A 70,394-nucleotide genomic window follows, 5' to 3' on the forward strand; every position below is an offset into this window, starting at 1 on the left:
GATATAAGATACAGTCCTGATTAAAGGTTTAAGACCACTTGAAAAATGGCAAAAATCATATTTTGCATGGTTGGATCTTAACAAATGTTGTTACTAAGAAAATGTTTTATTCACAAATGCAGACATTTCAAAGCTAAACGACATGATTTTGAAAATGAGAAGTGATATTAAGTGTATTCATTGTTAATCACAGAATCATAATTCATATATGATTTTATTGATAATTATGTTTAACTGCTCAGCACTGATGAGAATAAGTTTAGACGGGCTTCACACAGAGTGTGTGTGCGTGTGTGTGTGTGTGTCTGTGTGTGTGTGTGTGTGTGTGTGTGTGTGTTTGTGTGTGTGTGTGCGTGTTTGTGTGTGCGTCTGTGTGTGTGTGTGTGTCTGTGTGTGTGTGTGTGTGTGTGTGTGCGTGTGTGTGTGTGTGTGTGTGTGTGCGTCTGTGTGTGTGTGTGTGTGTCTGTGTGTGTGTGTGTGTCTGTGTGTGTGTGTGTGTGCCAGCTCCAATTACAGAGCCAGCATTCCTCACTAGTTTGTCTCCTCTCCTTGCATCCTTGTTCCTGATGATGCCCCCCAACAGACTGCAGCAGCACGCTTGCTGCAGCAGACTGAGTGCTGCAGATGTCAAGTGACATTTCTTAAAGAGAGGCTGTGGCCCTTTTGAATTCTACTCTCTACCTGACAGTCCTGAATGTCTGACCATCAGTTTGTGCCCTGAAGTTCAAAAGCACTCCAGTTATGCAGCAGCACCATGATCAGCAGCAAGTCCACTTCTCAATGAGTCCAAAAACAGATGAAGTGTTTGGAGTGGCCGAGTCAAAGTCTGGACTGAAATCAGACTGAGGTGCGTCAGCGTGACCTTAAATATGTGTCTGAATTCCAACAATCCTCCAAATAAGAGTGGACCAAGATTCCTCCACAGTGATGTGAAAGACTCACTGAAGGATCACAAACACGTGACTGCAGTTCCTGCTGCAGAGGGTGCAACAACCAGTGATTAGGTTTAGGGGGCAGTTACTTTTGCACACAGGGCAGGTTTGGGGAGAGTTTTTCCCTTTATCAATGAAACCATCATTTAAACAATACTTTTTGTATTATCTTTATTATCTTTGTCTAGAATGGAAACAAGTTTTATCATGTAAAACATGTATGAAACAGACCTTCTCAGCACTACACACCCACTCTCCTGTTGGCATATGTCTGCTGTTTCCTGTTCACCAGTGGATCAATGGATTCATGTAAATGTTGAAATGTGAATGACGGCCATGAGAATAATCTAAATGTACATCCACCACATGGTCAAATATTACTGAACTGGTGATCCAAACCTCCACAGGATGCCTTTAAGCAGCCGGGATCTGTCTGTGGAACAGTTTCAAGGTTCATTTGTTTGGATCACCTGGAGAGTTTCCCTCCTGCAGGGTTTTCCTCTCTATCAGCAGTGCTTCCATCTGTGCAGCCCGTCCAGTTTTCCCACCAGAGGAGGAGACATTTCAGGGGTGGTTAATCATTTTTGATCTATTCGCACTGCAGCACAGACTCTACTCTCACCTTTCCATGTTTTAGACATGCTGTGCTGGATTCCCTGCTTCTTTCTGGGCTTTTTATTTTGGGGCTCAGCTCATGGGGTTCCCCAGACAAACGCCCGCCCCGACGTCACAGACCAGGAGCTGTTCTGGGGTTCTGACCAGTATGACTTTTCTATAGTGCTTCCTGCTGCTGGGTTGGAGTGTTTCTGGCACTTTGCTCACCGTGGAGAGAGATTTTACTTGAACTTCATGGTAAGAAGAAAATTCTGTGTCAAGCTAAGTGAAGCCACCTGACATGTAGTCTGTTTTCCCACAAATGTCAGATTAGCATGGACACCAGCATCGGTACCATCTGTTGAAAAGAGCTCACAGTGGTAACATCAAACAGGATATTTTACACTGACAGAGCTGCTCGTGATTCCTGCAGTGTGTGGACGCTCTGTCTGGTTTTTAACTCTGTATTGGTTTTGTAGGTCCAGTGGGTGATGGGAGTCGGCCATGACAGACACCTGTCTGTCACCGTCAACACTCCGAGTGATCTCTTGCTGTCTACTGTTGATGATGCAAAAGGCCAGATCAACTTTGAGGCTGCAGAATCAGGTAGCTGTCTGTCTGATGGATAGCTCTTCCACGCTGTTGTTTCACTTCAGCTGAATGCAATGAACAGATTGTAGGAAATTATGACTAGTAATTCACTTTAACATTAAATGTTGACACTATACAAAATCTCGCAGAGGATATAAAGTCAGAGAGATACATGTTTTAAAGGTGAGCAGCCAAATAATTATTAAAACATTATAAAAAACAATACAAAAAGAGCTTGTTAGAGTTAGCTGGTAGATTAGCATTTGAGATTTCCATTGAGATTTCATCTTTTATTCTCATGATACATGTCGTCCCACTGCATCTCACCCTGCAGGAGTTTTACAGAAATGTTCAATAAAATCTTCTGATTGTCATCATGTTTCTCTGTAATGGTGCCTGGGTGGTTGACCCAGTGTTTTAAATTTGGACATTTTGTTAGTGTTTAGTTTTCCTGTGTCTGTTTCCTGTTTTATTATGATAGTCTTTTGTCCTGTGCTCGTTATGTTGAGTGTACTTCCTGTTTCTTTAGTTACTTCCAGCATTGTTTTCACCTGTTTCTCATCCTCTCATTATTTGTTTGTCTCTGCTCATGGTCACGTCATCGTCAATGCCTCGTGCGTGCGCTCTGTAGATGTTATTAATCTCATCATTGTGGAGGTATTTCCTCCATCTCAACTCTTCAGTCGGTTTCAGCACCGTTCTCTGAAGGTCCCACCACAGCTTCTCAGTCAGGCTGAGGTCTGGACTGACTGGAGCATTGCACCACATTTCTTTTTCAGCCATTCTTTTGGAGATTGGGCACTCTTCTTGGTATCACTGTCCTGTGCGTGACCCAGTTTGGTCTGAGCTTTAGCTGTGGGGCTGATGGCCTCACATCTGACTCTAGAATACATTTGTATACAGAGGAGTTCATGGTTTACTGAGTCACTGCACGGAGCCCAGATCATCATCCCTCCACCACAGTGCTGACAGCTGGTCTGATGTGTTTCGTTTTCTCCTTTATGGACAAACATGTCCACTTTGGTTTTGTCTGTCCAAAGGAACCTGAGCGCTGCTGCAACGTTCATTTAAAGAGAAGAGGCTTCCTCCTGGTAACCCTTCCAAACAAGACACACTTTTTCAGTCTGTTTCTATTTGTACTCTCATGAACTTTAACATTTAACATGAGGCCTGTAGAGTCTGAGGATGAGAATTCTTGGGGTTTTTGCAGTTTTTCTGAGCGTTTGGATGGTCTTAGGTTGAATTTGCTGCAACATCCACTCCTGAGATGATTGTAGTATTGTGTTAACACACAACTGAATGCTGCAGACCAGCAAACTCCAAAAGCGTCTGCATTTGCAAAGGTTCTCACATCTGCCGTTGGTACACCAATCAAATACAACTGATTTTAATTCCTATGGAAACATTAAGGATAAACTCAATTTTCGCAGGATTCTGTGATACGTAATACGTTTGCTTTAACTGGAAAACATTTTGTGTTTGCTGTGTTACTGCTAACTGTGCTATATGGAAAAAAGGAAAAACATCTTGACTTGTCTACTTCCAGGTTTCTATCAGATGTGCTTCAGCAACTTCCACAACCGTTTTGGCTCGATGCAGATTTCCCTCAGCTTTGGTGTTTACTATGACACCTACCAAGATCTGTCAAAGAGCGAGGAGGAGGAGAAGAAGAAGGAGGAGATCAGCAAAGAGCTGAACAACACACTGAGCGTCATCGAGGTACACACAGCTACCTGCTGTTATAGTTGTTATAGTGTTGTGGTATCGGTGGCAGTACTGACAGCAGTTGGTGAGCCAAAACAAGTCAAATGTATTTAAACTCCACACTTAAGTTCAAAGTGGTTCACAAAATGAATTAAAAACAGTAACTGGTAGCAGAGGTGGGATTGTTGGAGTTTGACACATGAAAAGTGAATAAACAGATTTTTATACCTGCGTCTGTTCTGCTGTGTCAGACTACGACCCACAAAGTGGAGACCTACGTCTTTCACATGTTCCGGCACTACGGCTTCAGTCGGATGAGAAAGAGCGTCGACTACTTCCTGCTGCAGTCCAACTCAAAGTACATCACCTGGTGGTCGATGGTCCTCAGCCTCCTCATCGTCACCTCTGGGTACCTGCAGCTACTCTTCCTCAAAAGCCTCTTTGTCAGCAATACCGGCACAGAGGGCGAGAAGCCTCGATGCTGATAGACTCAAACGAAAGCCAAAAGAAAAAAGAATTAAAAAAATAAAAATGTCTGGATTTGTGTGGAGGAAAGGCAGACACGAACGAATTCAAAGCAGTGATGGTTCTTTCTCCTTGAATGAATAAATATTAGAAATAATCATGTTAAGACTTTGTGATGCTTTTCCAAACAGACTCGATCAGTTATCTTAACACGTTTTTTTTTCACAGTATACTCCATTGATACAGTTTGATAACAAATAAAAACAATAACATATATGTGATGGTGATTTTAAAAATATGGAAACATATTATACTGATAGCTACCAGTACTCTCCAGAAACCATTCATCAGCTGTTTGCAGAATCTACACGTTGGCATAGCAGTGGGCGGTTGCCAAGGGGTTAATGACCGGTCTCTAGGCCAGCATGACTGGGCAATAGCAGCTAATCACCAAGCACTCACAACAGGTTGGGAATGGTTGGTGGTTCAATGGTTTCCTACAGCATTTAAATATTTCAGTTATTTGTTATTTTTTTTATATTTCTGTTATTTATTTTGTGATATACATACATATACATATGTATATGGTACACATACATATGTGTATGTATGTATATGTATATGTATGTTTGTCAATGTTAACGTCACACCTAAAAACATAGCTTTTACTTTACGGTGCAACAGGTATCATTTACCGTAATACCTGTTATATGCACGCGTGATACACAACGTAAAGTACGTCACTGCCAATTTGAGCGCATTTAGAGAACCTTTTTTTCTGTGTTCCAGTAAAGGAAGCGCCACCCATGCGGCCCGCGCAGTGATATGAACAGAGCCAGATCAGGTGACGTGACTCATTTTGCTTTCCTGCTCTCTGCTGCTCTGTCAAAATAAAGCCCCCCCCCCCCCAAAAAAAGAACCGATTACAGCAGAAAACAGAAAGCATATGTTAGTTAAGCGCTGATGTGTCCCTCGGGTCTTGTGAAATATAAATATATGTCTAGTTTACATAATACTTATTAAACAATGAAAATAGCAATGCTAACAGAATATGGTATAAAATGGTATATGCGAACAATTAATAACCAATCAGACAGATTCATCAGGTAACATGAGAACATTCACTGCCTGGAATAGCGTATGGATGCTAGAGCTCCGGTGCGCAGTCAGCCTCAGAATCTCCAGCTACTGGCTGCTGTGCTGCTGTAGATGGAGGGCAACCAGCTATGTGATGGTGATTAACTTATTCACCACAAGGTGTCACTGCTGTGCTTCCCAACAACACTCGCGCTACAAGGTAAGAGTCCCCTTTGTTGTGTCAGTTAGTGATGGAGACATATACAGGTATTTGCAGCAAACTCTAATTGATTGTCCTTTTCTCCTAACTTTAGTGCAGCTTGTAGAATAAAAATATAAATGAAACCGTCAACATTAAAGTTAACAGCTGGCTGCTTTCACCTTTACTTTGTGCTACATTCCTGTTCATCAAAACATCATTGCAGACAAATAAGGTCTCCATTTACCTGACCTGAGTGCATCTCTTAGAAACAAAATATCACCTCTCATTCTATTGGCTGTACCTTCATGATGTAAACAATGATGTGCATGCAGCGCAGGTATCACCTCCAGCTGTGCAGCCTTACTGGGTTTGCTGTGAAATATTTAAAGAGATCAAATATTTGCCCCTCACATCAAACTGGACTGTATGAACTAGAATTAGTTTAAACAATTGGTTAACATTTCTGTTTTTACATTTACGATTACCGACACACACCACAGGAACGTCTTTTCACTGAGGGCCACTTCCCGTGTGGATGAAGCAAACCGACAGCAGGCAGATGTGATTCGCTGGCTGTGACTCACCTGAAGCGTTACAGGCCTCTCTGCTTGGACTGTTGGGCTGAGGCTCACCTGGGTCAGGATTGGACCGTCTGTGCTCAGAACATCGGCTCACTCTGATTCAGTTCATGTCAGAACAAAACCAAGAACAGCTGGGAGGTAACTAAGTACAAAATACTTAAGCAGAAATCCAGGTATCCGTGCTTTACTTTGAAATATTTTGCTGATAACTTTGTACTTTTACTCTACATTTTAACACCATCTCGCTGTATTTTACACGCTTGTTACTTTAAGACATTTGAGGGCAGTTAGTATTTCACTGCATGCCTCCAAACATCAAACAGATCTGAACCAACATGGAGGAAACAATAACACATACATTAATAATAATAATACAGTGCAAACGATGACGGAGCCAAAAACAAATAACAGGACAATGATGTAGCTGAGCTTGCGTGCTGCTTTGGCAGTGAGTATTTACTGGGTTTGCTGTCGTCACTGCGGATGCTGAACACCAGTTTACACCTCGTTGGTTTTAGATAAACGGGGCTAACGCAGATCGTTGTGTCTGTTGCTGTAATGCCGGCACAGAGATGTTTCAGATAAATCACCTAAAAAACTCAAAAGAATGAAAATGACATTCATTTTCCTCAACACCTGAGCAGCAACACTTGTGACCTCCACTCACTGGTAAATACCCAAACTCTTTACTCTTCTGCTCCTGTACGACAGGAGATTTTACCCTGGAGTCATCTTTGTTAAAACCAGCAGCAGTTTAATATTTTTAACTATGCTTTGAAAGTGTTTTCTTCAAATGGGAATTTAGAGTTGAAACACGTGTGGTATTCAGCAGCCAGAGGCTAAATCCTGCCCTTCACTAACTTTAATACATTTTGACCTGCCAGGTTGTAGCTGTGGTCCGGTGCACAGAAGAGTGCACCTCTGCTGCATTTGCAATAAAAAGCTGACCAACGCAGAATGAAACTTAAAGGGAAGTTGATGCCGGAGACAAAGAGAAACCTGTGTATGGATCTTCTCTCTTGATTTGTTGCTTGAAGGCAGAAACACAGAGTTACAACCAGAGAACAGAGGCTGCAGGGAGTCACTGAGCTCAAAGGAGTGTGTAGCTACGGCACAACAAGCAGTTTCTTTGAGCCGAATCTAAAAGTGACGGAGGTTTTTGTGCAGGTAAGGTTGTTAATTTTTGTTTGTAAGACTACGCCCGTTCATTCACACCCGATGTCTCCAGCGTGCTGTCGCCTAAATAACAAAGAAAACAATGACCCTGTCATGTCTGCGTCAGTCTTGAAAGGACAAACAGCATAATTATGTAGTTGCCACTGTAAAAGAATCCTTCTTGTCATTGGAAATTCTTCGTCATTTCCCAACGCGAACACAGGTGGAGTTTCTACGCCCAAAGATAAAGATCATTCCTCAAATGCATTCTTTTGTAAAAACAAACTCACTGTGAAGAATGTGAAGGTGGACACGTATCAGTGCTGCTGTGTTATCCTGCTTAACCTGCAGTAACCGAACATTCAAAAGATTCCCCACCCCACCCCCCAATGCACAGACCGAGTGGATAGCTCACAAAATGTGTCTTTTTTCACAACAAATTCTCTCTTAAAGTCCGTGAAAGAACTAGAAAAGCTGATCACATCCTTGATTGCAACGTAAGTTTGTTCATTGTTCACATGAGCTGAGCTTTAAATAAGCAGAAATAAATAGCTAAGTGTTTCTTTAATACAGCAGTTAAACGTCAAAACCAGCTGCTGCTGCTGGGTCCAGTTTGGACACGTTTGTATGAAAGTATATTTAAAGCTCCAGAAAAGTTTCATTTACTCCTAAAATGCAAAATGCTCTTCGTGCTTAGTTAGAAACTGCATTACTTATAAATGTGGAAATTATTTATTTATTATTATTTATTTTTAAAAAAAGGAGAACACTAAGGTCGATTAGCTCAGAACTTTGTTTTATATCTTCTCTTTGAACAAGATAGAAATTTAGGAGTAACATGGCCTTACAAACCTATTACAAACAGCCTATTTAGTTCATAGGCTGTGTCTATGAACTAAAATTAGTTTAAACAATTGGTTAACATTTCTGTTTTTACGTTTGACTACGCATGTTTAGCTTCATTTCTGCAGTTCCACAATAGTAAGTGTGTTTTATCCCTGGTATGAAAAATGTTCAGCTGCTGACGGGACAGAGTTCTTTGGAGTCATGATGCAAAAACAACCTTTATCTTCCTCCTATCCCAGCATCCTCCTCTGTCACACCAACCCTCTGCATGTCCTCCGTCACTGCGTCCTTTCAGGTCTTCCTCTTTCCTCCTGCCTGGCAGCTCCATCTTCATCACTCTGTCCGGTATATCCACTGTCCTTCATTCCCTGCTTGGTCATCTCTTTTCACTTCCTGTTTCATTGTCTTTTATTTTCTTATCTCTAGTCTATGTCAGAGCGCCTGTTTCCAGGCCCCGTCTGTGTTCTCCAGTTCCTCGTGCCTTTGGATTTTCTTCCCTTTTGGACTTTTCACTTTTGCCCATTGGGACTTTGTTTTGTTTTCTCATTGTTTGTTAAATCTCACCTGTTTTCCATGTCTGCATTTTCACATCTCAAAGTGATATTTGAGTCAATTTCAGGGCCTGTAAAGAAGTTTAATCAGTAATTCAGCTTCTACCAGGTTCTGACTGTGAGCCTCAATTACACATACAGTCGGGGAGGATGGCTCCGCCCCTCCCTGAGCCTGGTTCTGCCGGAGGTTTCGTCCTACTAAAAGGGAGTTTTTCCTTCCCACTGTCGCCAAAGTACTTGCTCATAGGGGGTCATATGATTGTTGGGTTTTTCTCTGTATGTAGTATTGGAGGGTCTACCTTAGAAGAGGAAAGCAGGTGTTTGTTAGACCTTTCTCAACTTCAACACATTCTGTATACATGTTCTTCTACATTAAGTGTATATATGTACAGTGGCAAGTATTCATATTTTCTGCTTGTGAAGTTGTGTCTCATTGTTGTTTTTTAAATTCTTCAAATGCAGTCATCACTTCAAACTATTCACAGTAAATGATTTTTTATTTCTATGGGCGGAGTCTCCAACTTTGTGATTGCAGCCTTTTCTTAGAACATAAATCTGTGTGTAATCCACCAGCTTAACGTATCCTTCCAGTTACTTTGCATGGAAGCTCTCACACTCAGACCTCTGAGCCGAATCTGAAACTTCCTTTTTGAGAGATTTCAGGTTCTGCTCATCAGAACTTCCAGATGAAGTTCATCCCAGTTTAATTCAGTCTAGTTAAGTTTACTTCTCCATGGCACCGTTACAGTTCTGTTACCTTTCTTTCCTTACAGTTCACCATGGATAAGCTGGTCTCCAAACTTTTTGGCCTCTGCCCAACCATCATCGAAATGTATGACAATATGAAGGACAATGACGAACGCTGCAGGCGGATTGCTGACAGGGTCAGAGCTTTGGAGGGACTGGTTTTAAGCATCAAAGAAAGGGGATCAGGCAGAAACTCTGGCGCTGTGGAGAAAGCGCTGAAGGAACTCCACACCATCTTGAAACATGCTGAGAAACTGGTGTCAAAATCCTCAAAAAATAATCGGCTTAAGCAGTTCATGATGTCAGGCAGCAAAGTTCAGCGAAGTGAACCAAAGACTCACTGAGAACTTCCAGGTGCTTTCTGGAGCTCTGCAGAGCGACATACTGCACAAGGTGTATGAAACTGTTTCAGGGCGCCCCTACACACCGCTGCGTAACCCCCCTTGTCCTACGTTTTCCCCAGCAGCACCGCCTATCCCCACTCCTCCCGTGCCTGCCACCTACATCATGGCACCCATGTGGGCTTCAACGCCTGTTCTGGCCCAGCCTTTCTGCAAAACTACAACAGCCCACATTCTTGTCTCCAATAACATACCCCCGAAGCCCGTCATTAGGACCATGAGCCCTGTTTCTGTCGTCAGAACTTTTTCACCAATGGGTTTTCGGCTCTACTAGTTTGGCCAGTCGCTTTGCATGATTTGTGATCAATAATAATCCCTATTTAATCCTCCTGGGCCTTCATTCCTCCTGGAAGGTCTTCTTGACTGGGAAGCTGTGAAGGTAACTTTCATTCTTCTGAAATTCTTTTGTAAAAGAAATACTACTCTTTATTACAATTTCTTTTTACGATTAAATAGATTTTAATGGGATTCAAAAACAAACAATTTTAATAAAGTTTTGTGAAATAATGAAATGATTCCTTGCTGAAATGAGTGCACACATATTTATTCTCTTTCTTATTGTTATGTAATTTGTGTCCTCTTGTCCTAGTGCTAAATGAATCTCTAATAAATCAAGGAATCTATGTGTGTCTGTGTGGTTTTCATCTAATTTAACAATCGTTCATCTGATCTGCTTCAAACTGTCTGTGCAGTCTGAGGATGCAGCGTGGTGATCACCAATCATTGGCTAATAACGTAGCACTACACCCTCTCATCCAATTACATAAGCCCATGAAATGTCACCTGGCTTCACGGACAGGGTTTACGTTGGAATAAGTTGGACAAATCAAGAAATATCTCCCACTAATGTTTCTGTTGCATCGGTGAGCTGAAATGCCAAACTAGTGGGATCACGTGTTCAGCTATTGCAGAGAAAGACTGAGCTGCATGAAAAACCTTTCCTGCATTTCTGTTTTCTTCTTCTTTTCTCAAATTTAAATTCACAGTGAAAACACCACAAAGATCAAGAATAATACATTATTAGGACTTTTATACTTTTACACATTACACATCACATATAAATCAAGTTGAAACAGAAAATAAAAAAAGAGAAGAATGGTTTCAATTCATGACAACCCACATAAAGCACATCATGAGCTAGTTAATTATAATAATCTCAAATATTTTAAACTTTGTGATTTTAGAAGTTTAACAAAGTTTCCTATAAATAATGTGTGGTCTGATCTTCATTGCAGGACACAGTAGAACGTGTTACTTTCATGGGCTGAATTTGATTCCACTCTTTTCAGTATCTCCTCCAGTGTCTCCTCCTGCTCTGCTAATTTTGCCTCCAGCTTGGACATTTTTTTCTCTTGTTCATCCAGCTTCATCTCCTGATCGACGTGCAGAGCCCCAGACAGCGATGTGTAGTCATCAGTGAGGCTCTTGTTCAGATTTTCAAACTCTAATTTGAAGTCGTTGGACTTCCACATCTGATTCATCTTGTGAGCCTCTGTGAATTTGATGTTCAGTAGTCTAAGGAGCTTGGAAAGAAAAGCGTCTGGACTTCTTTAAGTTGCTTGAAGACGTTTCACCTCTCATCCGAGAAGCTTCTTCAGTTCTAAGGTCAAATGGCCGAGAGTCCCAGATTTAAACCCAGTGGGAGTATCCCCCCAAAGAGGGACAAAGGACCCCCTGGTGATCCTCTAATCACATGCGCCAAGGTGTGAAAGCGGGTGTGGGACCTAATCAGCCAGGGTTTCGGGTGAGCTCATTGTGAAACCTGGCCCCACCCTATCATGTGAATTCCTGAGGTCAGATGGCCCAGAATGTGAGTGGGCGTTAAGGCGTCTGGGAAGGGAACTCAAAACTGGATTATAGATGGCAGACAATTGGTGTCGTAAACCACCGCCTCTGTTCAAAGATGGTCGCTCACAGTGGACATAGATGGCCTCTTTCACTCCTCTTTCATCTGGGACTCTCGGCCATTTGACCTTAGAACTGAAGAAGCTTCTCGGATGAGAGGTGAAACGTCTTCAAGCAACTTAAAGAAGTCCAGACGCTTTTCTTTCCAAGCTCCTTAGACTACGATGACCTGGATGACTGAGAACCTTCACAGACATATTGATGTTCAGTATTTCAGCTTTCTGCAAAGTCTCCAGGAAATTCTCCAGAGCTTTTCTCACATCAGACAGCTGAACTTCCTTCCTTTGGTCGAGGAAAAACACCAGTTTCCACAGAGCTTCAAGTCTTTTCATGATGAGGGGAGCGTGCTGAACATTATCCTTCATCTTCTCAATCGTTCTGTAAACAGTCTTCAATGTCGTCATTATGTCCATGTTCAGCTGAAGAGACATGTGCCAGGGAACAAAATGTTTTTAATTAGCCTTTATTCAGACCTCAATGAGTTACATTCAAATTCTAATAATTAGGATTGCTCGAGGTCATAAATCAAACAGGTTTATGCAACAACAATACATGCAGTGATCCTGGGCTCAAGCCTGGGGAGGGGTCTTTCATGTGATTTTTTGGGGGGGTATTCCAAGCTCTGTTTTTACCTGCCATCAAAAAGGAGGTGCCTTATCTAACAGAATGGTACAATGATGTGCACTAAAACATTACATAACACAAGGCGATTACAGATTTCAGGAACTCAAATCAAACTGAGGTCTCTGAAAACACAGCGAGGAGAGAGAGCTCTCAGAGCTCTCGGCTGGCCTGGACTCCTCACCTCCCTCAACACCTGCTGACAGACTTCCAGCAGTCACAAATGGAAAGCCTCCTGAGCTGGTGCTTTATGGTTTAGGCTACCAGCTGCACAGATGACAACAATAAGGGCCTGTAACAGCTGGGGGGGTGAAAACAAACACATTTTTAAAAACAACCTTTCCTCACAGGCAGTCCACGGGCACACTCCCTCCCGCCCTCTCTCTGACTGACATGTAATAAATCCCTATGTGAAGAACTGAAAGTGCATTAACCCAAATCATTCTCATGTTCGTACAGCTGTCCTTCTTGCCCAGGACACTCTTGTAAAACAGATAAAGAGTTTATTTTTTCCTGGTTAAATAAAGTTAGAATTTTTACATTTACTCTACTTGTTAGTATCCTGTTGCAACATCAGGTCCGTGGGTTTTTGTGTTACAGTGTTGTATGTTTTGTCATTTTGGCAAATTAATTGCACTCAACGTTTGAATGATTTGAGGTAAGCGAATCAGCAACTGTACAAAAGCTGCACACAAAGAACTCACACAATTAAGCTACACACCTAATGAAAATATTTGTCCATCATGTTCACCTCACAGGAACTTTATCCAGGCTACAAATGCAAACATTTGGGACTAACCAACCTATCGCAATGCTGAATTTTTCAAGATATGCCAAAGATATCTCAGAAACTCACCAGGAATAGACCAATCAGAGCGCACGCTGTACAAATGTACAAGGCCCGGCACATAATACAGTTATTATGTACTTTTTACTCAGAGAATGGGATAGGTGTCAACCAAAACTTTACTGTGAATGAGTAGAAAGTAATGAATGAAATTTAAAGGTACCAAACTAGTAAATGATTCACAGTGAGCAAACATTTGTTTGAGGGTCAAACCTGTCCCTTTCCTGTGAGGAGAAAATCACACAAAACCATTAAAACATAAGCATAGCAGCTCCCTTTGTTCTGGCCTCGTCTGAAGATGCATTTTCCATCTCCTGTTGTGGAGTGTAAGTCTTTGCCACCTTCTCTGTTTGCAGAATGTGGAGGAGAAACAGCTGCTGTGCAAATCTGCTTGAACCCCTTTACACCAGGGCTTTGTAGTTCTTTAAAACGGGGGGAAAGTGCAGTGCATGTCAGAAACGGCAGAAAGCCCATCTGCTGGCTTTTGTGTCCAAGGTTCCACCTTTGGGCACTGATGAACTTATATTTTGGATTTTGTGACGATGATTCATCGGCCTTTGCTCTGACTGAACTTTTGAAGGCTCGGATGGAGTGTGTCAAACGTCTCAGACAGTGTTAAAACTGTCCCGGGTTCTCTTCCTGTCCAGTTAGTTACATTCGCGCTGTCCCAAACTACAGACTGGGTTTGAGCAAATAGCTCATGAACTCAGGGTTTCTTGTTGTCCTCCCACTGCAAAAATCAGTGGGAGGTTATGACAACCTTGAGGCAGTCAGTGTCTCTGTCCTGTTTTTTTGTGCTGTGCTTTGCTCTACACACACTAACTGTCTGCATGAGGTACCCAGTGAGGTTGGGTATAAAAGCTCCCACACATACTTAAATCTGCACTGTAATAAAAATAGAAGAGAAAGTGATGGATTTCCTTGAAGATTTTGTTCAACAAACAAACGCTTCAATACAAGAGCAGTGAAGGTGTGTATGATTAAGAGCAAGGTACTGTCCCTACACACTGCTCCCTGGGCGCCTGATTAGTGGCTGCCACTGCTTCACTGAGTGAATGGGTTAAATGCAGAGACAGTAATGTCCCCATGGGCATCAATAAAGTATACATTATCATTATTATCACGTTGACAGCTGAGTGTGAAGCAGCAGGAACGAAAGTCTGCACCTCCAAGCTTGGAAAAGCGTGGAGGGCCCGCTCTGGGTCAGTGACGAGTTCCTGCCCCAAGTGGAGGAGTTTAAGTATGTCGGGATCTTATTCACGATTGAGGGGGAGCGGGTGATCAACAGATAGATTGGTGGTGTATCTGCAGTGATGCCGATGCTGTACCGGTCCGTCTTGATGAAGAGAAAGCTGAGAGGTCTCAATTTAGCAGTCGATCTTCATCTCTACCCTCAGCTATGGTCACAAGCTCTGGGTAGTGACCGAAAAAATGAGATGGCAGATACAATGAGCCTCCTCTGAAGGGTGGCTAGGGTGGCTCTCCTTTAAGGAGAGGTGAGGAGACTGGCCATTCGGGAGGGGAGCTGGGAAGCCGCAACTGGTCCATATCGAAAGGAGCCAGCTGATGGTTTCAGGCATCTGATAAGGGTGCCTCCTGGGATGAAGATCCCTCGGCTGGTCTGGGAACACTTTGGTGTTTCCCTGGACTAGTTGGAGGAGGTGGCTGGGGAGAGGGAGGTCTGGGCTTTTCTGCTTAGGCTGCTGCCCCAGCAACCTGGCCCTGGATAATCGGAAGAAAATGGATAAATGGATGCATGAGTATTTTCATAAATATGTAACTGCAGATACTTGTTAGTAATTTCAAACTAAATTTCTGTTACTACTGCAGCTCACCTGCGAACCTCCACAGCCCACCAGGTGGCCACGGTCTACATGTCCGGAATCACTGGTGTAAACAAATCATCTTAAAGTGGACATGAAACAATACATACAAGTCTAATTTACACAGTGGAGCCCTGCTCTCAAAAACAGACATGACTTGTCACAGATTCCCGATCCAGTGAACCACCCGTCAGCTGACTCAAACAGACCCTTCCCCACACTGATTACATTTGTGCTTTGCAAACTCAAACAGGTGGATTTTCAGTGCAGCTAGCCAGACAGCACAGAGCCACTTACTGTATAAGAGTCAGTCATTGAAAGTAGACAGTATATTCTAAGTTTTCTACAGACAAGAACATGGATGTGCCATGGGCTCACAGTGTCATGCATTGTAGTCAACCTGTACATGAGGGAAGTGGAAAGTAAAGCTCTTGGCTCAGCACCTAGCTACCGGTACAGATAAATGGAGGACACGTGGGTCAATCACCAGTACCTATTCTTTGACTCCCACCACCCTCTGGAGCACAGTCTTGGAGTAATCAGAACCCTGTAAAGATGGACAGAAAACATTCCCCATGAGGCAGAAAGGAAAGAAAAGGAACCCAAACATGGAAATAACACTCTTAAAATCTAAAAATTATCCCAACTGGTCTGTTCAAACAGCCACACCATAAATGCATGTCACAACATAGAAGAGCCATGATGTCAGTGACAGTGTTCACATGTTGCACAGAGAAAACAGGTGGTTTGAAAGAGGAGTGAAAGAAGTCATCTCTGTCCACTGTGAATGCCCATCTTTGAACAAAAGGGGTGTCTTACGACACCAACTGTGAATCCAGTTTTGAGATCCTTCCCAGGCACCTTCACGTCCACTTACATCCTTCATCAGTTTATCTCAATGCTGCTGATTTCACAACTTTTTTTCCACACCTTGACTCGTGTGAGGTGGCACATGATCAACTACCCTCTTCAGGGACAACACCCACCTGGGTTTAAATACCTAGAACCGATGAGACGTCTTCGAGAAACTTAAAGAAGTCCCCCCCCCCCAAAGCTCCCTAGATTTTAAAATATATTTTCATGAGTATCCCAAAAATGATTTTCAGTCAGTGATACCAAAATAGTACGATTACCATTTAATGTCCCAAACGTCAAACATGCAAGATTAAAGCATCATATTTCACCATAATTCTGCTAGCTGTGGAAGCCATTTGCGTGTATATGTTTGCGTTCCTGTGTGCATTCATATTGTCTTCATAATGAACTCGTCTTTGTGTAAAAGTGGGGCAGAGGCCTTCAAAACAAACACAACTCCAGCCCAAATGCATGAGGAGAAACTGTGGCAGGTTTCCAGGACCAAAGGAGATTTTCTGGCTACGTGACTGAGCAACAAAACAATGTGGCAGATGTTCACGGTGCGTTCACTGACTCTTCAGAATGTTGGAAATCCAAACCGATGCCGGGGTGCGAGGGGTTCTCAAATATTTTAAGAGGGAGGGAATGCACTGTAAGACTTTATATGCAATTTGGTATCAATTTGTTAACCCAACAACTTTGCAGAAAAGAGAGTGCAGATTTGTTACACAGTGTGATACAAGTCAAACAGCTTTATTCATCCTTCACAGTGTTTCAGGTGTGTTTTAATGTCTGTTGTTTCACGCATTCATGTACTCAGTGGTCAGAGTTGTTGGGGTGGGGGGAGTGGGGATTGCAAAGTGGTGCACAGCAAGTGTGGGCAGGTTAAAGCAGCTGTAATAGTACACTTACATGGGATAGCTACTGGGATGTGTAGGAGGCTGCCAGCCTGAGGCCGAGCACTAAGATCCACTGATGGCCTACCTGGACCACGGTTATTATAGTTAAATAAACCTAAACTAAAGATAAATGTGAAAAAAAAAACCCCAAACATTTCAGCTAACTAATACATCAACAATTAAAACCAAGAGAAACCATTATTTCTAAAATAATAAACTGTAATAACTCTGACCTCTGTCTTTGTCTCCTTCTGGGCACTGTGAATATCTTTGTGGGGGTTCACGTTTGTGTCTCTTTGTAGTGAAATTGCATTTCTTGGTGGTAGTTTTGTGAATCTTCTGGTTGGTTTGAGTCCCTTTATCTCTTTGAGGTAGTTTCCAACCTCTTTGTGGTTATTTTTGGCTCTTTTTGTGGGGTGGCTGTAGCTACCCCTAGGTAGCTAGGTAGGGCACATCATCTACTAAAAAAAAGTCATACTATTAGAACAAAAGAGTAATAACAAATATGTTTTATGCTGTCATAAATAACAGCTAATAATACTAATGATAGCAGCTTTTACAGTGGCAAAGGAATACAGTATATGGATATAAGAGAGGTATTTTAATTATTGCACTTTCCACCTAAAGTACATGTTACACAGGGATCGGCAGAGTTTATGCTGGGCCTGATGGCCCATGGGAGAAGCTGTTTTTTTAATCTGCTGGTCCTCCTTTTTATGCTCTTGTACCTTCTTCCAGAAAACAGCAAGCTAAAGAGGCTTCACAGGGGGCCTGTACTCTTTAAACTTCAGTATAATACAGGGATGTCAAACACAACTACAGCCAGACCAATTCAGTTTCATTTACTGTAACCAGTGAAACTCTCCTTTTGTGTCAGTGTAAAGAAGTTTAACTACACATTTAAAACTTGAGATGTCTTAGTAAAAGAACAAGAAGTTCAAAGTTTCAAAACAACTACAAAAAAAAGTTGCCAAAACGGTTCTGGTAGCTTATCACCAGTTTTTAACAATATTTTTGTTAAATGTTGTTATCCTTTGTCTTTTTGAGCACCATGCCCACCCCAAAGTTTCTCATTCACTTGTTTTTCCTAATGGAGTAATAATGTAGTATGAATGTAGCAAATGCTTTAAAACATTTTAAACCAGTAAATACAGTTAAAAGTCCAAAATTTATTTTGGACTTTCTGGCCCCCGGGCCTTATGTTTGACCCTGCGGGTCTAAACAGAGAAAAACTGTTTCGTTTTCCCGGACTTCAGGATTGCTCTCTCTGTCCGACACTCCCTGAACGCACCGTCAGGGTTTGTTTTGGTCCTGCGGGGCTGTGTCACAGCCATCCAATCAGAGACGAGAAGGGGCGCAGGCGTGTCATGTGACCCCTCCCTCCCCTCCTTGTACACCACTCCGAGATGCTGCGCGCGCGTCTCTCAGTATAATTCATTCCCTGCGCGCGGACAGACGCATCTAGCTTGTCTCCGTTATTTGCGAAGCTCGTACGATTATTTTCATCGTTACTATTATTATTATTGTTAAAAAAAGACTTAAAGAGCAGAAACCTGCCGCACTGTGGGCTCCACACCGAGAGAAATAACTGAAATATATCCTCCTGCGACACACGCACCGGAGGGGGCCCGCGTTCGCCTTCTTCCTGTCTTCCTGTCGAAAAAATGAAAACCAAATTCATCAACGGGGTTTCTTCTTCCCCCTCCATGTCGCTGGGCCTGCTGGTGACCGAGAACGCCCTGCAGGTCCAGCCAGACACCCAGGAGGACTGTGATGAGCTGGTCCGCTCCGACCAGCCCGACCCAGACACCCGGAGGAGGGCTTATCTGTGGTGCAGGGAGTTCCTGCACGGAGCCTGGAAGAGCCTGGCCGAGGACCTGTTCCAGATCACCATCATCAGGTGCGGATGATCATCGGAACCGTTATTTCTGTTTATTTTCACCATCCGATGTGTGTTTTTCTGTAAACCGTATGATGAGATCATCTCACAAGAGCCATGTGACCCAGAGTGGTCGAAACAGCAGAGCTCATTTCATGTTCCTGTGTCAGAATCTGCTGATATATATATATATATATATATATATATATATATATATATATATATATATATATGTATGTATATATATATATATATATATATATATATATATATATATATATATATATATATATGTGTGTATATATATATATATATATATATATATATATATATGTGTGTATATATATATATATATATATATATATATATATGTGTGTATATATATATATGTGTATATATATATATATATATATATGTATATATATATATATATATATATATATATACACACATATGTATATATATATATATATATATATACACACATACATATATATATATATATATATAGTGCAGTCTGTATTCTTAGCCCGACGGGTGATGTAGTTGATAGCAAGTGGGAGCCTACCTCCCACTCAGAAGAAAAAAAAACCCCAAATTGGTCTACACTCAAAAAAGAAAAGAAAATCTGTCCCAAAAGCCGACTTTAACTCATTTCAGTCATTACTGTTAAACCACTCTGGCATCAGTGTTGTGATTATTTAATGGGTTTTATTGCAGATAGTTTTTACTTCAAAGTGTACAAATGTTTAAACTTAAAAAAGTCTGCCTTTTTTAAAGCAGCACTTTTCTTTGGTAGAAGTTTTGTAAGCAAGCACTTTTCACAGTGATGAGAAATATAATGAAAACATTAAAAATGAAACATTAATGGACCCAGGACTGAGCCTTGTGGAGCACCGTGATTAGAGAAGCAGTGTTAAAAGAGAAAGTGCTCACTCTAAAATGAAAAAAACTCCAGAAATGCGGACTTTAAATAATTTAATTACATGTAAAACTGTAGTTTTGTTACATGAAGTGTAAAATGTTAGATTTAATGGGATCTGGTCCACTTTACTTGGTTGGTAAACGTTCACCCTACACAAAGCACATTTTCCTCAATGATAAACTTTTTAAATAAACTAACCTTTGAGTGTAGATTAGGATTGATTGATGTAGTGCTGCCAGAAAAATGAAACCTCAGGTCATGACCTCTTGTCATCTGTTTAAAATGATGGCTGGTAGCTGTATCTGTGTTTAACACAAGAATTTGGATGACAGCTGATGACATTATTTCTTGTCATTTTTTAAATTTTCTTCTTGCGTTTACAATCGGTGTGCTGATATCAGTATGAGCTCGATAACAATATTGGCCCCTAAATGCTATTTTAAGCCACTCCCTTATTCAAGAGGAAAACTTCTGTGGAAAAGAGAGCAGTGCGTCCTCCTGGGATCTTTTTATTGTTAGGCACATGTGTAAACCACTCCACTACAGAGCTGCTAGTTTTGGTGTTTTTCTTCTATACACTGGTGAATCCATAATTTAATCACACACACGCAAATATCAATATCATATTCACTGTCTGTCTGTGTTCCAGGGGTGGTCTGAGCAACAAGCTCTTTCTGTGCAGCCTCCCCGACAGCCTGAACTGTGTTGGGGACGAGCCGAGGAGCGTCCTGCTGCGCCTCTATGGGGCCATCCTGCAGGTGGGAGCCACATCACATGTCAGTGTTTTACTGTGCAAAAAGTAACCCAGAGTCGCCATGAGGACGTAAGGAAGTAGTTCCCCCTCGGTAGTTTTTAGTCTGCAGTTACTTCTTTTTACTCACACACACAAATAAGAGCAGACATGTAAAAGTGTTACAGATAAACAACAAAATAGACGAGTGAAAGTGCCGTTATGTGTGAATGTGTGTCACATGCTTATATTAGTGTATGCATGCAGTTATGCCTTCATGTATGTGTGTTTGTGTGCGTGTTAGCCATTGTTGTACATGGTGATGTACCCCCATGGCTGTACATGCATGTGTTCTTTGCCGTAGGCTTCCCAAAGGAGCGTGCCTTGGGCACTCTTGTTCCCAGGTGAACCCACCCAAAAACACGGTACAGTATGAGATCTATGAAGTCTCAGCCTAATACAAAGATGTAACACACACTCATGTAGCTCAGCCGCTAGGAAGGAGAACAAAGTCCTCCTGCCTGTCCTTTTCCTGCTCTAAATCCCTGTCTTGTGATTCTTAATCATTAAGAAGTCAGCTTCATTTTCAAGCTAGCGGACAAACGGCGGACCTGATGATGGCACGTCCACGGCTCAGATCAGATAGATCAGATTTCTGCTGCCCATCAGGTGCTTTTTTTGGAAAAAATAATCTCTTTGCATGACGTGGCCACTGAGTCCAGAGTTCATGATGTCAGACTCATCAGCAGATCCACTCTTACGATAGCGCTTAGCTGCTGGCACTCGCCACGTCGGAGTGGTTTTGCTTGCAAACAGCGAGCGGTAAGAGTTCAAGGCCAGCAAGATGTGTGCACAGCATATTCTAATCTCCTGCTGGCAGTCAGAACACAACAGAGTCACAGCTGAGATTCAGCCATTAAATTTGGCATTTGCAGCTGACGGTGCATTAGCAGGAGACCTGCATTAAGTATTAACTCTGCTCTGTGTGCTTGCTAATGGGCACGTAAGCAGTTAGCTTTTATTGCCAGGGATGTACGAGAGCACCGCATCACAGAGTCCTTTAACCGAGGTAACTGCGGTCGTCTCCGCCGTGCCGCAGGAGGAATTAACGATGTCTAATCAAAAAGCTAATATGATTAGGGGACGAATGCCTTTGTCTGAGTGCACAGCTACTAATGATTAAACCGAGCGTAACTGCACTGGAGACTGTTTCTGAGCAATAAAGTTATGTGATGCTGATGAGCAGAAACCTGCAACTCTCAGTAAAAGTGCAGGTTTCCTATCCATCTGCCTCTGCTCTGCTCCTGCCTTCAGTCTGAGGGCCGCTGCCTGAACAGTCCTCTGCACTGTCGCATCCAAAAGACTCGGTGTGTGTTTGAGCTCATACTGTACTGTCTGCACCGCAGGCACAGCTTTGATGTTGACGGGCGGCTTGGCGGCATGTATTCATGGATAGTTCTTCCCTTTTTCTCTTGTTGATAGATGTCCTGTAATAAAGGGGATTCTCGAGAGTCAAACAAAGAAAATCACTTCCAAGTAAGTAACAGACGACAGCTTCTCTACTCAGAGTGTACGTCCACAGCAACACTCGACTCACATGTGTATGCCCCCTCCCCCCTCTCACTGATTTCTCAGAAGATTTGTTCTCCTCCCCTAAATTCCTCTCTAACTCACGCTGAGCCTGAAGGGGATCCGCCAGGTTTCTCTGAGCACGTGGGTCGGCGGGGCTTTGGGGGAATTCACAGGAACGGCCGAATACTTGTAGCCTGTTAATTTAATACCTGGCTCACCCGACACTGCATGACTGAAAATCTAAAGTGTTACTTTTTTCTTCCGTTCAATTTCGGATTTTGTCTTTTAACACCTAAACCAAAGCACAGACACCCAGGAGATATAAACTGTAGCTGGTCATTAACCTCTTAGCATCGTCAACGTCCCCGACGACCAGAGGTTCACAGGTTAGGTCCACATTTTCACTCATTTGGTCAAAATGCATCTCGAGACTCGATTTGAACGGTAACACCTTCTAGTTTCTGAAACTAGGCCCTTTCAGCATAAATCTCGCCCTCGCTGGTTACCTGGTGGCAGACGTGACATTATTCCCCGTGTTTACACGCTCTTCCGCATGACCTGCAGTTTAAACAGCCCTCGTGGATGTGTATTTGCTTCCAGAAGACTTTCACAGTCGCGTATTTGCAGAGACTTCTTCTCTGCTGTTGGTGTGAACACACCTTTATTAAATGTGTAATGTTACCACCGTTTGGAGTTTTGCAATGTACTTCTGTTGACTGTTTGATCTCACATTAAACTGACATATTAATGATACAAATGTAATTAACATGATTTGTGCATTTTTAAAAATAATTGTTGTTTTATGACATTGCAGCTGAATTTGCTGCCTCTGTGCACCACAAAGGTCATTTAGTGTCATTTAGTTCCATTATTCTCCAGCAAAGGTAAATGTTCTGGTTCATGTACAGCAGTTTTCAACTCGAGAACTCAAAGTGCACACTTTGGTGAACGCATTTAGAGCAAATCAGAGTTCAGTAACTTTCCTAAGGATACTTTGGCAAGCAGGGATCAAACCACCAGCCTTTCTGCTCTACCTCCACTACCACCACAGCCACCCAGGTCGATCGTGTATATCTTCAAAACAGGAAAACAGAAAACAGAACAGCCGTCTAGGTCAAAGGTTAAAAAGCAAAACAGACAACAAAAAAGTTTTATTTCAATTTTAATTTAGCGAGAAATTAAAAAACTAAAGTACTGATGTCATGTTAGTGGTACACATATGAAAAATGTCTGATTGACACTAACCTCATAGTTGGTGATACTGCACCTTATCACTGTGGTCACAACATGTAAAACACAAAAAGGAGATGATGCAGTATTTAAGTAGCTAGAGTTACATCTACGACTGCAGACGTACGTGTTAAGGTGATAACGGTTCATTCAAGTTGTTGTAACAATGTTACAATAAACTGTTCTGAATGTCTTTGTTGGCTTATGTGGCATCAGCTGGCCAACAGCGAGATCAGCAAGCAGCGATGCAGGTTATCGTTATTGACCCCAAATGAATCATAAATGTAATGTGTAATAGTTCATACAGTCTGCCTAAAATCACTGCAGCCCCACACACAGAGGTCACAGTGGCTTAAAGAGGTGCTGCTTTGATGATTGCTTTGAAGGATGTAGTTCTGGTGTTATCTTCCCTCGCAGTCCTCTAAACTTTTTGGATGCCAACCTGTGATGTAACATATACACACACCTTGTCCTAAAACAAATTAAGTCGACATGAAGCGACGATGAGCGGGTGCCGATGTTTCCTCACAAGAAAAGGAAGACATGGAGATTCTGGGTTGGTCCAATTCTCAGGAGGAGGCATGAGCGGGGAGGATTTCATGGTTCAGTCGAGGAGGTGAAGCTCAGGATTTCGTCCATATTTCAGGGTCAGTTGAGCTCTTGTTGGCAGAGTTGGGACTACATGTGAGTAGCTGTGTGTCTGAGGTAAACTGGTATTATTTTACTATTTCCATCTCATTCTATAGTCAACAGCAGATCTGATTCGTTGGATCTGTTAATTCGCATCCTGCTGCTGTACATTTTGTAATACGTGTATTGTAAACCTGCTAAAAGCATGTTCAGGGTAATTACGAGCTGAGTGCTGACAGTCTGCAGTGTTCTTAATGTGCAGACAGGAAGATAAAATGCTGAAATGCACAAGTGAAGGAAGTTTGCGTGTTACGCAAGCCTCATAAAAAGACTAATTTTAGTGAAATAGATAACCAGCACAGATGTGTTCAGGGTATCACTGCAGGCAGTGTACCGAGCCTTAAACCCACTCACCCAGAAAGTTCTGTACCCACGCGGCATCATGTGACCCCCTTTGACCTTCACGTTACAAAGCTGAATCATGACTCTCTGTCATGGGACTGAGATTAGGTCATCAGCAAGTTAGCCATTGTTTCCACTCAAGCATCTTTCCATAAAGATGGCAGCTCCTCCCCCTCGACTCCACTTCTCTAATCTTCAGCTCGCAGTGAGGCTAACGCTGGACTGCGAGTGTCTTCGGATAACCTCGCCTAGATCTGCCTTCCCTAACAATGCAGTCTGTCAATGTAAATCCCATCTGGATTAGAAAGGATGATGCGGACCTAATTCCTTGGATGTTTCAGTCGTCACAGCAGAGTTGTAGCTCACATGTCGGACAGAGTTTACATCCAGGTGAAGACGACACAGTGACACAGTTAGGCTACAAACCCTGTGCTGGTTTCAGGATGTAGCTTGATATAAAAGTGTTGGCCATTTTTTAGCGATGAAGGCTTGTGCCGCCCCTTTCCTCCTGTATTTCTCTGAGATCTTAAGTCGTCACAGGTGGTAACCGTAACCTCGGTCCTTATCTTATATTTTGGAGAAGACCAAAACAGATATTTTGGGTAAAAATGTGAATTTTTTTAATCTGTGTCAGGCAGAAAGATTATTTTTGTTACCAAGCCGTTGGCAGAATAGTTTAATATGTCAAGGTCAGGGTTAGCGTTGTGATCATCACTTAGTACTCGGAGGAGGAACACTTAAGTTATTCAAAGGGAGTTCAGTTTGATCTATTCTCTTAGATAATGTGCTTTCTTTTGATGTCCTTTTATTACCTTCATTAATCCATCGTCTTACACTCATAGCAGGGTGGATAAGTATTGAGGTTAGAGCAGCAGCTGTCTGAAGCTCACGGTGCACCTGCTCCAAGGCCAGCCTGCTAAATACCTCTGAGCAGAGACGCAGCACCGGTAGATGACTGGCATAACAACTTGGATTCAGTCGTAATCAAATATTCACCAGGAACAGAGTGTACGTTAGACCGAATGTTCCTCGGGTAGCAGCACAGACGATGCCGTGTCAGGCGACAGAAAACTGTAGGAGGAGTTTTTCATCAGGAATGTTTAGATTCTTCTGCGTCCGAGCCGCGAGCCGGGGTTACGGCTAACACTGGTTGATAATTAACAAACCTGTGGGAGAGAAAGCAAGTCAAACATGCATGTAAAACAGACACTGGCATTTGGAATAGGTCAGAGGAAGTGAAAGTGAGGTCGAGGGAGGACTGCAGGCTGTCGATACCGACCGCGCTCACCGTGTGGGCTGATGCAGCAGCCTCTAAAGAGCCCATCAAACAGAAATGGACCAGTGCATTCACTTAACTGACATTTGGGTCACTAGTATGCTTTCACTTTATCATTTAACATTTAAATGAATGACTGAGCTCTAATGTCCAGGCTGAAGCATGTATTTAAATGTTAGGACGTGCACAGGCTGAGTCCCTGATTTGATATTTTAAATTGCTGTCTTACTGGCAGACATGTTTGTGTTAAACCAGCTCAGAAGTGCCAAAAACTCCAGTTTGGACCAATGGACTTTAAATGGTGGCTTCAAAGTCAAAGACTCCCACATTAAAACACAAAGCTTTACTAAAAAACTTGCCATGAGGTACAAAGACGTTTGCATTTTACTTTTTTTCATAAGTGAAATTATAGTTTTGAGTCATCCCTCATTTCTTTATGATGTGCAGTAAATCAATGTGGGGAGTTTTGAAGGTGCAAACATCCATGGAAATACAGCATTTAGGCAACAACAGAGTTTGTACAATTCTAATGAGCTTGAAAATCAATATTTTATATGAACACCTTTATTTTTCAGCACATTGTGAACGCTCTGAGGCCTCGTTATCTGCCAGCATTTGTGTCAAGATGATTATGATAATGTGGATAATTCATGTCGGAGATTTGAAAATGGCTGCGATCAGCTCTTTGCAGATAAGACATTATGTAAGCACAGGGAGCATTCTCTGAGTGAACAGCAGGGGAATAAACGTGAACGAGCTGCTCTGCGGTCAGGAGACGGCGCTAACGTGTTCACGGCGCTAACGTGTTCACTTCCATCGCTCTGTACGTCCATTGTGTTCATACTAGCAAGTATGGCTGCATGAAGAGCACCACGGGTATCTGTATGATGCACCCATATGGGTCAAAAAGTCAGGAATCCTCTAAACCGCCTCACATTTTGGTTTAATGGTGGGATGAGAGGAGTCAGCACTGCCAGCGCTAGCTAACAAGCTAACGGCAGGTATTTTCAGGCACTGACATCACGCACGATCGCATTTATTATAGCAACGCTGTCGTCTTCACTGCAGGAAGAACTGAGTGTTCCTGTTTGTGTGACGTTGTGGTTTTAAACATTCAGAACATGCTGCGTCTTGCACAACAATCAACCGCAGTAAATCAGCAACTTGCTGTTTGCAGTTTAGAAAACCACAACCCTGTCAGAATTCATGCACTACATAAGTACACAGTGTACTGCATAATAGTATGTAGACAGAAGTATCTGGATGTAGGCGCAGAGAGCATATCTGTATGCTATTAATAATCGACTGAAATAACCATGAAAAAAGGAAATAACAGTTTGATTTAAATGTATTTATGCGAATATTAAGTTCAGACATTCCCTTAACCAGGTCAACAAACTATTAAGCTGCTAATAATCCCAGAATTCATGATGTTTCTCATCGACTGTAACTTAAACTACAGCAGTGCTGACAGTTACTAGGTTGCCACTGTTATTGATGGCTAACTGTGGATGTTAGCAAAGTGTTCAGAGAACAATCATTGATGCGGAAATGGTTCACAAACCAGTTTGAGTGCCTCGAGACACCATCACAGGATCAGCGGAGGCTACACCCGGCTGACAACCAGTGACACACATATACACAACCACAGGCTCTGCCAACTTACCAAAAGCCAATGCCCACGTATGTTTTTGAACCATGTGACAAAAGAGAACATTCAAATTTTACACCAGCCGGGCAACAATGCTAACCAGGGTCTTTCATGCTAGGACAGATTAGAAGTACTGCCCAATTTACTGGTGTTTTGTTAGTGCTGCATTGTTTGTTCTGCTTTTTTCTTCAGCAGATATGATAGAAAACAGGAAAATAGCCACATAGCTGCCGTAAAAGGCAGATGGAATATTGTTGTCATCCCACCAGGCAGCTGTAAACGTGATAACTCGAGAGCAAGGCGGCGTTTTACCAAACGTGCATCTGCTAAAATTCTGCTGATAATTGGTGATGTCAGGTGAGGTCAAATTTTCCAAAAACTCAGTTCAGTTTAGTTTAAATCAGACTTATTTGTATAGCGCTACTATAATCTACTTCCATGTGAGTTTCTTATGATGCTTCTCATCCACACCTTGTCCATGTAACACATGAGAACCGAGAGAATCTCATCCTTGTGTATAGCTTTACCGAGTTTGGGTGGTCCCATGAGTTACGTCGTAAACAGAGACTGGTTACTGGATGTGTAGGCAGCTTTATCACAGCAGAGATTCCCATATTCCCTAAAGAGATATTCCCTGGAGTCCAATGTTGTGCTTCCTTGTTGGGAGATCAGTCCTGTTCTGCTTTGAGACGGACGGTCTCAGCGTGGTTCATAATAATTCATAATGTTTAGGAGGCCAGAGTGGGCAGCATTGTTTTCTTTGAGTCGGCTTCCTGTCGGGCACTCATTATGAAACACATTCCCATGGCTGTTATCCAAAGAAGCAGGCGCACGTTTGGATCCAAACCTCTGTCTCTGCTGCAGTTTATCTCAAGGTTATTCACTCAACAGTATGAGGATGGCAATATATCACTGATTTTTATTTCAAGGCTTGAACTGCAGCACAACATGGAGATTATTCAAATTAAATGGGCACTTTAGCAATTTAGACTTTACATTTTTCAAAGTTAAGAGACTAAAGAAATCACTGAGCTGATAAACGCTGCATGTTCCAAACTTTTCAAACAGTTTGAAGCTGATATAGCAATACAAGAAAATTCAGTTCAGCTTTATTCATATAGTGCCAAATAACAACAAAGGCGCTTCATATTGTAGCGTAAAGACCTTACAGTGACACAGAGAAAATCCCAACAATCATACGACCTCCTATGAGCAAGCGCTTTGGCGACGGTGGGAAGGAAAAAAACCAACAGAACCAGGCTCAGGGAGGGGCGGGGCCACCGGTTGGGGGTGAGGGGAGGACGATGGGACAAAGACGCACTGTGAAAGAGAGACAGAGTGATAATAAGTAATGATTAAATTCAGAGATGTGTATAAACACATGGTGGATGAAAAAGGGGACCGAAGAAGAAATAGTCAATGTATAGAGTGCTTATACAGCTCTAACTATATGCTTTATAAAAAAGGAAAGTTTTAAGCCTAATCTTAGAAGTAAACAGAAATCAATGATAGTTGTCGTCTTTGGTGCAAGTTCCTGACATGATTTAATAGAATGGATGGTCTGTTCATGACTTTCTCTAAACTAAACTCCAGTAAAAGTAAGAAACCCGACTGTAGAATTAACTCCAAACCTGTTCGTCCTGTTCATTTTGCTGGCGATGTGTTAGCAGTCCATCTGCCCAGCTGGTGATCTCTTGCATATTTGGTGAGAAGCCTGGTTTCCAACAGAATCGAGTCAGCACACAGTTTTGGTCTTTGAGGACACGTGACTGTGCTGGTATGAGAGGCTCCCCGTTAGCCTCCAGCCCCCCGTTGGTCTCCGGGCTGCATGTGTTGGCGTGGGAGCTTTGTGCGTCTCTAAGATTAAACGAGAAAACACAAGGCCGTCTGTCTCCTCTGCTCCAGCAGCTTCAACAGCGAAGCCAAGTCTTCCTGGAGATTTTCATCTACCTCTTGTGTTTCTCCTCACCGCTTTGACAGGCAAACCCTACTAACCCTAACCACAACATTTCTCCTCATTCAGAATCATCCATCCTTGTCCTCCACCACCTGATTGCCTCCTAAGCCCCTTTCAGACGTGCACTTCACTCTGCTGAAGTTGTGCCATTTTCACACGTCAGACCTAAAGTGATTTTCATGTGAAGCAGCTTTGGCAGGCTGCCTACCAGAAACCCTGAAAAGAACATTTTTCCTTTTCAAAGGCAGTCTGCCTGTGTCTGAAAGTGGCTGAGGAGAGGATTCATCCACTCTAATGTTAACGTTTTCAGCCTGTGTGACCAGAAAGAGCTCTTTGTCTCATTTGCTATTCTGCGGCTGTGATGGGAGCTAACGGTGGAGGTGCTGTGGACTCTGACACCGTGTTACCTGAAATGTTGACTGTGTTGCTGTTGTGTATCTTCAGGGCGCCGAGGCCATGGTGCTGGAGAGCGTGATGTTCGCCATCTTGGCTGAGCGAGAGCTTGGACCCAAACTCTACGGTATTTTCCCTCAGGGCCGCCTGGAGCAGTACGTCCCCGTAAGTCACCGTGCGGTCCTTCATTACTGACGGGCGTTCACATTTATGCAACCAATTAAGTGAGAGCAATGATTGTTTTTGCACATTAAACCGGAGGAGCTGCACTTACACATCACGTTTCCTTCCACTAATAGGATTGACAGAAATCAAGTTAAAAGCAAACATTACGATCCAGACGCAGGTGCTTTATCGATCTGATCAGCTGTTACGGGATGAATAGACATTATCACGTTGTCAGCATGAAATCACCTTTTCATGGACACCAGCTAACTGCAACAGCAGGAAGTGGTGTCATTTATAAATAAACAAAATTGGAAATGTATTTCTTTCTTTCTTCTCAAAGCTGCACTCCTGCTGTCTGTTGAACTTTATTCCAAAGTACTGATGTTCTCAGTATCCTATTAGAAATAGTTTATTTTGACGTACATGCTGTCTTTTTACAAACTGAAAACAATATGCATTTTATTTTCATTTTTGCTAAAGTTGATAAAGATTAATTTAATGAAGTTGGGAACAATCTCCAAATACATTTCACCTGGTTTCAAAGTTTTGTTTCATTTACAAAAATATGTTTTAGTGAAAATATTTTCAATCTCTTTGTGGTTTATTTGATTTTTTTTAGCAGTTTAGGAGCACTCAAAGAAGTCCAATACTGTTGCCAATCCTCACAACTTTATTTTTCAAGATTAGGACTGAGAGGAAAGAAATGTTAGAGTGTGTGTGTTTGTATTCATATCTTTGTGGGGACCAGAATCCCAGTCCCCACAAGTCTGACGGCATTTTGAGACACAAAATGTGGTTTTAGTTACAGGGTTACAGTTAGGTTATATTTAGGGTCAGGGTTAGGCATTTATTTTTCATGGTTAGGGTAAGGGGCTAGGAAAAGCATTATGTCCACACATGATATGAATACCCAACTGTGTGTGTGTGTGTGTGTGTGTGTGTGCGTGTGTGTGTCAGGATAAAAACAAGTGTAAACACAACCCTCCAGCTCGTGTACAGTTTGAGGCCCGGGGGATTTCAAAATTGCTCAACGCAGTTTGGCGGTGATAAGTCGTAAAACTTTTCAAACAGGAATATCAGGTGTGGATATTTTTAAAAGGTTGCTCAGTGATGAATTTAGAGGCTTAAATTACTTACAGAACAGAATTTGACTTTAAAAATTGTTTAACGTTTGGATGTAGGAACCAGATTGTTTTCAGATGTCTGAAAAAACCCCAACGTTTCTTATTTGGCTCTCACACACCGGGGCTCTGCAAGATAAGATTTTAGTTTGGATGTCAAAGAAACCCTGACCAAACCTGTGATTTATGCAGTTAGAGCCAGCAACGATCATGGTTTCATGCAGTTTGTCCTTCTGACAGAGCCGTAAACTGGACACCTGTGAGCTGAGCGACTCCAGCATCTCAGCTGAGGTTGCACAGAAGATGGCCAGGTTTCACGGGATGAGGATGCCCTTCAACAAGGAACCAAAGTGGCTGTTTGGAACCATGGACAAGTGAGTCACCCGAGCCCGTACGTCACCGCGTCAGGCAGTGAGCACATGAAGTTTCCTCAGTTCAAGTTTTCCCAGATAGCGTGTCACAGCACTGATTACTTATCGACTTCTGCAGGTGGCCGTCGCTTATCGCTTATCCCCTTGAAATACCTTCAACCTTATGCATCAAGTGTTTACGAGGTTTACATTGCTCAATGTTTGTCGGCGTGTGCTGATAAAGGCCGCTGTCTTTTTCCATCAGTATTCCTCATACATGCCTAAATGTCTGGCTGATCGCCTCCTGAGTTATGTAAGCAAAGCGTGAGTCCGGCCGTTCGGAACTTTGACTGATTTTCCCGCCACAAAAGATTCATGGGAAAACCTGGGAACTAGTGCTGGGCGATATGACGATATATATCGTGTGGACGATAGAAAAGTGTCTATCGTGCCATTTGTCTTCTATTGTTTCTAACCCTAAATTTATAAATTATTACATAAAATATATCATTAACCCTTTACAACCGGTCGGAGCAGGCACACTCCGTTTTGCCTAACTATTTTTAAATCCCTGTAGAACTGGAACCACGTGAGGTAGCGCAATAATTGTTTTTGCATATGAAACCGTAGGAGTTGTACTTACATCTTATTCCATTAGCTTGTCCTAGGTCACGGTTTCCTGCCACATATAGCTTTGCAAAAAATGCATAAAAAGCACTTCCAGCAACAAAAACATAATATTCCAGACTTGCAGTAACAAAAACATAATATTCCAGAAACAGGCTTTGCCGATCCGATCAGCTGTTCATAACACTTCCTACGTTGGAATATAAGTCAGCGCGAACTATCGCATGTCCGCCATTACCTGTCTGAAACCGGAAGTGACGTCATTTTGCGGAAAATGTAGTTTTTAAAAGTCATGTTTGACTTTATGCTTTTCTGTATCGTTTCTGGGATGCTTAGAACTCAAATGACACTGTTGGAAATAGTTTATTTTAATGCATTATAATATTTATTTTCATTTTTCCTGTAGTATATAAAAATTAGTGTATCTCAAACATAAAACTATGAAGACACTCAAAATAAATTTCTTGTGGTTGGAAACTATTTTGTGCAACCTTTTTGTATTTACAGTTTTGAGGGATAAGCCTCTTAAATTTCTCTAACTAGAAATATATGTAAAAAACAAAACAAAAACGATTTTCATTTTTTTTGTAGTTTATTGCACTTTTTTGCAATTTATGTAGTTACTATGGACTTAATGCATACATATTATTAAAATTTGGGCTATAACGGTTGTATTGATGTATAGCAACTTGAAATGCTCCCACAAATGGCACTACAGCATGTAAAATGTAAACACAAGCTCTGTCGGACTTGGTTCTATGGTAGGTCTTAAAGGGTTAAATAGCCTGTGGCAAATAGGCTAATAAAGAGAAAATAAAGTATAAAAAAATGATATTTTTTGCAAAGAAACTCCGTCTTGTGGTTTTGCGACATGGTGCTGCTTTACGTGCACCCGGATTTGCGACATGCTTTACGGTAACTCAAAACAAAGACTGCACCCTCCCCACTCGCTGTTTACAGACTGCATACTTTCCAGATGACCACAGGTCAGGTGGTATATCGTGATATATATCGTTATCGTGATATAAAAGAATTCATATCGTGATAAATATTTTTTCCATATCGCCCAGCACTACTGGGAACTATTGTCCTGGGAAACACATGGAAGCTGCCAGATGTGATGAGATTATCTGGGCATTGTTTTTGTTTCCTGTAAAGAGAAAATTACACCCATACAGAAGATGTGGTTAGAATATATGTGAAGTACACTGAACTGGCAGCAACTGTGGGCCTTGCATACATCTAAATATTTGTATGCTCAAATTTAAATAGCAGCCAACGTGTGCAAATATCAAAAACACAAAGACATTTTTAGACCAGCTTAAAAATTGGAGAAAAAGTTTTCATTATTTTTAAAAACTATTGTTTATTATTTTAAAACTAAGCTATCATTGACTAAATGTAACTTCAACACAAGTAGTGACCTGTGTTCCATTTCCAACATATCTACTATGACTTTTTCCTCTTTTCATTAACGTGTGTGGATGTAACACTTTGATCAGGTACCTGAGCCAAGTGATGAGGCTGAACTTCACCAGAGAGTCGCACCTGCGTCGCTTCAACCGCCTGCTCAGCTATAACCTCCCACAGGAGATGGAAATGCTCAGGTATGTTGCTGCAGACACGCAGCTGTAAAACACTGCACACATGACACATGCGTGTTTCCTGACTGTTATGCAAGACTGTGGACATGCTGGCTTACCACAGGAAACATGCGTGAAAATCTAGGCTACACAGGCGCAGAGGGCAAAGGAAGCACAGCTGAGAGTCTCTAAACATCCATGACTTTATAATGAAGTGACCGCCTTTGTGTTTGTCCAGGTCTCTGCTCGAGTCCACTCATTCTCCCGTGGTCTTCTGCCACAACGACTGTCAGGAAGGTAAAACCTGAAGACGCGAGGTCGCTCTTCATACCATCCATTTCTTTTCCTCTGTTGTAGCAGTGCTAACTTGTGTGTGTTTGCTCCTTTCAGGAAACATCCTGCTGCTGAAAGGCCGCCAGAGCTCAGACAAACAGAAGCTGATGCTCATTGACTTTGAATACAGCAGTTACAACTACAGGTACACGAGCAGTACATCTGCAGTAACATCAGTCTGACCTGGGAACCCTCACCAGCTGTTTCTGCATCAGTCCATTGCTGTCTTTATTAATATCACTATTGTTATTATTGTAGGGTTAGCATTAGAAACAAGAAACAGATTGATAAACTGGATCAGCATCATTAAAAATAAAAACAAATGAAATAAAAACTGACACAAAGTGAAAAAACACCTCCATGTTTGCAGTTTTTTAATGGTTTGGTGAAACTGATGCGCCGAGCACAGCCTGACTCGAGTGCTGAACTGCTGCTGCGTCACTCATCTCCTACCAACCTGTGTCACATTCAGTGCTCTCTAACCAGATTATAACCTGGTTGTAATCTGGTTATAATGGGAAACAAAGCTAGCAGAATCAGAGCGTAAACAAGAAGAAAAACCGCCACAGTCGGCTTATGGCTGCGTTTTAGTGATATTCCTACACTCATGCCCACCCTAATCTGTTGAAATATTAACTGCAGCTGTTATGTAACCAGAACTTGGCAGGCTGCTGAGGCACACAGGATGAAGGGCGATGATGACCCGAAGTAGACGAGAATACAACGATGTGCTTGTGTTTCTGCACCTCTCTGTCTTTGTGCGTCGCTCATTTCTGGGAAACACTGCATATTACCCAGAACTCCCTCTTCCTCCCAGCTCCCTTCAGCCTGGCCCCTTTAAGTCCTCCCCGTGTATAACATAGAACACGTGACCCTGTGAGGCATGAAGAGGGCTTGCATGTGTGCTATAACACATGTACAGGAAGAACACAACAAAACAAAACATGCTGTGGGTTATTGCTTTTTCTCTCTGGAAGCGACAATAAAGGGTCGAGCTCAGGTCACTGCCTCCCCCGCTGCACAGGGAGGTCCTGCTCCTGATAACAGTGTGGGAAACGGCACTCGGGAATACTTGAGGGAAGAATGAGACTGAATCACACACAGGATTACTGCGACTTTACAGTCACTGCCTGTGGGAGAAGATTTACTTATCTTTTTAATTATAACTAAACCAAAACAAGGAACAGCACTGGCTCATAAATGTGTTCTTGTTTCTTTGTCCATTCAGGGGATTTGATATCGGTAACCACTTCTGTGAATGGATGTACGACTACAACTGCGATGAGTTTCCTTTCTTTAAAGTCAGCGCTCAGAACTACCCTTCAAAGGCCCAGCAGGTGTGTAAAATACGTTAGTGGGCTCATTCGATTTTTCTAACGGACTGCTGACTGCCATGAAATGTTTCCTCGTAGCTCCACTTCATTGAGCGCTACCTGCGCGAGTCAGATCAAGGGTTCGATGGCTTGAGCGCAGAGGACCAAATGAAGCTGAAAGAAGAGCTGTACGTGGAGGTCAACAGGTGAGCTTAGGGTACAAAGACGCGTTACCTAACGCAGAGTAACTCGTAGGATACTGCAGTGAAAAGCTAAATGGAAGTAGAAAACACTTTGTGTCTTTGTGATGCAGGTTCTCGCTGGCATCTCACTTCTTTTGGGGCTTGTGGTCCATCATCCAGGCCCAGCTGTCCACCATCAAATTTGGATATCTGGTGAGTCTTTGCTTCCTTAACTTGAGTCCTTATTTACTTTACTCAATATCAAAGTTGTTCGGGGCACAGAAAGGAACTTCAGCTTTGGTAAAATGTCAAGTAGGAAAGAGGAGGATTTAATTTGAACCAAAGTGAGATACATCGAAAAAGGTAATTCAGGGCATTCCTGGTCGTCTCCTCTGCTGTCACAAAAAGATGCGCAGTGGTCATTAAAAGAAAGAATCATGGAATTTATATGTTTGTTCAGGACAAACAGTGATAGAAGTTGGTTACCGTTACCTCTGGTTGGAGTTTTAGCTTCTGCCTGGCTGTGCTCAGCTTCTTTGACAGCCTCGGGTCAGATCAGGCTGCCATGCAGCGGGACGCTGTCACACCAGCTGGCAGGGTTTTGGTATCCTGACAGGAAGCTGCGTGCGCTTGGTGAAAATCCGAAGCGTGCAGATTCTGGGATATGTACTGGTTAAAATGATCCAGACTTAAAGCTCATCAATGTGACTTTTTAATAACATTTTCAACACTTAATTCAGATTCTAGTGCAAAGTCACAAATGTGAATTTCAAGCAAACTGATGTAACATCTAAAACAAGAAGAAGAAGGAAGAATTCACTGTGCAAAGACACTGTAGACACTGACACAAACTGATGTTTTATTAGTGTGAATGTGCTTAACCCGGAGCACACAGGGTTACATTTGGATTTATTGTTATTACTTAAAACAAGCCCTTGTTTCCACATATTCATTTGTGCTTACCTGTGTTGTAGGAGTACGCACAGGCCAGGTTTGATGCCTACTTCCAGCAGAAGAAGACCTGGGCTGTGTAAAGGAGGCGAGATGATTCAGTATTCTGACAGCACGTTCAGCCAAAACGTCAAGGACCCACGGGCTGATAAAGTTTCTGCGATCTACGCTTTACTTACACTCCCTGCCTTGCTGGTATTTGCTGGCTACTGTTGGTGTTGTGTTGACCAAAGCCAAACCTTGATCACGTGGCTAGTAGGTGCTTCGAATATGCCCCACAATCATTGCAGCTCAAAGTTTACACGGCGTAACTGAAGGCCAAAACCCCCCAAAACAAAACAGAGGCAACACATCGACTCGCACTAACCTTCATCGCTGGTCAGAAGTTTGTTTCGGCCCAGTTTGAACCATATCACTAACATGAACGTTCTGAGAGCGTGGCTAGCTCAGAAGTGTTAGCATTGCATCAGTGTGTATGTACAGTATGTGTAGATCATTCTCCGTTGGGAATGCTGTGTGGGAAAGAATCGGAATCTTAACTTTTCTGCCAGAGCTCCCAGTAGCCTGGTTCTGTCTGCTACTGGTGGGCTGATGGATTAACAGGTTCGACTTTCTTCCCACTTGATGTTTGTTTCATTTTCTTTTTTGTGTGTGTTTGACATTATCTTCAGGCCAGGGCAAACACGGTTATTTTGAACTTCTAAACATGTGAATATTTTTCTGGGGTAGCCTCTACAAATCAACATGAAAGCTATCGAACGTCAGGTATCGTCATTACAACAGGACACATTGTAGCTTACTTACTTATAGTCCTATGATTTCACTTAACTGTTTAAGGGACAAAGGTGTGGTGTGGTGGTTTCATGTTATTATTATCATTATTATTATGGATCACTGTGACAGCTGCACACGTTGGGTCTGTGTTGTCTGATTTAGCCTGGCTGCTAAACCGTCTGTTGGGAACCAGATGTTGTTGCCGCATTGAAGAAAGCTTCACACTGAACACATGACAATGGCTCCTTATTGTGGTGATGGCTTCGTTGGTGACGTCACTGGTGTTTTGGCCCAAGTGCCTGCTGCCATGCTGCCTCATCATTGTAGCCATAATCCAGAGTAATGATGCTGACGGTCACGTGTTGCTGCAGAGTTGAACTTTGCATAAATTACTTCTTGTAACTGGACTGCTGTTGAAGGGGCATTTAGTTAAGACCAAGAGCGCTCTGTTTCCAAGAGCTGAGTCACTGATGTGAGTCATGTCCAAGCGCACGTTATGGCCACTGTCTGCTTGAGCGAGGGTAGAAATGCAGCAGTGCAGCAGACAAACACTGTGTCCTGTGTATGTCAAGCTTACCTCTGAGGTGCTACTTTTAGGTGGTGATATAGAGGTTTGATATAGACACGTGGCACAAAGAGATCATCCAGACCAGCTAAGTTCTACCTCACCCTGATTAGTTGTAATTGCATCATTGCAGTATTTTGCTATTGTGTACTAATCAGTGGTGGGGCATCATTTTTAATGACTTTAAATGAAATTGTGAAAAATCATTTTCCTGTTATTTCTGTACCTCTTCATACTTTAATTGGTACCATGGGCATAGCAGTGCCTGCTAGACTGACAATGACAACAAAGCTTTCCATTAAAAAAAATCAATATACAGTATTAATGTAACACAAGGACTCCTGCTGATATCGCTTTCGACCTCGTTACCAACTCTTAGTATATCGACTTTATTAACCTTTTAACATCCATCAGGTCGTTGGCCACCCGTCTAGGCTTAGGCGTCAGCGTTGGGTTTAATCAAAGCCCACCCTGTTGTAGACTTTGTCCTTTTTGTAGGAGGATAATCCTTCTAACAGATTTATACCTTTCAATCCTAAAATGTATGAGACCTAATCTAAATATAGTTTCTGAAACGGTAAAGGAGGTGTCATCGGTGGTGGTGATGACTCCAGCCCTCGGTATGAATCCTCACTCTTGTTTTGGAGAAAAGCAATAAGAAAAAAATGGAAATAGTTTTTAATGCATGTGAGTTAAAACGATTATTCTCTCTTCCTGAATCCCAACACTTTGGACAACAGTTTAAAGAACACAAACAAGGTTTCAGATCATCACTGAGGATTAGTTAGACCTCACATGTGCCCAAAACAAAAGCTAACGCTAGACTGGTCGAAAGGGACTTGGTGGTTGGGGTTGATGGCTGTCCTTAATGACCTTGTTAACTAGACTATAAGCGGCATCAATAAGTGTGTGATTGTCCATGATTGTAAAATCTCTGTTCGGATGAGGGCGTTTACCAAAAGTCAGTCCAAAATGTGATTGTCCCATACCCAAGGATTCTTCTGTTAGATCCTAGTTTGACCCCAGATTTGAAAAATGTGATCGTGCCGCTACAAATGAAAGTCGTACAGCTACCACAAAGGCGCTGTGGAAGCAGCCAAACTGAAAATGTGACCCTAGCGAATGCTGCGTTTCCCAGTGGAGGGAACCTGTTGATGGGGGAACTAAACTTTTCTCTACACTAAACATTTGACGGCAGAAGCATGCAGAGGTGTTTGAATGTCTACTGTGGCACTTTTGAGGACAGTTTTAGGAGGTGACGAACTGTGACTTTATTTTACATGCAGGTGTACTTTTGTACAGTTATTATATTTTCTTTTGAAAATTTTTTTTAGGTGTAGTGAAATTTTGATACAATGAGACTTAAGGTCTGCGAGCAGTGGATTATACTCGATAAATATTCAAATTCAAAGCGTTACAGTACTTGTTTTTCTGTTTTCTCGATCATTTCTTGTACTCAATCTGCACTTGAAGTTGTCTTTAATTTGTTGAAATTTGCCCTGACCTTTCATTGCTGTACATGCTGTCTCTCAGTATTGTGATGTTTTATGTTTTCTTACATTCCATATTGAAAAAACCAACATCACAACGTACAAGTATTTAACATTCCATACTCGTTACTTTAGGTTTTATGCACATTTTGGACCAAAGGAACTAAAATGAGTCTTTAATTGGTTCTTCTAATCCAACTGTAATTAAACCCTTGCAGGGGAACAAAAACCTTCACTCGTGTTTCTGTTTCTTTTTGGCAGTATTCACTAAACTATATAGAAAACATTACTTAACTATAACTAATGAAAACCCTTTACATTACTGTTGTTACTGTGAATGTACTTTGTGTTGATTCAATCCACCTTTTTTATATAAAGATGTGTTGTTTTCTGTGAAGAGCAGCCCCACCTACGCTGTCACGTGGCTCGTAGCGATAACCTTTGCTATCTATGCAGCTATACTGAATGCTTACGTACAGATAACAGCATACTTAAAGGTTTCAGGTGAACTGCAGCGACACAGAAATGACTTTGGCTGTAAATTTACTGCTTTGCACAAATAAAAGTTAAATGAGAAAACAGCTGACTCTGGTGGTTGTTTGGATACGCAGTCTTGGTTAATATGATTGGCACTTGCCAGGACGCGCGGTTCCTCTGAAGCTCTGTTGTGCTGGGTTAAAAATACCAAAAATTGGTGTCGTGCATGTTCAGTGATCATTCATCAGATTGGATGGAAACCAACACAGTATCTCAGTTTCCTCATTACATCACAACAGATTAACTGTGTTCTAATTTTCCAGTCCAGTCAGGTTGTGGCAAGTGCACAATACTGTGAATACCGCAAACAGTTGCAGCAGATGGCCCCGCCCCTCCCTGAGCCTGGTTCTGCTGGTTTCTTCCTGTTAAAAGGGAGCTTTTCCTTCCCACTGTCCCACAAAGTGCTTGCGCATACACTGTAAAATCTCATTAGTTCCCAAAACTTAAAAAAAACTATGCAAACTTGTTGCCTCAAAAAAACTAAGTCAAGCTTACTTAAGATAACTAAGTTAGTGCAACTTAATTATTCTGGGATCATATCATTGTTGGGTGTTCTCTTATTGTAGGGTCTTTACCTTACAAGGTCAAGTAACTTATTGTGATTTGGCGCTATATGAATAAAACTGAATTTCTGAAGAGTGTAAAGAGACACATTAAACATTTCATGGATGGTGATACAAGACATTGATTCAAATGCTTTCATTATTTGCAATCAACATTTATAAGTTATTCTGAAACAGTATCCATTAGTGACAGCAAGGCATTTCAATTTGTAATCACATAACTGTGTTGCTCTTAACTCCGTATTTACAGTATTTACCAAGTTGTAACCTGTGGTTTATCATTTGGCATCTGAAGCTGGGGTGGCAACAAAGACTTTGTGCAATAAAGTTACAAAATGGCTCGATATTCACTCTGGTCCAGGGAGGATGAGATTTACAGATTTCAGTGATCCACAGACATTTCATCTTATATTTTAGATTTCATGCAGCTGGGTCAGATAAAGAGGAAATTTTTACTCAAAGGACACAAATCAAAAATACACCAGCCACGATATGTAAACTTGTATAGGGTTATACATATAAAAAATGGTCATACTTTTTAAAAAGAGAAAAATTATCAAATTATCTCAAATGTTCAAATAATTATTGTAACAGCCAAGCACCAGTAGTATCAGGCATGAAAATGTACAGACGTATTTGCTGAGACTGAACACAGGAAACAACAACATGTGTTTTTAAACGTCCTTGGTGGCTTTCAGGTAGATGAATTGGTATGACCACATTTATGTTTCTCTCGGGTTTGATATCTTGTAGCAAAAAAACAAAAGACTAATGAGCAAAAAATACAAAGTACAGAAGATCCAGAAGAGCAAGAACTTGGTGATAGTGGGAAGGAAGAACCAGGCTCAAGGAGGGGGGAGACGGAGTGATGGGAACAGATAAGAAAATGAACAGAGAAAAGAGGGGCAGAGAGATCATGGATGAAATACCAACTATAGGAGAGAGCTGACAAAGGTTCATGATATGCAGTAGTTGCACTATGGGAAGTCCCCCAGCAGCCCGAGCCTGTAGAACGGAGGGCTCAGGGTCACCTGATCCAGCCGAACTCTAAGCTTTATCAAAAAGGAAAGTTTGAATTATTAAAAGTAGAAAGTGGGATTTCCCAGTTAGAAGATTGTCAATTGCATCCCAGGAAACATTATTTTTATCCTATGAAATAACTAAAGTGATGTAGCATGAGGTCTTTAAGATATGATGATCATTCACTACTTTATACGTGACTTTGCTTGATTTACTTTTACGTTCTTTTGTGTTCTTCCTGCTTGAATGCAGCAGAGTGTTTGGCACAGTAGGGGCGGGACAGATTAATGTACAATGTTCATTGAGATAATGGAGGCTGAGACGAGGGAGACGAGGGAGACGAGGGAGACGGTGGAATGCTGCACTGAGAACTGTGATGAGTCATACTTGGCTCAGAGCAGCCCAGCTACAGCCAGACGCACTGTTCAAAATCAAGATCACCTTAGCCAGCGTCAACATGTTGCCAATAACGGCAGCTCTGTTTGATGACACAGCTACAATGTATCAAATTCCATAATAACGAATTGAGAGTTTGCGGCTTAAAGCAGATCCTACAATTGGAAGTTGGGACAATAAAACCTCTCCATAAATGTGAAACTCAACTGCGTGGTGTTTCTTTACCATTAGTAAGCAGCACTGCAGTTCTGACAGCAGTTGATTAAATAAAGTGTTGTGCAACCAAGTGGGAGCCTGTTTACATGTGTTTGGTTCATATTATGGTGTGCATCATTTATGTGGGTCAGCTCACTCTCTTTGGAGCATTCATCACCAGAAGTTAACTTTGTTCTTTGCCCTGTTGCAAAATATACACAGCTGACTCACTGCACAACAAATTTAGTTCAGATTAAAAATATGTATTGCCCAAGCATCACAGCCACAAGCTCATAATAACGCAGAGAATTCAGAAAAATTAAACCAGTATCTTTTTTTGAAGTCACTTCAACCAAACAGTTTAAGTTTGCTTCCGTCTTAGTAAGTCCTAAACTCAGGAAAACATGACACCAAAGCATGGAGACCTTTCTTCTTTATATCAGTATTACCAAATCAGCAGTCTGCAAATACTCCAAATGAAGTGAAATGTGATGCGATCTCGCATCAATGGGATTTTTGACATTTTTACTCTGTGAGACTCACGCACACCCTCAATGGCTTTGTATGCAGTTGTCAGTGTTTATTGTCACTTTGCACACACACAGTGTAGCAGTCTCCACTCAGCGCTGGTCTCTGCTTCTCCGACAAACTTCTCTCGTCTCCTGCCTCACTAAAAAAGGGGAAAACAGACCGTCATCAGACCAAACGCTACCAGCTGTGTTCTCTCCTGCCTCCCCGGCAACGCCCCGTTGAGCCAGGGACTGCACCTCTGCCACATAAAGGGAATTTTTTCGTGTGCGATGGAGGCAAATCACATTTCCATTAATGTCTTCAGACACACCTGCACCTTCAGACCCAAGATATGAAGCATTATACGTATGTTTTATCGCTGGAGAAGGCGACCCCTTCACCAAAGAAATGAAAACAGGAAAGGGACACTGCCACCAACATCTTAAAAAAATGTTATCCTCTTGCTCCTCATGTCGTCTCATCTCCTGAACTAAAGGCAGGGCTCAACACATGAAAACATGCATCATTTATTCCCCGGAGTTGACAACAGCTGGCCAAACAACAACAGCAGGTGTCCTAAAAGTCTCTTTTCTCACACTCAGCTTGATTACGTTCTCATGTACGCAAATGCATTCACAACCTTATGTCGTCTAACAGAAGCTAACACCAACAAAAACAGCAGCGATTACTGACAGAAAAGCTCAGCATAGCCGCAACAATCAGCCTCATTATCGCTGCCGTGAGCTTTGTCACTACCCGATCCGTACCGGAATCCCGATCAGTACCCCGCATGCGCAAATGTTACGTCACTTCCTCTCTTTGCCAACATTGCGACATTCAATATATTTGAATGATACGGTTAGCGCCCAGTTAGCTCCTAGCATTTCTCAACAGCTGTGCCTCCTTTTCGACTACTGGGACATTTAAACAATGGATACCTCCGTATACAAACAAATTCATGCTTTTCTCCTCAACAGAGAGCGTTCCCCGATTGAACAACAGCGCCGTAAAATAAGAAGAATGGTGCCAAATTACAGAGTTAATAATACAGACTTTTTAATGTGTCACGTGAAGATTCATCAGCCAGATGAAGTGTTTACTGACAATTGACAGTGACAGCGGACATCATCATCACTATTCCAATCAATCCTCTCCACACAGACAAGCATAAACACACTCGACTATCACTAAATCAAATTTAACACACGTTTGTAATGACGCTAATTCAGTTTACAATAGGGTTCATTCGCTCGGTCAGCAGGTGGCAGTATCCTCGAACACTGGGGGCTAAACTGCCATTAAACGAACAGAAGAAGAAGAAAACCCCTGCACATGCGCGGTACGGATCGGGTAGACCCGATTTGTACGGTCCGACTTTGCACATGCGCAGTAAGGCTCGGGGAGTCCTAATCCGTAACTATCTTTTTATTTTTTTGTTTTTGTCTACATTATATTAAATGTTTCATTATCGGAAACATTTTAAGAGATACTTATTATTCTTAACATCTTAACAGATACTCTGACCTGTAACTATCGTAAAACGCTTCGACCAGAAGTCGACACCTTTCGCGCATGCGGGGTACCGATCGGGTAGTGACAAGCTTCTCTGACTCACTGGCCGTTTATCAATGCCCAAGTACGCGAGTACGTACTCGCGTTCTCGGTGAGTACGTACTCGCCGAGAACGCACGGGAGTACGTACCCGCCGAGAACGCGAGCACGGACTCGCGATATGTACAATTGGAACACCTGCGTGCGTGATGATGTCACAGGTCCGGAGTTTTTACTGCCGTCCCCTCTTAATTTAACTGTGAGTAACATGTTATGAAGCTTAACTTTAATCACAGCCAAACCGGTTTACTCAGGAACAAATAAAACACTGAAATAAACCAAACATTAACATTTAGAAGTGATCTAAGTGACTTATATATCATTGTTAACCTCAGTAGTGAAACCTCTATTAATAAAAATAGTGTACATGTACATACGTGTACATACCTTAATAAAAACAAGCAGGTGAGATGTTAGAACGCTTTTATTTCTATTCTAGTGGACACTCAATACTATAGACAGCTGCTGGGGTTTCTTTAACCTGAGTAGTGAGAAGTCCGCGAGCGGTGGGGGGGGGGGGGGGGGGGGGGGGGGGTTGGAAACGATGTGCCGGGAGTCTGCTATTGAGTTTTGGACGAAATGCATTCTGGGATATATAGCTGTCCCAAGTCTACACCGATGCATGCTCGATAAAACGGGCGGATCGAGAACACATCCGGGACTTTTTCGCGTTCTCGGCTTGATGCGTACTTCGAATTGGAACAGTACTTGGTCTCCGACTGATGACGTATCACGAGTACACGAGAACGCAAGTACGCACAAGTACGCATATTGATAAACGCCCACAGACTCGCATCAGACTCGTTTCACTAAGTTTGAAAGACTCCTTTTTTTTTTCTTTTTTCTTTTTTTTCCTGAATACGCTTTATTGACAAAGCACAGAATACAAATACAAAAAAATAACAAGCACAATGTCAGGGGGTTTCTATGGGAAAACAAAACAGTCTAACAAAGAATCACACGATATTAAACAGGGAACATAAGTTTATGGTTTTGACAGCTTTTAAATTTTGAGAATGTTGTATGGTTTTTACATATTGTTTGGTTTCATTTAAAAAGCACTGAAAGGATGGTTTTGCATTAGAAAATTTCGACTTATGTATATGAAATTTAGCTAATAATATCAATAAATTAATCAAATAAAATTCGTTTGCCCTGTGCATGGGGTACTTAAAGAAACCAAACAATATTTTCTCATAACAAAGAGAGAACTCAGAAAAGATTAAGGAAACAACAAAAACACAAAATTCTTGCCAGAAAAGATTCGTGTGTAAGCATGACCAAAATAAATGAGAAATATCTTCCTTCACACAATTACAAAATGTACAGTTAACATCAATGTCCTTTTTATAACGTACAAGAAAAGATCTGGTTGGGTAAAAACGATGAATAACTTTAAAAGATATTTCCTTTACTTTGTTATTTAATAGAAATTTTGACGGTAAGGTCCAAATCTTCTCCCATTCCAGGTCCTGGTATAAGTTATTCCAGTAGGCGACAGCCGTTGGGACACAAGTTCTGTCTTTTTGAAACAGAGTTCGTATTTCACGGTTGTTTTTCCTCTTTATAGAGGGGAAACACACCTGACCGACATAAGTAACAGCAGGATCCAGCGGTAAAGGGGTCAAATCATTAACAACAGGATTTCTAAACAACATTAAGACCCCAGCAGGGATAGCATCAAACACTATGGCATATTCCTTTGGTGGAACAGGAAGACCATATGTATTCATAAATTCTGAGTAAGAGAGTAAACCTCCAACAGGATTTATAAGTTGTGCAACACGATGAATCCCATTATCAAACCAGTTACTTAAAAACACAGACTTATGTTTGTATAAAATGTCTCTATTGTTCCAAATATAGTATCTATGTGGAGAAAAGTTGTGTTTATAAATCAATGACCAGGAAAGAAGCATTTGTTTATGAAAGTTGGATAGTTTCAAAGGGATTTTATCGATATTGTAATTACAAAGCAAAAGGAAGTTAAGACCACCAATTTTTTGAAAAAATATAATTGGGAATAAAGTTCCAAATTGAGGTTGGGTTCCTGAAAAATTGTTTAATCCAGTTTATTTTAAACACATTGTTTAATGAGGAGAAGTCCAGAAAGTTTACTCCACCATGTTGGTATGAGTTGGATAAAACTGATCTTTTAATATAATGAATTCTATTCTTCCATATGAAGTTATAAAGAAGTCTGTCAATATCTGCCAGGGTTTCTTTATTTACATCAAGAGACAAAGCAGCATAAGTTAGACGAGATAAACCCTCTGCTTTCGTGAGTAAAACTCTCCCTTTAATGGATAAATCCCGCTGCAGCCAAGCATTTAGCTTACGTTGTGTTTTGTCCAAAATTGGAGTGAAATTAAGGGAGCACCTGGTGGACTGATTTTTATTAATGATGATACCAAGGTAAGTGACAGACTCTTTCACTGGGATGCCGGCGATAGATAGACTGTTACAATTTCTAAGGGCAAGCAGTTCACATTTGCCAATGTTTAGGTGGAGTCCTGAAGCTAAAGAAAAGGCATTAATTGTCTTAATAGCCATCTGCACCTGTGAAGCATTTTTTAAAAAGAGAGTGGTATCATCAGCAAGTTGACTAATGAATATTTCTTTATCCGCAATTGTTATACCTTTCAGAGGACTGCGTTTAATATAATCAGAAAGGAGTTGGGCACAGATGAGAAATAAATATGGGGAGATGGGGCAGCCTTGCCTGATACCGCGGTTCAAGTTAAACCTAGGTGATGTACCTGCTTGTAGTTTGATGGAGCAATTTACATTTTTGTACATTGTTTTAATTGCATTCTGAAAATAAGAACCAAAGCCAAATTTGTCCAAAGCCTGAAAAATAAAACCATGTTCAATCGTATCAAACGCTTTGCAGAAATCTACGAATAAGATAAAGCTATCATCCCCACACAAATCTGCATAATCAATTAGGTCAAAGACAAGTCTAATGTTGTTGGATATGTGTCTGTTAGCCATAAAGCCAGACTGAGTTTCATCAATAATATCATTCAAAACAGCTTTCAGACTTTTGGCAAAGATCTGAGCTAGGATCTTATAATCAATATTAAGGAGGCAAATTGGCCTCCAATTATCAATATAAGTGGGATCTTTCTTTGGCTTTGGGATTAGGGTTAACAGACCTTGTGATAAAGTGGGGGGAAGAGATTGATTTATAAGACTTTCAATGTATACATTAAGAAGAAATGGAGCCAGTTGATCTGCAAAAGTAATGTAAAATTCAGAGGTTAAGCCATCGGTTCCTGGGGATTTATTAAGCTTAAGACGTCGAATAGCAGGTAGCACTTCACTAATAGATATCGGCCTATCACAGAAACTCATCTGATCTTCTTTAACTGTACGCACATCAGGGATTTGATCCATAAAGTTCAGAGCAGCACTCTCATCAAACTCTGATTTGTATAAATCTTTATAAAAATTGGAGCAATAGGTGGAGACTTTTCGGGGGTCATCAGTTATAATACCATCAATATTAAGTCTCCGAACAGAACTAAATTTAGAACGAGATTTCTCTAATTTAAAAAAATAGGATGAGTGTTGTTCACCTTCTTCTAACCATCTTCTCCTTGATCTCACAAAGGCTCCCTCTGCTTTCAGTTTATAAATATCATTTAACTTACTCTGTTGCAAAGCTAATTCAGTTTTATCTTCTTCAGATATGTTCTCTGGTGGGATCTGAGTGAGAGCAGATATCCTAGCAATTACATTGATTTCTTCCTTTTTCCTTTGTTTTGCTGCAGATGAGCCATACTCTCTTAAATATTTAGCGGCTTCAAATTTAAAGAGTTCCCAATTTTGACAGTAGAGATGACTGGTTAGGACTTTATCCCAGAAATGTTTGATTAATGACAAAATATCTTCAATCACTTTTTCATGTTTTAGAAGGGAATTATTAAGTTTCCAGTAGCAGCTCCTACAAGTTTGGGCAGCATTAGTATTGAAAAAGACCTGAAGTGATACCGCTTTGTGACCCGTGAGTGGAGTTGGCATTATATTGGTTATAACATTATTCCTATTTAAGCAATCAGAGATTAACCAAAAGTCAATACGGGATTTAGAAGAGTTGGATTTGTTACTCCATGTAAATAGTCTGGCTTTAGGGTTTTTTACTCTCCAAATGTCTATTAAATGAAATTTTTGCATAAATGTATTTAAACAACAGGACAGAGAGTTATTTGAACTAGGTGGCCATCTGTCCAGTGAAGGATCTGGAGCAATGTTAAAATCGCCTCCAACAAATAACAGGAGATTAGGGTATTTGGATAACCAGAACAAAACGCGTGTTTCAAGAGCATCCAATAAGAAGTCATTATCAGACTTAGAATTAAAACCATACACGTTGGCAAGAAGAAGAAGTGTACCATCAATGTTGACAATCATTAACACAAAGTGTCCTTCTGAGTCCATTTCAGAGTGCATAACGTTCCCATTAAATTTGTTCTTCAGAGTAATAACTCCTGCCGATCTTTCTGAACCATGTGAAAACCATAGGTCCTTGCCCCACTGTGTTTTCCAAAAAGCAGTATCCTTAATAACAGAATGTGATTCTTGAAAAAAAAACAAAGTCAGTATTCTGTTGATTTGCAAACAAAAACAAAGCTTTTCGCTTAACAGTGTCTCTTAAACCCCTGACATTGAGAGAACAAAGTGATATAGACAGAGCGGCTTTAACACAAAATAATGAACAGTTTACTTCCCTTAGTTAACATGGAACTGGTATTAACTTTTATCCTGAACCTCAAAAGTGTAAATAACTCCTTTGACATCTGTAAACTTATACCTCAAGGAGGGCAAGAAACCTCCATCAACGCAGATGCAGCTTGATCCTCAGGCGATGTGAGCGTTGGGTGCACCTCTTTCCCTTCAATGAACACACGGACCCCGGCAAAGTGAGCTCTTTTTCCTTCTTTCCTTGCAGCATCAATAAGAGGCCAAAGCTTCTCTCGAATTGCTCTGTCAGCAGAGGACAGATCTTCAATGAACCTCATGTGATTTTCTTTCAGAAAGGAGCAGTTTTTAGCTTTCCTCCAGATCAGGTCACGAGCTGATCTTGTCACAAATCGAATGATAATCAGCCTTGGTTTCTTCTGAGCTTCGCTGTATCGGCCCAGGCGATGAACTACATCAATGCTGTTTTTGAGTCCTGCACTTGTTTCCCCGGCAACAGTGCAGCAGATGTCAAGAACTTTTCTGGTGATGTCTTCTTGCTTTTGCTCAGGGACACCTGAGAGCCTGAGATTCCATCTCCGATGGTATCTTTCAACTTCGTTGACTTTCAGTTCTACTTGAGACATTCTGCTGCTGTTTTTTTCACAAGTGGCTTTAACTGTTTTGGTAACATTCTTCAAAGATTCTACTTCCAAGAACATGAAATCAATAGACTTCTTCATGGCCTCGATGTTAACAGTATTCTTGCTGATCATAGCCTCCAGATTATCTGAGCGCTCATTAATTAAAGCAGCAATGTTGTTTTGCACATCAGCAAGAGTTATATCACCTTTGTGTTTTTTACCATCTGGTCTGGCTGGAGTATCGGGGTCCGAGTCCGGCAGTGGCATCAGTTCAGGGCTTTTGCTGCGGTTGTAGTCATGTTCGGCAGTCACGGCATTCTTGGAGCTGGTTTTTGAGCCAGCTACACCTGTGCTTCTCTCCATTTCCTTGGATGTTCCTTTGGTTAGACTTTTAAATTTCATGGGTGTTTCTTTTTCCTTCCTTTTGCTACCCTGAGTTGTTGGAAACATCGCTGAGGTAACAGAGCTTTCCTGCTGTTAGCTAAGCTATCGCTTTGCAAAAAGGCTCGGGTCGCTAAAAAGTTCTTTGAAGTATGGTTCAGGAAGCCGTTACTTAGAAGTGCCGCATACGTGTACTGAATAAACAGTCAGTAGGATAACTCACTTGTGATTCAGATAAAAAACGACGGCTGAAAGGGAAGTAAAACTGCAAAATCCTGCTTAGCCACGGAGCAGAGCGTCTACCTCGGTCGCCATCTTGGCTGCTCTCAGTTTGAAAGACTCCTGTAGAGTAAATAAAGGCGGGCACTCGTCACCCGGCACTGACAGCTGAGGTAAACAGCAAACACGAGTGAGAAAAACCTCGGGACAGAGCTGGATTCGGTTCAAACAGTAACTGGCTGGCCGTGGCAGTTGTGGGGAACAGTCAAAATGAAGTTTTTGGGACATGTTGTGATATATTTTGACCGACTAAAACATGTTTGTCTCATAGCGGTCACTGCATTTAGCTAAAATTATGCACTTGAACTAGGAGAGGCAAGGCAGCATTACTCGTTGACTGCTGTCTTATCGCTCCCATCCCATGTTGAGATTTAACACAGTGTGACTTTAAGAGAACATTTGGCAGATGGTAAGAGCTAAAAGGAGAGTATGTGTTTGGGTTTGAATTTTTCAGTTTTCTTAAAATTCCTAACAATGATTGTGCTTTACCGTTGTATATTCAAAGAATATTCATGGGATGTGCAAATTATCTTAACATAAAAGTGACTCTTCGTCATTTGCACTTGATGTTAAATCCCAGCACGTGTTAAAGACCTCCAAATCTTTCACTGACGACACTGAACATCTGGAGTTCCACAGTCATTGTTACAGAGTTGTTTCCCACTGCTGACACTGAGGCGACCAGCGTGGGGAGAATGCAGTTTAGAGGAATGTTAACACAAAGAGGGAGCTTTGCCCTGGCATGATGTGTGTTTCCATCAGTGTGACCCGCCAGCAGTTATGCTTTTGGTAAATCAGATACAGACAGTAGCAACAAAATTGACCCTGGATATGTCGGTGATAACAACCAACACTACTAGATTCTACGCCCTATAACAGGATACAATTTCAGACATTTTTGGATGGTGGATTTTGCAGTTGCACACATGCAGTAAAGCCTCCCGGGTTCACAGGAGGTCCAAAATGGAAAAAATATCCAGTGAGCGGGAGTTCAAAGGGGGCAAAATATCATGCTGATGACAGATGAAATTGGACAATGGCATTGCTGGAGAAACTGTTGGCTGCAGTTTTTGGAAAATTACAAGAAGAACAAGAAGAAGAAGAAGAAACTTGTCCTGGTAACATATGACGAGTGCAGAGTAGTGATGTTGCAATAACTGTTGTCCCACAGTGCCACCTGGTGCTGATCACTGTGCACTTCCAGCTACATGGACCCAAGAGATATTATAAGGTTTAAATACTTTAATGAAAAAAAACTTATATTTGATTGAACTTAAATAAAATGTTTTAGAACTAAAAACATAAATTTGTGTCAGAGGAAAATAGCAGACCTCCAGTCATTAAACTAAGTTTTTGAAAAAAAAGAAAGAAAACTCAAATGATTTTGTGTACTTTGAAATCTAACTACAATAGTATATAGTATATTAGCCAAGTAAAAGGCACAAACACAGTGTTGGTCAGCATTCTCTCAGTATGGCATCATTGCAGGAGGGAACACGCAGACATGTGCACCTATTCCTGATCACACCTGGTAATACTTACTGGAAAGTGACATTTTAGCTGAAACACTGCTCCACACCCTCCTTTTCCGAGTCTGTTCTGCTGCATATATCTGGCTTCAAATTCACCTATGAATTTGATTTGCTGATTAAAAGAAAAGGTGTGTGTTACTTGCACTAAATTCTTGGCTACCATTTTGCTCTCATCATTTTAATTTTGACCTTGAAAGACAGCACTTCATTTACCAAGTTTGAAAATCTTTAAAAAAGAATTTTCACATTTATTCCAATATATCATGCTTCAGTGCTCAAATAAACTATGTTTGAAGTCATTTATGACTTTTATAGTTTGGTAAACACATTTTCCTGAGCTTTATATCGATGGTCCAGTAATAAGACTTAAAGTTAGGAAGTGAAAACCCTTCTCTCTATGTGCAGAAATGTAGATCTTTAAGATTTGTTTTAGATTGAACTATAAAAATGAGGACAAATGATGTTTTTTCTGCTGGTAAAGTGTTTGGAGAAATCACTGAAAATTGCTTCTTTGTTATGTTGTCTGTTATGGATGCAACACAGTTTTACCTCTTCAGTTAGGAGCCTACTTGTGCTTGAATGATTGACAGGTCAGTGTTAAGTGGGTTAATGAACACAGGAAGCATTCCTGTGAAAATGGTCAGGTACAAGGACCGGACTGAAAATGAGTGAAAAAGCAGCCGATGTCTAAATAAAACCTTTGAATCAACAGGTGGCTGCTGCTGTGCATTAACAGAATAAGAGTCTTTTCTGTTATATAGTAGAATTTATGGTGCCGTCTAACAACAGCAGCATGTTTATTCCTGCCTGTACCAGCGTTCAACGAGGAGGATGCTGGTTCCTCGACATATGCCATGTGGTCAAGAAGTCCTCCCTTATTTGTTGTCTTTGGTTCCTCTCCGTCCATTTTTTTAATCTCTTCTCCTCTTACGATACAGTCTTCCTTCAGCTTCTGGAAGGATCAGGCAGCTCTGTCTTGCCACCATAGTCTCAAGCCTGAAGGTGAAGAATACCATGAAGAAGTGTTGTCACGTGTAGTACACAGCCAGTTCTTGCATGAAATTCCTGCAACTCCTTTAACGTGCTGCAGGATGCGGTGGCTGTAGCTCAGAAGGCAGAGCAGGTCATCTTCAAACTGGAAGGTTGGTTGGCCAACCCAAGTTGCTCCAATGCATCCATCTGAGTGTGAATGTTAGATGAAAGCACTTGAGCATAGAAAAGAAGAGCCAAGTGCTATGGCACTTTCAGAGAAGAATCAAATCAAAACATAAAATGAGAAAATAGAAGGCAGAGTGGAAGCAGTGCAGAGGTGCAGCAGGAGACAACCGTCAAGGATAATCACATCTAAAAACAAAAATTTGAGGAAGACAAAGTTAGAGAGGCAGCAGATTTACTGGATGAAGGATTCCTGGGGCTTTTCAGGGTGATTTATCTGAAATATCTGTGTTAGCATACAGGCCTAGCAACCTGTGTTAAATCTGTTTATTATGTTAAGACCAATGAGGTGTGAGCTGGTGTTCAGCATCTACAGATAGCATGAGCAAAAGGAGGAAATACCACTGTCAAAGCAGCAGGTAATGTTGACCTACATCATTGCACAGCTACAGGTTTTTTGGCCCTGCAGAGTTCTGGCACTCTTTGCACTGGTTTTGGCTATGAGCTCTAATCATCTGTGTTTTATGTTTTAATGCTGTTTGTTCAGTTCAGTTTTACTCGTACAGCGCCAAATCACCACAACAGCTGCCTCAAGGTGCTTTATACTGTAAGGTAGACCCTCCAATACTACATACAGAGAAAAACCCAACAATCATATGACCCCCTATGAGCAAGTACTTTGGCGACAGTGGGAAGGAAAAACTCCCTTTTAGTAGGACGAAACCTCCGGCAGAACCAGGCTCAGGGAGGGGCGGAGCCATCCTCCCCGACTGTATGTGTAATTGAGGCTCACAGTCAGAACCTGGTAGAAGCTGAATTACTGATTAAACTTCTTTACAGGCCCTGAAATTGACTCAAATATCACTTTGAGATGTGAAAATGCAGACATGGAAAACAGGTGAGATTTAACAAACAATGAGAAAACAAAACAAAGTCCCAATGGGCAAAAGTGAAAAGTCCAAAAGGGAAGAAAATCCAAAGGCACGAGGAACTGGAGAACACAGACGGGGCCTGGAAACAGGCGCTCTGACATAGACTAGAGATAAGAAAATAAAAGACAATGAAACAGGAAGTGAAAAGAGATGACCAAGCAGGGAATGAAGGACAGTGGATATACCGGACAGAGTGATGAAGATGGAGCTGCCAGGCAGGAGGAAAGAGGAAGACCTGAAAGGACGCAGTGACGGAGGACATGCAGAGGGTTGGTGTGACAGAGGAGGATGCTGGGATAGGAGGAGATGGAGGCTGATGATCTGCTGTGGCGCCTCCTGAAGGGAGCAGGAGGAAGAAGAAGACTGCTGGTGTTCAGAATCTGAAATATGTTCATGTTCTGCTTTGTGATTATGCAACAACCAGTATCACACATTCATCTGTGTTTGTTAAGTCAAGCATTCCTCAGAATCAGTGTTCAGTGTGTCTGTCTGACATCGCCGTGAAGATAAAGGTTGTTTTTGCATCATGACTCCAAAGAACTCTGTCCCGTCAGCAGCTGAACATTTTTCATACCAGGGATAAAACACACTTACTATTGTGGAACTGCAGAAATGAAGCTAAACGTGCGTAGTCAAACGTAAAAACAGAAATGTTAACCAATTGTTTAAACTAATTTTAGTTCAGAGTCCAGTTTGATGTGAGAGGCAGAGCAGTAACAACCCCTCCAGTTTCTCTCTTTCTCTAAGAGTAAAGGCAGAAAAACAGGTCCTGTAGATGTTTCACCCAACACTTTTAAAAAGCTAATTCATACACCTCACATCTCTGCATGTTTACAACAGCAGACTCGGGTGTGATAAGGAAAATAAGTCAAGCGTCAATAATAAATGACATTTTTTTCCAGCCAATCACATCTGAGCAGACCTGCTGTCTGTTTGCTTCATCCACAAGTGGCCCTCAGTGGAAGGACATTCCTGTGGTGTGTGTCGGTAATCTGAAGGTAATAACGAGCAATTATGTCAGTTAGAGGCGTCGTGCACACTTGGATCTCAGTTCCTGTTTTTGGGCCCTCAATTTCGTTTTTGAACAGATACTAAAATCTTCCTTTTGCTTCAGTCTGTCGGTTAATGATCCCTGCACTCGTGCCTCAGCTCGTCTCAGCCTTTGAGACACTCCTTGACTTTGTGATGCTTTCCATTAAGAGGAAAAATATTTGATCTCTTTAAATATTTCACAGCAAACCCAGTAAGGCTGCACAGCTGGAGGTGATACCTGCGCTGCATGCACATCATTGTTTACATCATGAAGGTACAGCCAATAGAATGAGAGGTGATATTTTGTTTCTAAGAGATGCACTCAGGTCAGGTAAATGGAGACCTTATTTGTCTGCAATGATGTTTTGATGAACAGGAATGTAGCACAAAGTAAAGGTGAAAGCAGCCAGCTGTTAACTTTAATGTTGACGGTTTCATTTATATTTTTATTCTACAAGCTGCACTAAAGTTAGGAGAAAAGGACAATCAATTAGAGTTTGCTGGGGTGGGGACCGTCAGGGCTCAAGTGTCCTGCAGGTTTTAGGTCTCACCCTGGGTCGCTGAATCAAATGACTAATTCATTAGCAGACTTCTGGAGAACTTCAAGACATGTTGAGGAGGCCATTTAGCCATTTAAATCAGCTGTGTTGGATCAAGGACACATCTAAAACCTGCAGGACACCGGCCCTCGAGGCCTGGAGTTCCCCACCCCCGGCATGTATATTGGCTATATCCCAGTTCAGGGTCTGCATCCTTCACGGCCGCATTTTAAGGCCGATTATGTCCCAGCGACGTGATGAAGTGAATGCTGCACAAGCAGGATTCACTGCACTGTTAATGTTAGCTATGTTATATTGCTGCCTCTGTTCGGTGGTGTCGAGCCAAACGGACTTTAACGTGTGTTTGAACGAGCTGACGGTTCACTCGTTAAGCTGAAAGAAAGATGCTTTAATCACAGGAGTCACACATGTGTCCACTGTACCATCTGGAACTCTTCTTGTTTAGCACTCGTAATAACACAAACACTAAATCCTCCTTCTCTTGTGCTGTTTTGTAGCAGTGTATACACCTGAGACTGTCACCTGTCTGTCTGTCCTGCACTCTCTCTCTGTTTCTTTCTCTCTGATTGTGGAATAAAAGTATGAACATGTATTTATAAGTTACACTTGTGTTTGAATCCTGCAGCTTATCACACATTTGATTTCCATGTGTGACAACTGCAAGAGTGAGGACAGACTGAGGGACCCACTGCTGCACATCATCTGTGAGGCTTTGCACCCCTGATGATCCACCAGGACAAACTCACAAACGCAGTGTGTGAGGAAGAGGAGGAGGAAGAGCCAGCAGCAGCTGACAGATGGAGAGAATAGACAGACTGTTCCCTGTTTGTGAAGGACTGCTAGGAAAGTTTAACATAACTAATTATCTGTCCTGAATCAGTCTTATTAGGTAATGTTCAAATAATGTTATCATTCCAGTGTTTTCAGTGTGGGAGAAAGTACTCAGGGCCTTCAGGTTACACACTATGAAAGGCAGAAACAAGGTTAATATTCAGAAACCTAAAGTATGTATCAGCAGCAGAATGGAGCTAAAAATAAATGTTTGTTTCAGTTCTATGAAGCTTTGAGTATTTTGGATTAGTAGCACTGCTGTGTTTGTTGCATCATATTGCTGTAATTGTTTATATGCTTTATATATTCTGAGGTAAGTTGATCTATAGTGTTACATCATATTCTATAAGGATGTTATGTGTTTGTTTACTTTCTGCCCAGTTTGACCCATTTAGCAGAAGTCAGCCTGTTTAAGGCTCTGATATCTATTCTGTATGACTTAAAGCAGTTATGACATGGTCTGATTTTCTCACCCAATAAAGGAATATTTCATATATCAGTCTACTCTTCATTGTATCAGAAACAGTTTTCACAGCTCGTACATTTTCTTTTTACACATATATGTACTGTAAGCACTGAGCCAAATTTAGTAATGCCAACATATTAAACGAACAATATTTGTCTCTTATATATAATACATCTGTATATACACTGTCAGAGATACTTGTCTTTGAGTGAAGATTTAAGGTGATAGGACATATAAATAACTGCAACTTGAATCTTTGCTGAAGCTCAGTATTTGACACAGAGTTCAAACTCACTGCTGTAATAACTAATCATGATTAATATAATAACTATAATATTGGCCATATTATATTTACATTACCAAAGTGAGATGACTTTAGTCTCATGAACAACATTAGCTAAATGTTATTTACTAGCTAATCTTAAATTGTTCAGTACAGAAATGAAGCCCAACAATCATGTTTTTACAGTCCTGTGGTCTCAGCCTCAGATACTTATTAAATCACACAAAGCTCATGTAGAAACAAACAAACAAATAAACAAAATATGTTCTCCTTCATTTCTGTCAAACAAAGCTGTATGACACGTTTCCAGCGGCTGGTATCATGGTTGCTTGGCAACCTGGGCAGCGTGACGGAGGCTAGACCGTCCCATTTCACAAGCCTACAAGCCTCGCACTTCCGGCCTTAGCCGTCTTTGAGTACGCGGCCCTTGAGGACAGGTAAGGCTGCGTACTTTAAAGCTGCAGACCCTGAATTTGGATACAGCCATAGACAAGAAATTCGCATGATTTGAGCATGCGCAGAATGATCCACAGCGCTCCTTTGATCCTTTGATCTTCTCAAACGATCACTGTGACGTCATATTCTTTGCCACAAGAGCCCTTAAATAGAGGAGCACAGTTTACTTTGGAGCATTTTCAGAAACCAGGAACCTTTCAAAAAGCAAATACATTGTGACACTGTGCTTTCAATTTAAAAAAAAATGTCACAGGAAACGTTAAATAATTTACTCCCTGTACCAAACCTTGATGAGAGATTTTGCAGACTGAGTGATTCAGTGGATCGAGAAATGCAGCAGTTGACTAAAAGGCTTCATATAATGGAAGAACGTCACCTTAAGGAGATAAGGAGCATTACTGCTGAGCTGTGCGAGGCCAAAAGTGAGATAGATGAAATCAGGCAGGAGAACGCACAGCTTAGAAAAGAGAATGCAGAACTCAGGGAAACTGTGGAAAATCATCAACGCGTAGTGGAAGAAGCACAGCGTATGATAAATAGAAATGCTCCTGAACCTGAGGAGGCTGAGACCCATAGTTTGTGGAGTCTTGGTGCCAAATGCCTACTTAAAGTAGGTTTGGGTCTTGCCACAGCGGCCATTGTTGTTCCTGCAGCTTGCTGGGCCGTCTCAAAGCTTTTCGGCTGAGTGAATGTCCCGCTCTGTGGGGTCATGATTATTATCAGGGGTGCACATAAGTGGTCCGCAGGTGCGCATGCGCTGTCAAAATAAAAGACACGCACCAGATAAGAATTTGCAACGTATATTTGTGTACATAAGATTTTCTGGAGGAGGACAGAGTTTGTTTAGATCTCCTCAAGATGTGGAAGATTCTCGGAAAAGTGGTTGCAGGAGGCTAGCTGGCTTCAAACAAATGATGAACGCACAGAGATGTGGTGCAGAATATGCCGTGAAAATCATTTGTTTGAAGCCAGCTCACCTTATCTTCCGTGTTGCAACTTCTTAGTTGGTGCGCTTCTTTTATTTTGACAGCGCATGTGCACCTGCGGACCACTTATGTGCACCCCTGGTTATTATCTACTTCAACCCCACTGTAATTGTGGACGTGGACCAGTTATCCTTTAAAAACAGTAATGATGTTTTCCAGCCACAGTCCACCGACCTGTCATAAATACGCTGTGCTCTCCTTTATGTTTGATTTTATTTTGCCCCTCACCTCCCAACCAGTCATGGCAGAAGACCGCCCTCCCTGAGCCTGGTTCTGCCGGAGGTTTCTTCCTGTTAAAAGGGAGTTTTTCCTTCCCACTGTTGCCAGAGTGCTTGCTCATAGGGGATCCTTGGATTGTTGGGGTTGAATTTTTAGATATCATTTTATTGGCTTGAACTGAAAAACTTAAAAATTCAGGTGATGGGTTCACATAGTGGAGATCACTACATTTGTTAACTGCACTTTTTTTTATTGGTAGTTTTTGTAGTTCTTCCTACTACAAAAACTACAAATGAAAACAAGGCAGTTAGCAGCAAATCAAAATAAAGAAAACACATTTTAAAAAAAAATCCACTACTGCTCTGTGTGTTTACTTCAGTGAACAGTGTATGTTTTTGTGTTAGAAGATTATAGATTGTCCAAATATGTGAGAGTTTTTAAATCAGCACTGCATGAGATTAATTGTGACACAGACGGCTGTCGGCCTGGTGAGGGAGAGTTCCACTTCAACCTCCAAACTGGAGCCAGTGAGTTACTCACAGAATCACAGATTTACTCACATTTACTGACAGTGGATCGTCTGATTGTTCTGTGGGGTCCTTGCAGTATTCACCTTCAGGTGAGTGTTATTGTGACTGCAGGTAACATTTGGACAAAAGTCTTATGACTCCATCTTTAGGGTTTAGTTAGGTTAAATATTTAACGAGTCAATTCGAGAATTCAAGACATATTTATCACTAAAATGATAGGTGAGAACAGACGGAGGGGGAGTACATGTTTGTTTCTTCTTTTTACATTTCAGAGAAAACTAATCGGTGTAAGATATAACAATAGACGTCACTCACACATCAGAGTCCTTTTACATATTTTAATAATGGAAAATCTCTATTTTCATTGTTTGTTAAGTACACACACTGCATGAGGTCACATGTTTATAAGCATTTTTGATTTGTTCCACAGTTTTCAGGAACCTGTTCAGTGTTCCAGGTTAAGTGCATCCCAGATCATGTTCTGTTGCTCTCGAGTGTTCACACATAGAGTACATTCACATGCTTAATCTTGACCTTAACAATTAACAGCCTTGTCCCCGATGCTCAAATTAAAAAAAGGAAGTTTCATCAATGATATGGTGAAAAAAATCTGAACTTTATCACCTTTTGATCTGAAAAGTTACTGGTAACATACAACCTAACTTCCCCAGAAGCTGGTAAAGAAGTTGGACTCACTAGGAATAAACACAGCCCACTGGTGTTCACCCTGCTAAAACATGACTGTACTGCACAGTACAGCTCAAATCACATCATCAAGTTTGCAGATGACACAACAGTGGTGGGTCTCATCACCAACAACGATGAGTCTGAATACAGAGAGGAGGTCCAACACCTGGTGGACTGGTGTCAGAATAACAACCTGTCTCTAAATGTTCAGAAGACTAAAGAGATGGTTGTTAACGTCAGGAAGAGCTCAACGACCCACAACCCACTGCACATCAACGGGTCTGCTGCTGAGATGGTCAACAGTGTGAAGTTCCTGGGTGTGCACATATCAGCTGACCTCTCCTGGAACCTGAACACCACCACCATCATGAAGAAAGCACAACAACGTCTTCACTTTCTTAGGAAACTGAAGAAGGACAGTCTCCCTCCTCCCATCCTCACATCATTTTATCCGGGAACCATTGAGAGCGTGCTCTGCTGCTACATCAGTATCTGGTACGGGAACTGCACCCTCACTGAAAAGAAGTCTCTGCAGAGGATCGTGAGGACAGCAGAGAGGATCATTGGAGGCCCTCTCACATCCATCTCCCAACTCTATGACACACACATCATCCGATGTGCGAACAGCATAGTGAAGGACACTCTCCATCTGGCAGACGGTTTAAAACCGTAACAACCAGACACTGCAAGAGCTTCTTCCCCCAAGCAGGCAGAGCCCTCATCTCACTACCACAAAAGGACTGATATAAACATACATCTCTACAAACACCCACAATACTCAACAAAAGACACAAAAACAACACAAATCCACAAGTGGTTGCAGGAGGCTAGCTGGCTTCTTTTATTCCAAAATATTGCGATACAGGATACATTTTGTTTAAACAAGAACTTTATTGAACAAACAATGAGTATACAACATACACTATACAAGAGAATAGAACATGAATACAAATAACCAGGGGTAAAAAAATGATTCACAAAAAATTCACATATATGTTGTGTTTTGAGAGACTTTTTGCAGGTGGAGTCTGATATTGATTTTATATACAATTCCACATCCTAAAGAAAATAACATTGGAGGTGGGGTGAGTGAGGGGCGGGGATTTAGCCTGGACGCTCTGTTTAGAGCTAATAAAACATTGGGGACAATGCAAGAAGCCTTCATTAGTGGAACAGAACATTTATATGAAGCTTATATCTGTCAAATGTAATAAACTTCAGCTGCACCAAACATAAACCTAAATACTGAATCATGGAAGCAAACACAAATGAGGCAGAAACACATTTTTGTTCCACAAACAACAATGAAAGTACCTAAACACAACCACCAATCAAACTCACTGAAATCTGCCAGGCAATGTTCCCTCTAAGCTGAGCACGTGCGCAATTGCGCACTGCTGGCACGGTCTCTGCGCAAAGAAAATCTGTGTTGTGCACAAAAAAAAATCTAACCTGAATTGAAATTAAAATTAAAACTTTAACAATTCTGTTTTGCAGTGTTAGTCAGTGAGTGACTGGCTGCTCCCATATGGGATTAGAACGATGCCACCTTATCCCATAGTCCAGCCAATGATGCGATTCACATTCGTATATATGCAGCCAATCAACGTTGTTGACAGGCTATGACAGCGTCCTTATGTGCCGACACCGGTGTTTTAGCAAAGCGGTGTGGCTGATGTGGAGTGAACCCACGTTAATGACAACGTGTACAACCATTGGAGATGTGAGCAGGACAGACGGAACAATTGAAAAAGGGAAACGTGTGGACTTTATACCAGTTTTTAAATTGTGTTGATAAGCCACGTAAAACCAGAGTTATGATAAAAATTTCTGCAATGTTTGGTTTTCTTCCTGAATACTGTCGTTGTTTATATTTACTGCGGGAAGAAACGGTAAAAACGGCGTTTTATAAGGAAAGCACTCTCCGCCTATGAGCAAAAACACCCCCCCGACCCTTTCCTATTGGTCGAAAAAAGTACCATGTCGACCAATCAAAAAATGATATGGCAATGTGGCATCTAGTTGTTAAGAAACGGGAGGAAGTTTTAGGAGTGATGGCGGTGTTTTGAGATGTGAGAGATTTGAGACCTTTAGCACAAATCTTGTGTAGTTAGTGTGTAGTTAGTGTGTAGTGTAGTCAATAATTTTGTTGTGTGTGTCAGAACAATGAGGCGACTGCTGAATGTTACAGGTGTTACAGCAGTGATACATCTCCTGTTGTCAGGCCTGCAGGTATCAGGCTGTTGTTCTCCTTTATCTCATAGTGGACCGAAATTATTTCTGGAGTGGCACAAATGATTTGTGTGGCATCAAATTTGATGCAGAACAGCTGATTGTTCTGTAAATAGTTTGAAATGTTTATTTAAAAACGCCTTGGCTGCATTAAAAAAATAGCTGCAAAAAACTTTGTTGTTTGCAAAACTCAGTAACGTTTTTGAAGAAGTAACTATATAATTAATTGCCCAACATTGGTCATTATATACTATATTTTTCAGATAGAGAGTTACAGGACTCTCTCCCAGACCACAGACTCATAATACAAGTCAGAGCTTTATAAAAAAAAGAAAAAAAGAAAGTTGTGTTTTCAAAATCGGAGTTCAAGTTATTTTTACTTCCAATAGTGTTAACATACTACACAGGTCATAAACAAGATTTTTTAAATTTTGATTGTAAGTGGGCTAAAGCAGTTAATTAAAAGTAGTCTAACATAAATGTAAATGCTGTAATTTGATTATTTTAATAAACCATGTAACTTGGATGGATTCGATGCTGGCGTGACCACAGTGCACATGTCTGATGTCGCTCACAGTGGTCCAAGGGTTCGCTCAGGGAGTTTGTGTGTTCGCTCAGACACATGAAAAATTAGAGGGAACATTGCTTCCAGGGTCCCCACAGCTGACATCTACAACTTCTGCTTTTGGTAAATCAGATACAGACAGTGGCAACAAAATCGACCCTGGATGTGTCGGCGATAACAACCAGCATGACGACACTACTAGATTCTACGCCCTATAACAGGATACAATTTCAGACATTTTTGGATGGTGGATTTTGCAGTTGCACACATGCAGTAAAGCCTCCCGGGTTCACAGGAGGTCCAAAATGGAAAAAATATCCAGTGAGCGGGAGTTCAAAGGGGGCAAAATATCATGCTGATGACAGATGAAATTGGACAATGGCATTGCTGGAGAAACTGTTGGCTGCAGTTTTTGGAAAATTACAAGAAGAACAATAACAACAATAATAATAATGATAAGAAGAAAAACATAAAGAAGAAGTAGAAGAAGAAACTTGTCCTGGTAACATATGACGAGTGCAGAGTTGCAATAACTGTTGTCCCACAGTGCCACCTGGTGCTGATCACTGTGCACTTCCAGCTACATGAACCCAAGAGCTATTATAAGGTTTAAATACTTTAATGAAAAAAAGTTATAATTGATTGAACTTTGCATAAATTTGTGTCAGAGGAAAATAGCAGACCTCCAGTCATAAGACATTAAACTAAGTGCTAAATGGAAAAAGTTATTTAGAGTGTCTGTGTCACGGTGTCGGTGACCCAGTGTTTTGTGTTTTGTTGTTTTCTTGTAGTTTGAGATTTCAGGTGTTTAGTATTGGTTTTGTTCTGTTTGTTTCCTGCTTTGCTTTGACAGTCTGTGCCCTACGTTAGTGTTTCTAGTTTGGCGTCTCCCTGTCCAGTCTGCTAACTGATGTCAGCTGCGTCTTCCAGGTGTTTTCCATTTGCCCTGCTTTCCTCTTGTATTTAATGTCTGTGACTGCTCCTGCTCGTCGTCGCGTCGTACCCTCATCCTGGCCTGTGTAGTTCAGTTTCATGCCCTCATCAAAAAAACAAATTTTTTTATTTATTTTATCAACTTTTCTTCTGACGATGCTGTCTGTGTTGAGCGCTCAGTGGATCTGCGTTCGACTACTCCGCCTAGGCTGTACTGTCGGGTGCAGATCCACTGAGCGCAGCACAAGCTAGCGAGACAGAAGCTAAGCTCGTTGCAACATGGCAACTGCCTCAACGCTACCCGAAATTGAACCTCCCCCACCCTCATTCAGATCTGGCGTTTGGAACTATCTTGGTTTTCATGTGAAGTATGACCCTGAAGGTAAGCGCATCATGGACAAAAGTAAAACAGTATGTCGGATGTGCCACGCAATGCTCAATTACATTGGTGGGAACTAGTGCGTTAGCGCAGTTAGCTCGTTAACGTGTTGACGCCGTCTAGCCCCACGCACGGGGCGATCCGCGGTAGCTCGTTAATGGAGATTTGCCACGTTATGGCGTTAACGTCATTTTAACAAGATTAACGCTGACAGCACTAGTGGGAGCACAACGAGTATGACTGCACATTTACTCCGACAACATCCTAGTGCAAAGACAAGTGGAAGCAGACAAAAACAACAAGCACGCATGCTACAAACTTTACCCGAGTCATTTAGACAGGTGTTAGCACATGATTCTCCTTATGGGGACCTGATATGTTTAATATGCTGCTGAGAATATACCCCAGAAGAAGTGTATAGTATAGCTTTTATTTAGCCATTTCTCTGTAATAAACTCTCTTTTCCAAAGATGAGGGATTTCTCGATCAGATAGATTTATTTTTTATTTATTATTTTGTTGTTTCAGCAACATTAAATTTAAAAACTGTACTTTTGTGTTAAAATATATATTTATAATTTTAATAATGACAAATTAAAAAGGCATGAACATTTTTTTGTATCGAAAAAATATCGAACCGTGACACCAAAGTATCGAACCGAACCGTGAATTTTGTGTATTGTTTCACCCCTACTATATATCTGTAATTCACTTTTTCTCCCTGGCTCTTGAGCTGCTGTAATAAATGAAAATTCGCTGTGAGATTATTAAATAAAGTCTGCAAATAAACACAAACACCATAAACTAGAACTTCACTTAAACAGTGCCTCATAAATATGCTGCATATGAAAATAAACAAAAATCTGTGACACAGACAGTGTTAAATCAAATAAACTATCAAATAAAATAAAACAATATCAAACAAATACATAAATGATGATGTAAACAAACAGAGGTACCTGAAACAAGGTAAAATCAACTATAATCATCTGTAGCTAATTAATGTATGCAAAGACGTACTAAGAAAATAAATGTATTATTAATGAATAAACATCATCGTCATCATAATTTTAAAGGTTTATTGCCCCTGGGCGCTGCAGTGGTAATGGGAGCCCTGAGCAGGCACTTAGTTCATGCTTCTGCTCGTGTTGAGCCAAAAACTGATCTCTGATGTTTTTATGCCTAATGTGTTTACTTATGTTGGTAAATAGACTGTAGTGGGCATGATTTATGAATCGGTTATTTATAAAATAAATAAACATCCTGTTTTGCAGTTATCTTTATGATGCTGCATTATTGTAGCTGTGTTATAATAAATCTGGTTCTTTTTGGTTTATAGAACTGTAAAGTTTCTGCTGCCTGTCTTTTAATGTCAGTGAATTTTTTTTACCAGACAAATAAAGGATAAAGTCATTGCTACTTCTACCTTGTGGAAGTAGGTTATTTCTGGCTCAAAATGACTAATCATTACTCTCATCATACATGAGCAATATGTTTTTGACAGATAATAGGCCAGCTAGTCATTTTTGGTTTCATTTCCATCGATCATTGTTTGGCAAATACTGGAAATCAGTTTTTGGCACAACACCGGCTCTGGTCGTACAAACTCAGACCACAAACACGCTATCATGTGTAAAACTGGGTGATTTTACTTTCAACTTTAGAATCAAAGCCTGAATGTCACCACTCAGTTTTATAACTGTACCTGCACCGCAGCGTGTAAGTCTTAATCCTCTAATCTGTCAGTAAAGCTTCATAATTGTAAATGTTTGTTTGTGTTAAAGGGTTTAAAATCTTCGTTTTTCTCTGTTGAGAATCCAACACAGGTTAAAGTCACTACATTCAAATTTCCGTGACAGCAATGTCTTTTATTTCTTGTGGTAACTCTCCACAGTTAACTTTCATACAGGTGAATTTAGTTGCAGATATTTACAAAGGGTTTGGCCCTTCATATCTTTACACCCTTGAGTTGTTCGTGCCAACTGTTAAAGCACGGCTCTGCCAGGTAGAGCTTACTGAGAAGTAATGTTTTGACAACACATAAATACTTCACCAGTACAAAAAAAATGATAGAGGTCAAAACAAAGACTAAAAGCTGATTAATGAATCAATGAATGAATCCATCAATCCTCTGATAGCCCCTCTAGTTTCCTGTTGTATAAAACTATGTAGAAGGTACATGAATCCTGCTTCAAACCCAGCAGCTACCACAGTAACATGAGTTCTAATGATCTAAATACTTCATCTAATACATTACTTTCATTTTTAAACAGTTTACTTAGGACACCTGAATTTTACTCAAGTGAGATCTTTAATGTTTGAGTTTTACTTGTAGGGTGTATTTTTTGTATGTTTCTGTCTTTGTACTTAAGTAAAATCTCTGATCAAGTCTTTCACCACTTACCACAGAGCACAGTGGTATCATTCAGCTACCTCAGCCCCCCTCTGATCTGCAGCCGCTCCTTTCCAATAACACTCCCTCACCTGATCAGATTTATGCTGCACATGTGTATTACCAGCTGTAAAAAGTTCTTCAGTAGAATCTTTAAAATGGCCCTTCATATCTTTACAGGCTTCATGCCAGCTGTTTCAGCACAGTTAGGCTTCCTGAGAAGTGACCTGCTGATAACACTGGATAAAGACAGAGGAAAGGTTACAGCAGGAGTGCAAAGACTGTGCAGAGATCAGTGGAACTAAAATCTAAATTGTCTTTTTTTTTTTAGCAGTTTGAATTTATCTAATGTTTATAAAACTTCTTTCACACATTAATTTTTTTAGAAGCGTATTTTCATTGATTTGTTTCTTGCCATGCCTCGGAGCAACATAATCCAGTTCTGTATGCCTCTCATTGGTAGTAATAGAGAGCCACTCAAGCACTACTTAGGTAGAACTTTGAGGTAGCTATATTTTACATGAGGTGTTACTTTTAATGTCATTTAATACTTCCATTCCTCAACATTACAAAGGGAGTGTTGTACAGGCAGTGTTGGGAAGGTTACTTTTAAAATGTATTCCATTACAGATTACATGCCCCAAAATGTATTTTGTAACGTATTCAGTTAAGTTACTCAATGAGAGTAACGTATTCTGAATACTTTGCATTACTTAATATATTATCATGCTTTTTACAACTACATGAATGTACTATTGCTGTGTGATTTATTACTATTACTGAAGGTTACTCGCCATACCAATACCAACTAGATGTTTAAATCTTAATATAAATGAGTAACAGTAGGTGGACATTAGGTAAGGCTGCACTTTTTGCAGCGATCTCGTATAGAAAACTATTTCTGTATCAGTAATATGTTTTCTTTTGTCTATTAATCATGTGGAACTGAACATGATTATTTGCAGCTAGAAGGTTGTTAATGCTATCCATCAAGTCTAAAAACAGCATGTTAATACGTGGAGATCCTGAAGGCTGCTCCAAAAATGATCAGATTATATTTTAAATATTTGTTCAATTGTCTTCCAAACTCCAGCTGTCTTTTGTAAGTTTTGAGTGTTTACTAAAATAAAACTAAAAGTGTTCTAACATCTCACTTGTTTGTTTTTATTCAGGCATACATGTACACTACTTTTATTAAGCGAGATGAAGCTTGTCTTTCTGTCATGTAGTGATTGTGCTTAACTGACATTATGAAACAGATGATATGTGAAAGCAAATTTTGCCAAAGTGCTTAATATACTTTTTTAAATTATCTTTTTTTTCTTAAAAAATCTACTGCTATCATGTGCAGTTTTTTATGTCATGTGTAATTTCCATTGCAAATGTTAATCACAGTTGTCTGTGAAGGTTCTCAGTCATCCAGGTCATCGTAGTCTATGGAGCTGGGAAAGAAAAGCATCTGGACTTCTTTAAGTTGCTTGAAGACGTTTCACCTCTCATCCGAGAAGCTTCTTCAGTTTTAGGGTCAAATGGTGGAGAGTCCCAGATTTAAGCCCTGTTGGAGTGTCCCCCCAAGAGGGACAATGGACCCCCTAATGATCCTCTACCTAATCACGTGAGCCAAGGTGTGAAAGCGGGTGTAGGTCACAATCAGCCAATGTTTCGGGTGAGCTCTCGGATGAGAGGTGAAACGTCTTCAAGCAACTTAAACAAGTCCAAACGCTTTTCTTTCCGAGCTCCTTAGACTACAATCACAGTTAAATTAAGAGGGGATGGAGCTGTGATGTCATCAAGTACACTGCCATTCCAACTGTGGAACGATCGCGCTGCGTTCTCGGGAAGTCTGGACTCCCGTGTGAACCTACGAAGTCTGGACTAGCGAGAACGCGAGTACGGACTCGCGTACATGAGTATTGAGAAACGGCTTAACAGGCTGTAGTCTATGAACTAACCTCAGCTAACGCTAGCTAACAATGTTAGCTCGGTGGCGAGTAGCCTTCATTAATAGTAATAAAAATCACACAGCAATAGTACATTCAAATCTGCATATTCACTGTGAATCCACTGTTTGTTAATTTTATCTTGTGCTTTTTTTTTTATTGTTCTTATTTCGTCATTGTTTTATTATGTGTTTTATCCTATTGTAAAGTGTCCTTGGGTGACTTGAAAGGCGCTCATAAATAAAATTTAATATTATTATTATTATTATTGTTATTATTACATCGAAGATACTGAAGTTTCTCCCATTCCATTCTTCTTATGAAGTGGTGTCGGAATTTCCAAGTAAGAAATGCACTCCTGCCTGTGCCCTGCTGGCTCTGGGTTCACTGTGTAACTGACGCCTCCATCATTAACAGGATGCTTACATTAGAGCCTTTATTGCATGTTTTGTTTGGGGTTTCAGCAGTCAGAATCAGAGAAACTGTATTAATCCCAGATGGAAATTGAATTTAAAAAAAAAAGGAAAAAAAAAGGGTCGCAGGTCATACTCGAACCCGAGAGGTACCGGCTAGATATAAGCTGTGTCCAAATTCATGGGCTGCATCCTCCTGAGGACCTGGCCTTTGCGGTCTACGTGGGCCGGGTCCTCAGTAGGTCAGGTAGGCCGGAAGTAAACGGCTGTGAAATTGGACGGTCTAGCCTTCAGATTTGCATCACCGCTGTGTCGGTGGAGTTTAATAAACTCGGCCGTCTGCTCCTTGCCATCTAAAATATAACAGGACACTGGAGTAAACTCTAGACCATCTCACACTTCTGTTTAATCAGTTTTCTGTTTGACGTTTATTCAGCTGTGTAAAAACCAAGGAGGAACCCACCCGGGGGATTAATAAAGTTTTATTTTATCTAATCTAATCTAATAACTTTAATCTCAGCCAAACCGATTTACTCATGAACAAATAAAACACTGAAAAAAGCCCAACAATAACATTTTTAGGTTGTCTAAGTGACTTATATATTACATTTAACCTGAGTAGCGAAAGTCCGCGGTGATCTGAAAATGATGTGCCGGGAGTTGTGCCGTTCTCTGCGGCTCTAGTGACCCTCGAGCTCTCGGCTAGCTATCGAGCTGGTGGGTGACAGACGTTGCCGAAAACGTCGAAGCACTTTTGCAAATATGCGATATCTTGATAAACCGAGCAGATATTTGAAGTTTACAAACCCACATTCTTGCCTGAAAATATGTTAAAAGTGTATTTTGTGACCCAGAAAGATTAATAAGAGTAATTTTAAAACTTAGTAGCGGCCGCCATTGCCGGAAACTGGAGTTTGGCTGGGCCGCGCTATGAATTCTGGGATATGGTGGGCCACGAATGACACACCCGACCCATCCTTCAAATTTGGGGAAAAGGAGGACGCATTTGTCGGCTGCATTCGGAGGAGTCTACGAATTTGGACAGCCTTCGGCGCGTCGCTGTGACGTAATCGGCCTACAAATGTGGCCTCAGGAGGATGCAGCCCATGAATTTGGACACAGCTATAGTCGGGCTCACCTCTACGCATGGCTTGGGCTCTGGAACCAGTCTCCTTGATAGGGGCTGGACTCTGTGTCAGTCTAGAGTTGCCCCTGGTGAGAGACGGCGGGCTGGGGTGGGTATTCTAATATCCCCACGGCTTGCTGCCGGTACTTTGGGGTTCTTCCCGGTGGATGAGAGGGTTTGTTCCCTGCGCCTTAGGGTCGGGGAACGGGTCCTGACTGTCATCTGCGCTTATGCGCCGAGTGGCAATTCAGTACCCAGCCTTCTTAGAGTCCCTGGGTGGGGTGCTGGAAGGTGCTCCACCTGGAGACTCTGTTGTCCTGCTGGGAGACTTCAATGCTCACGTGGGTAACGACAGCGAGACCTGGAGGGGCATGATTGGGAGGAACGGCCTCCCTGATCTGAACCCGAGCGGTGTTTTGTTATTGGACTTCTGTGCAAATCACAGTTTGGCCATAACGAACACCTTGTTCGAACATAAGAGTGTCCATAAGTGCACGTGGCACCAGGACGCTCTAGGCCGCAGATCGATGATCGATTTTGTAATCGTATCACCAGACCTGCGACCATATGTTCTGGACACTCGGGTAAAGAGAGGGGCTGAGCTGTCAACTGATCACCACCTGGTGGTGAGTTGGATCAGGTGGCGGGGGAGGATGCTGGACAGACCTGGTGCACCTAAACGTGTAGTGAGGGTGTGCTGTGAACGTCTAGCAGAGGCCCCAGTTTGCGAGATCTTCAATGCACGCCTCCGGCAGAGCTTCAAAAGCATTCCGAGCGAGACTGGGGACATTGAGTCCGAATGGACCATGTTCAGCATCTCCATTGCCGAAGCTGCTGCATTGAGCTGCGGCCGCAAGGTGGTTGGTGCCTGTCGTGGTGGTAATCCCCGAACCAAATGGTGGACACCAGAGGTGAAGGGAGCCACCAGGCTGAAGAAGGAGTCCTATTGGGCTTGGTTAGGCTGTGGGACTCTGGAGGCAGCTGACAGGTATCGACAGGCCAAGCGGAATGCGGCTCGGGCAGTGGCTG

General features: G+C 41.5%; 2 protein-coding genes across 4 annotated transcripts; both read left to right on the forward strand.

Annotated features, from left to right (window-relative positions):
* The first annotated feature begins 455 nt into the window (after positions 1 to 455).
* On the forward strand, positions 456 to 4,392 carry tmed6 (transmembrane p24 trafficking protein 6). Its single transcript, XM_063480447.1, has 4 exons — positions 456 to 1,784; positions 2,006 to 2,132; positions 3,664 to 3,836; positions 4,073 to 4,392. Exons 1-4 carry the CDS (start codon positions 1,572 to 1,574, stop codon positions 4,304 to 4,306), a joined length of 747 nt encoding a protein of 248 aa, XP_063336517.1. The 5' UTR covers positions 456 to 1,571; the 3' UTR covers positions 4,307 to 4,392.
* A 13,830-nt stretch (positions 4,393 to 18,222) lies between these two features.
* On the forward strand, positions 18,223 to 39,477 carry chka (choline kinase alpha). 3 transcript variants are annotated; one of them, XM_063477552.1, is made up of 13 exons: positions 18,586 to 18,696; positions 20,250 to 20,376; positions 20,695 to 20,755; positions 21,813 to 21,866; positions 29,493 to 29,606; positions 30,971 to 31,104; positions 33,210 to 33,314; positions 33,529 to 33,587; positions 33,681 to 33,768; positions 34,852 to 34,960; positions 35,036 to 35,142; positions 35,250 to 35,331; positions 36,093 to 39,477. In XM_063477552.1, the coding sequence occupies exons 2-13, from the start codon at positions 20,342 to 20,344 to the stop codon at positions 36,150 to 36,152; spliced, it is 1,008 nt and encodes a 335-aa protein (XP_063333622.1). In that variant the 5' UTR covers positions 18,586 to 18,696; positions 20,250 to 20,341; the 3' UTR covers positions 36,153 to 39,477. The 3 variants fall into 3 exon arrangements, with proteins under 3 accessions (XP_063333620.1, XP_063333621.1, XP_063333622.1); XM_063477550.1 differs by lacking the exon at positions 20,695 to 20,755 and having other exon boundaries at positions 18,223 to 18,696; positions 20,250 to 20,358; XM_063477551.1 differs by lacking the exons at positions 20,695 to 20,755; positions 21,813 to 21,866 and having other exon boundaries at positions 18,223 to 18,696; positions 20,250 to 20,358.
* The last annotated feature ends 30,917 nt before the right edge of the window (positions 39,478 to 70,394 follow it).

Source organism: Pelmatolapia mariae, linkage group LG7 (genome assembly GCF_036321145.2).
Source record: "Pelmatolapia mariae isolate MD_Pm_ZW linkage group LG7, Pm_UMD_F_2, whole genome shotgun sequence".
In the NCBI taxonomy this organism is placed as follows: domain Eukaryota; kingdom Metazoa; phylum Chordata; class Actinopteri; order Cichliformes; family Cichlidae; genus Pelmatolapia; species Pelmatolapia mariae.

Excerpts from the sequence above, each read along its gene's own strand:
- tmed6 (XM_063480447.1), top strand. The coding sequence starts at position 1,572 with ATGCTGTGCTGGATTCCCTGCTTCTTTCTGGGCTTTTTATTTTGGGGC. Across the intron at positions 1,785-2,005 it reads GATTTTACTTGAACTTCATG|GTCCAGTGGGTGATGGGAGT; the intron begins GTAAGAAGAAAA and ends TTGGTTTTGTAG. Across the intron at positions 3,837-4,072 it reads ACACACTGAGCGTCATCGAG|ACTACGACCCACAAAGTGGA; the intron begins GTACACACAGCT and ends CTGCTGTGTCAG.
- chka (XM_063477550.1), top strand. The coding sequence starts at position 18,461 with ATGAAAACCAAATTCATCAACGGGGTTTCTTCTTCCCCCTCCATGTCG. Across the intron at positions 29,607-30,970 it reads GCCTGGAGCAGTACGTCCCC|AGCCGTAAACTGGACACCTG; the intron begins GTAAGTCACCGT and ends TCCTTCTGACAG. Across the intron at positions 33,769-34,851 it reads TACAGCAGTTACAACTACAG|GGGATTTGATATCGGTAACC; the intron begins GTACACGAGCAG and ends TTGTCCATTCAG.